Below are 72,089 nucleotides of genomic sequence, written 5' to 3'. Positions count from 1 at the left end.
GTCAGTCGGTGACCTGAGTCCCTGTACTTTTACCGCACAAGTTTATGACGTTTTCATATACCTACCTGCATCTCCTTTATGGCATATGATCAGTGTATTCTGGATTAGCCTGTACTGCGTGGATAGCCCCAGCTCTTACATTTTAGTAATTTACATCCCACATTAAGTTCAGCCTTCTATATTGGTTGATGCTACACAACATTTATTATTTCAAATCACACCTTAGAACGGTTTACTGTTAAAATTCAGTTTCCTTCACCGTTCAGTATTTCGACAAATTCTCACATGTGGTGTGTGTGCATGTTAAATATCAGAGTCAGAATACCGAGGGTACTGAATATATAGGATATTTTTTTTTTTTTTAAATAGACAGGTAAGTCTTGATTTTCTATACCTATCTCCACGTATAAGTACCTATGAGGTGCCTATGTCAAGTTAGGCATAATTAATCTATACTTCCCTATATGCACTTATCTTTCCCATATTTTGTACCTCATTATTCTTTATGTAGATATATTCAGCAGGGCAGTCGTGCATGCTGTGCCTTGTATGTATTGTAACAAACAACAAGGTGATGGATGGAATGCTTGCAATAATCTTTCAATTGATTGGAGAATTAACACCCACTTGCTACTCTAGACAGAGGTCTGCCTTATGCAAATCAGTACCGCCCCCGCACCTCTTGGGAACAGTCTATCCTGAACTGCCAGCAGACTTTACATCTCTGGCAATAACTAAGTGCTCAGATATTTCCTTGTATGGTTTGCTTTACGTTTTTGCTAGCATATAATGGTTTTTAGCTTACCACCCTGGCAGTATGTCAATATTTATATTTGCCCTTCTGTGCTGTACTTTATATATGTGGCAATGCCCTTGCATGTTCTGCCTCAATGCACACTAGTATCTCTTCATAAATGTCCATGTATGATGTGCTTTACATTTGTGGCAGTAATTCAGTGTTCATGCATGCCCTTGCATGTGCTGCCTCACGCCATTGGGTGTCTCTGAATGTTTATACATGTCCGTGCATGCTGTGTCTCTCGTTGATTATACCTTAGTATTTATATGTGTCCTTTCATGCTATGGCTTACAAAGCCCTGTGTTTATGCATGCTATTTCATGATGTTTTACATTTGTGGCAGTATTTCAGGGTTTATACATGTCCTTTCATATTCTGGTTTACATATCTCGGTGTTCGTACATGTTCTTTGATGTTGCTTTTTTCATATATCCTTGTGTTTGTATGTTCTTGCATGTGATGGCTTATATATCTCAATGTTTATTCATGCCCTTTCGTGTATAGTATATTTGTGGTAGTATCTAATTCATTATTGATATCCTTGCTTGTTGTGTGTTACTTATGTCAGTGGTTATACATGTCCAGCCTCACATTGGTGGTTGTATCTGAATGTGAATACACGATCTTTCATATTGTCTTGCGTTTCTGACAGTATTTCAGTGTTCATACACGCCTTTCCATGTTGGGTCTTACATTATTGGTTGTATTTGTATGTTTATACATGTCCTTGTAAGTTCTGCCTCACCTTCGGGTCAGTACCTCAATGCTCACCATACATTCTTGCTTGCTATGCCCTATTTTATGTGCAGCATATCAGTTTTTATACTTATTCTGGCATGCTGTGCCTTACACCCTTGGTAGTACTTCAGTGCTCATATATGTTGTTGTTTGGTATGCTTTACGTTTAGTTTGGGCTAAGATAGAGGTTTTTATTGTCCTTGCATGTTCAATAATGTTAACATGGCAGTATGCCAGTATTTCTACTTAACTTTGTATACCACGACCGCATATTTGTGTAAATGTCCTTGTATGTTCTGCCTTACGTGCATAGTACACACATCTTGTACGACATACTTTACTTCTGTGACAGTATCTCAATGTTTATACATGTCCTTTTCATGTAGTGGCTTACATTTCTGGCATAATCTCAGTTTCTATATGTATTTGCATGTTCTGTCTCACATACGTGTCAGTATCTCAGCGTTTACCCATATTTTTGCAGGTTCTGCCTCACGTTATTGGTTGTGTCTGAATTTTAGATCTGTACTTTCATCTTGTGGTTTATATTTTTGACCACATATTCAGTGTTTCTGCAAGTCTTTGTATGTTTTCCTTAACGTGTGATGTAGCCATATCTCAGGGCTCATACGTATCCTTGCTTGTTAAGCCCTACTTTCTTAGCACTTATACGGCGTTTATACATGTCCTTGCTATTTGTGCCTTGCATTTGTGGTATTCTTTCAGTATCTGTGAGAAGTTGGCCTGGCATATGCTGGTCACTAGTTATAGTGGCCACCTTGCACCAGTCCAATTCAACTCTTATGGTAGATAGGTTTAAGACAACCTTTTAAAGAAAGCTATCCTAGTGGTAGCTGTGGAGAGCAGCCTTCAGGCTAAGTCTCAGAGGAATGTAAGGCAGCTTGTTTTACCTTATCTCTTGAATTACTAAATGAAAGGACACCACACAGGTGTATATATATCAAATACATATGTATTTATTTCTAGACACACTCTACTAATCTCTTTATGAGATTAGAAGTCAGGAACACATTCAAATATCAACGTTTCACAATAAGTTAAGCACAAATATGGCTGAGGCCCTAGACGCGTACCAGACCATATACTAAAAAAGAGGTTTAGGAAAGTCGACTTGCAAGGGGACAAGGCCTAGGGCCTGTAGAAGCGCTGGGGCTTCACTAATCCACCCAAGGCAGGTAAGTAAAAGACCCACGGGAGACACGTGCAGTGTGAGAACACAGCGGCGGGTTTCCTATTGGTTTCAATGGAGCAAGTCGCGGTTGGATTTTTAAAGTTTTAGGGTACTTCGAGGAAGTCTACAAGCAAGCCACTTACAAGGTAAGTAATTCGAGGGCCAACACACACTAGGGCACCGGAGTGCACGAGTTACCTCACCCAGGGAAGCCGGGTGCATAGGTGTCTTTTGGTGTCGGGTCGCGTCTCTGTTTTCTATGGAAGCCAAAGAAGATTTGTTGCTTGCGAAGACTGAAGAAGTGTCCGGTGGAATCCAAGGCTGGATTCAAGATGAAAAAGTCCTGAAAGCAGAAGGGACAGTGTTCACAGTCACTTGCCACTGACCCGGGGCCAGGAAGATGGATGCCCACGGAAGTCGGGTGATTTCAGGTGACCAAGGGTATTTTGACTCTTCCACCACGAGGACCAGGAGGCATCGACGACAGCCAGGAGCTGGATTCGGAGTGTCCCACGAAGTCTGCACCTTACTGAGGTGTCGGCAACCGGATTGGAGCCAACAAGCCTTGGCAACAGCAAGTCTCGTGGAATTCAAGAAAAGTCAGCGGTGCAGACCAGCAAGGTCTGAGAGACTCACCCAGCGAGGGTAAGTCAGGGGAGACCTGGAGCAACCAGGGGAGCCCTTTGGTTGGATAAAGAAGTCTTCAGGGGACCCACAAGCCAGCCGGCAAGGGATCGCAAAGACGCCTCGTGAGGATTCGCTTCACAGGAGCCCACGGTCACTCAGGATGAGGTAGGCCTCTGATTTTCGAGGGAAATCCTGCTGGAGGCTTGGGCCACAAGTGGTAGAACGTCGTGAAGGGGTTGCACTCGACAATAGTGCACGGTTCCCAGGTATTGCAGTTCCTTGTCACTCGTGGGGTCCACTCGCCTCAGCTCTGCTGGGGACACACAATGGCCGTCAAGAAGTCAGGAAATCCACTGCCGGGGCTGCAGCAACTTCGGACTCCGGCGGGAAAGTTTGCGACCGTTAATTCAAGTTTTTGGTGCTTGCCAAGCATGGGAGTCACTCCTTGACTCCAAGGGTGATTCTTCAGTCTTCCAAATGTAGTGGAACGTCGAAGAGCCAGGATTCTTCTCGTAGAGCGTCGTCCAGGGATATCTAACTTGCAATGGCAAGGTTTACCTATCTTATAGTAAAAGAAAGGGAGGGACTAGCTCTATGACCACTCCTCTAGGAGGGTCAGGGGGGTGGGTGGTTACACCCACTTCCCTTTGTCCAGTTTCGCACCAGAACAGGGGCTGGCAGCCCCTGAACCAGTTTGAGCAGGCATATGCACAGAGGAGCCTACTGCTCCCCCAGTGAAGGACTTCAAAGCACTCTAAGAGTGCACCCACCGAGCTCCAATACACTAAATCCTGTCTGGAAGGTGGTGACACCTCCCTGTGACAGGATGCCTATTGTTGGGCCTCCTCCAATGCGAGATTCGGTCAGCAGCAGGAGGGCAGTCCAGTGTCTGTGCTGGTAGCATCCATTTTGCGATGCCAGGGCTCTTTCAGATTTCTACCGTATTTCCACAGTGGGTACATGTCATCCCCTCTAGAAGGGTGGGGTCATACTCCCACACCAGTTACTGGTGTGGGGGTATGATTCCAAGTTGTTTGACACCAAACACGACATGTTTTGATGCAGTCATTCCAAAGTTAGCATTTACTGGGAGGTTATAATGCACTTAAGAGTATATGGTTTAACCGCATCCACAAACAACCACAGGGAATAGACCCTGCTAGCTGCAGAGGGGCCCTGCTCAGGCAGAGGCACCCCCTCACATTGTAAACCAAGCACCCTGCCCTCAGGATTGATAGGGCCTGCTTTAGGGGTAACTGATAGGTTTATATGTGTGTGTATGGTGAGATATAGGAACCTATACCTCTGTGAGGAGTGCTAACACTACCTCACCCAGGCTGCAGTAGCAGGCCTGAGGTGTCAGATTTAGTCTGCTTCCCAGGGGTGGCATAATACATGCTTCAGCCCCTGGTAGGCCTGTAAAGTACCTATGCCCTTGGTACCTAAGGTACCATATACTAGGGGCTCATAAGGCACCACAGTATCCAACCACGAGTGCATCTAATATGCACTCCAAGTTGTTTAGAGAGAACAGAGAGACTGGGGCCCTGATTAGCAGGGACCCAGCCAGAAACCAGTGTTAACATCAGAAAAAAAGTGGGGGCAACATAAGTGCAGATCCTACTCTCCTACAAGCTCCTAGGCAGGAGTGCAAGAGTGCAGGAGCAAAGTTCCGATCCGAGACAAGACGGCAGGGGCCATATTATCAAGGAAGGGCGATAACCTTATTGCCGCCTTAGCGGCAGGAAGCTGCCGCCAAAGCGGCGATAATAAGCCCTTGTGAATTCCCATAGAAGCCCAGGTTCTGGTGTGAACCGGGGCTTCTATGGGAATTCACAAGGGTATATTATCAAGCCCATTATCGCCGCTTTAGCTGCAGTTTCCTGCCGCTAAAGCGGCGATAATGTTATCGCCCTTCCTTGATAATATGGCCCTACGTTCTGGACAGGACCAGATCATGTCCTGCTGCCAGCTCGCCTCTCCCCATCACCCTGGGGTAAGAGCTGCATCTTGCAAGCGTGCGCTCCCTCCCTCCTGCCACGTGGCACAAAGTAAGATTATAGAGTGGATGTTAACTGTAACGAAAGCCACCCCTTGCACACGGAGATTAGCCGGCAACTCTTGTGGTACCAGAGAGAGGGGGCATGGCCAGCTTTAGCACTGGTGGCATACGGTACCCACAAACATTTTTGGCGCCCCCACACCCCTTTACCGCCTCTTTGGATTCTCGCCATGCCACCGGGTAAAAGTGTCCCATATCTCTCCAATCATAAGTTATTGCTGAACACAGCGCCCCCCCCCGGCAACGCCCAGTACGTCCGCACAAGTCCCACTGCCCTATGCCTGCCCTGCTGCTTATGATCCGAAGGCAGGTGCCGCTGGTTGAGAACACGAGACGTGTGTCCGTGTGAAGGGACATGCACTATGTGTGAGGGGGGAGGAGACAGGCTCTCTCGTGGTAGAAAAAGAAGCAGCATAAGACGTTTGTGTGTGAATACAGGCTCCCTACGCAAGGAAGCGGAGCAAGATAAAGGTCAGTGCAGGAAGAGGCATTCAGCGTGTGAAGGAGAAGTTGACAGGCCGTGTGTGAAAACACCTGCATGAGGGAGCAGGGCAGATTAGTGTGTGAAGAGCAGGCTCAGTGTGGGGGGGTGAGAAAGGATAGTCGCACCGTGTACAGGCCAAGACACTGTGTCTGCGAGGGAGTTGGAGACAGCTCCGGTGCTGAGAGATAGCGCCGGTGGATGAGGGGGCAGGAGACAGATCTGGTGCTGAGAGATAGGTGCGCTGTGTAAGGGACCAGGAAGACAGGCCCGGTGGCGGTGCGTGAGGGAGCAGGAGACCGGTCTGGAACTGAGGCAGGTTCTGTGCGTGAGGGAGGAGGACACGTTCGGAGCACGAGAGAGCCCGGTATTTGAAGGAACATGCTCAGTGTCCGCGTATGAAGAGAGGGGAGCAGCATGTTCGGGCAACAGATAAAACGAGAAGCTCAGTGTGTAAGGCAGGGGTGTGGCTACCGTTGGTACAGAGGCACATTGAACCCTCATAACTGCTGTGTTTCACCACGCGAACAGCAGTCAAAGGGGGTTACATCAGAGCCCGTGGCATCCTCGCTAGGCTACTGGTGTAGAAGGATAGCTGACGCTCACTGCGGCAGAGCAGATGGGGGAGACAGGCTCAGTGTGTGAGGGGGAAGACGAGCTCAGTGGATGTGAGGAAGGAGACACGCTTAGCGTGTAGGGGGCATGAGAGCTCCTCAGTGTGTGGGGACCGGGAGGAGGGCTTTAAGTATATATATGAAGGGGCAGAATACAGCCTCGGACTGTGTATAGGGTCAGAAGACATCTTCAATAAAAGGAGACAGGAAACAAACTCCATATGCGACAGGGAAACAAGACCATATTTTGGATAGACATAAACATGCAACCAACCACTTCGTACTATATATACACAATATAAAACATGGCATCCTTACATCCATGAACTCTATTTGACCCGGACTCCTACCACCTTTGAGCTCCCTGAATGTCAACCCTTTTATTTGAGATCACAGAAAAAGAGATCACTACCTCATAACAAGCATTGAAAATACAATAGGTCTCGCCTTTGATTAAGTTAAATCCATTTGCTTTGCTAATGGTATTGTATAGCAAAGCAAACGGCTTTAACTTAATGAAAGGAGAGACCTATTGCATTTTTAATGCTTGTTTTTTGTGAGTACCTGCACTTATTTTTTTCCATTTAAAGCACTGCCTCAAAATGGCCTTATGCCACATGAACGAGACCACCTCTTCAAGTAGCAGTCACACACCAAACACCTAATGATCAGTAAAGTACAGAATGTGGACAATAGATTAAACAAAACCAGAAATATACTTATAGTACACAAGTTCAAGCGGATGATCTACAGTACTGTATGGTACTGCGCTTCCGACTAGAATATAAAAAGAATTGGCTTTCCATACAGCAATAAAGCTGGCACACGACCTCCCAAAAATGTTTACTTATGAGAAGATTCCAGATCTAGCAGCAGAAATGATATTAACGTCCGAGCCCAGCATCTTGGAGAGGGGTCATAACTTGGTTGTTTGAAATCCCAGGCCTGGGCGAGAATAGCCACAATGGTTCTCAAAGTCCATCATCCTCGAAAGACTTGGGATCATGGATACTGCAACTTTAAGTGTATAAGCATAGACATGTTGAGTATACTGTGGCGTAAAGCAGGTTGTTGGTCACTGGGTGACTTATACCCCAGGGACAGGTTTATCACATTCCAAGAGGCACAGGTGTCATTTGTGGTGGGATGGGGCTAATCAAATCCTGCAGTATGCCAAAATTACAGGGATCGCATGAGAGATTTGGGCTGGATTCCCGAATGCACCTCCTTGAACTGAGACTTCAAACGGTGTTTAACTTGGGCACAGATGGCCTTTTAGTTACCTGGCTGTATACTCTGTCTTAAAAACAGACAAGCTTAAGACTGAAATGACAGCAAGGCCAGCCTGGGGAGATGAATTAGGCTAACACCTCACAGATGGGGACTGGAAGACGACTTGTGATTTGATAAAGGGGTCTCTAGAAATGTGAGAATGACGCTGATGCATTTTACTACATAGATAGTACTTACCCTACCCCAATTAAGCTGACCAGATTTCATCTGGGACGACTGGACACCTGCCCGCAGAGTGAGCTTCTTTTATGCACCTTATATGGTCCTGTGACAGGATTTCAACCTATTGGCTGCATGACTCAGGAGAGCCATTGGGTTAGCACTGGACCTTTCTCAGCAGTAGTGCCTGCTGGGCATACCGAAACCAGAAAAAAGTAAAATGCAGATCAAACGTTTGCACCTCGCACTGATCATAGTGAAAAGAAATTGCCATGAGATGGTTAGTGCCTAGAAGCTAGGCTATGTCAATAGGCTAGGAATACAAGTGAGTTGGCTCTGGCAGAGAAGGTAACCAACGAATTAGCCAACTGGGCGGACACACTAAGGAAATTTTAGGAGGTGGGGGCCCAAGAAACATAGCCAGAATCAAATCCGCAGGGCTTGGATGACAGTACACCAAGGGTTCAGGCTGAAAAAAGGACAAAAATAACAGACCGCTAAGGGAACTGGTACATCCACGAAAATAAAATAACTATTGAAGCACGTTCAGTGTATCGCATGCATGTGGATGTACCACCATCTGGCAACGATGACTAGATAATTGGTCGCATGAATAGTGTATGATGGGGCAATTTATGACATTTCTGTTCGTGTTTGGCTTGTCCACATGTAAAGACGACTATTTTTTTTTTTTTATTAAAGTTCTTTGTAAAACAGTATTGCTGGCATAATTTTAAAAAGGTGTAGATCACCAATGATGTATTTACAAGAACCCCACGGAGAACAGGGTGTCCTTTGAAAGGAGATAGAGAGCGAGAGAAATCCAAGTCAACTGGTCCAATTTATACCATCTGCAGTATGACAGGCACATAATAGATATTGGAATAAACTGCCCCAAAACTAATGGTGCTAATGCATCGAGTTGATTAAGACAACTATGAAACCTCCAGTCAAGAAAAACAAGCATTGGCATAGCCAATAGGTCTCGTCTTTGGGACCTTATAAGTGTTTAGCCATGCAACAGTTGCATAACTAAATACTTATAAGGTCCCAAAAGCGAGACCTATTCGCTATGCAAAGCGGCCGTGCGGCCGCGAAAGTGATCACGATCAAACATCAAAGCGGCCGTGAAAGTGATAGTAATCGCGGTAAAGCGCGCGCCCGCGCACATGCACTGTAGCTCTAGGCTACAGTGGTAGCACTTTTTGGAGCCCTCTCAAAAAGTCTCGCCAGACCAGCGCATGCGCTGGGTCAGGCGAAACCTAAAAATGTCTATTTAGGAAGATAAACCATGTCACATTTAGGTAGCAGGATAAAACAGACAGCACGCCTATGTCCTACAGTTCCTCAAATTGATGTATGAAGACAGCACCCTGCCCCTCAAGGGCCTAAGCACTGACAAACTAGCACTACTGATTGGGTGACTGGTGGAGTGGGTTCAAACGGTCTACTGTTATCAAGGTGCTACATAAGAATAACGACCCGATATGAAAATACTTTAACCTCGGATAAAAAAAAAGTGCGTCAAAGGCAGCGTTGGACGTGTCAGAAGCTCTGCTAATGGCTGGGCATTGTTGTTCTGCCGGGCGCCCGAAGATCAGAGTGGGCGCCCGAAGACCAGAATGGGCACCATGGAACGGGGGAAACAGTTGAAAGGTTGTTTCGTGAGGCGAGGGACCTGTGACTTGAACTATGCACTATAATGGACGTAGAGGTAAGCTGAAGAGCGCAGCGACTGGGTAGAAAAGGCAGCCCACGTTGAACAGACACAAGGGTGTGGGCATTATGTTCGATGCGCTATAACTGCGTTGACTAGTGGTGTGAAGCGACGTAATCATATACTGGGAAATAAAAAATAAAAAACTACGGGGCATTGTGAGAGTAGATGTGGTAGGTTATATTGTTTCGTTACACAGGGACCTAATATGGCGTTGCACAGGGATTGGACAACGCCAAGTAGAACGGCAATACATGACGGAAGTTTTTGATGTGTTGCGATTTGGATCGCTCTACTACGTAGAGGTGAATACGGGCCTTATATGGGCTGGATGCTATTGCTATACAGGAAGTTGCTTGTGGTTAGGCGATGTACATATTGTTTAGCATCGCGATTATTTGGAAGGACTGTACACGAAGTTGTGACTGGAGCGAAGGTTTCCTCATTCTGTACGTGGGTTGCTACCAGAGAAAAAATATCTCCGAGTTCCTAAGTGTTGATTCGGGAGTGCTGTATTAGAAAGTACTGTGGTATGATGATGGGTGAGTGTTCTTTCGGTCCTTAGAACAGCAATATTGTCCCATTCCCCTGTAGTAATCACCTCCCATTCCCCGGTAGTAATCACCTCTCCAAACCCCCTCCCTTAAGGCACAAACCCCATGGGGCTCACTATCTGGCAGCATGTCCGACTCCCCGGCTCAGGGGGGAGCACAATACAGTAACATCGAGCCTACACCGATTCTCAATGCGCATGTGCTCCGGTTCACCAATCTTGTCACGCATATGCAAAAACGTTAAGCTATCAGCTCTGCGCATGCGTACATCGCCTCACGCACTTTCTATTTGACTCTACGCCGCAAGCCCGCGCATGCGCAATCAGTGAGCTTCTTTTTCGGTGATGCGATCCCGGGGATGGCAGTAGGGGCTTTGAAACCCGCGAGTAGGTTTCACCAGTGCTTATAGGAACTACGTTCGCTGCCTCGCCTCCTCCCTCACCTCACAGGCGCCGCCGGTCAGGCTCCCCGCGCTCCCTCCTCCTCATACTGCCGCCCGCACATCCGGAACTGGCCGCGCTCGTGACGTTACTACGCAGGGTTGCGCGGGATTTGAGCATGCGCGGCCGTTTCTAAGGAAGGCGGTGTGGAGGTGGACGCACGGGTCTATTGATGCCCATACTTGAGAGCATGTGGGTGATAAACCAAAGTGGCGCTAACACAAGCAGCCAAAATACACTCAATGATATTAGTGGAAAATAATGGGAGCAGAGGGTCGCCATTCAGAACATTAAACCTAGTATACTTCTCAACCTTTAGCAGCTACATGCTGAGAATTCGAGTTGTGGTCTCATGCCCATACTCACTTAGACCATAGACTCCCGAATTCGTTGTCATGAGTTGCATTATATTACTTTGATGTTTTCAACCCTATATTTAAAGCACAATTAAAAATTTGCAAACATTTGTGACAAGAATTTTCAATTCTATTAAGGACACGGAGGCGAGGTGTTAGAATTGGGAATCTGGTTGGCACAGGTATGCACTTGTGACAAGCAGGGACTCTTACTTCTAAGTCAGAGTAAGGGGATCACCCTTTCAAATAACCCCTGCTCTCCCTTTAGGTAGTGTGGCGCAAGCAGTCAAGACTATTCTCAGGGCGTCATAGGTTAAGCATTTGTGAACACATACAGTAATACAATGACACACCACAAATGGACACCAGTCAAGGTTGTATCAAAAATAGTTCTCTTTATATAAGGCCTAGCACAAGACCAGAATAACGAATAAAATGACCACAGTATTATTTTAAAGTTCAATGTTCTTGTAAAAAGGCTTAAAATACAAAAATAGGCTTTTCTTAGTCAATTACGCTTCTTTTCAGGCTTTGTACGGTTCGTACCTGGATGTGCGACTCGTTGGCATTAAAAACAAGGGAAGTACGAGTCAAACGATCGTTGCGGACTCCGGGGTCCGTAGCGTGCACGCTGCTGTGCGAACAGAACAAAGTACCTTGGTTTAGTGGGGTTCGCGACGGACAGTGCGGGACAAGTTGATGGGTCCGGGTCGTAGTTCGGCAGCGTATTCGGCTGCTGGTCGGGTCGCGGCGTCGGGACGCGGCGTCGGGACGGGACCTTCAGGGATACGTGCGGATGGCCCGGATCAGCTTGCAGAGTCCGTGGCGTTCGGCGTTCGAGCCGTACCTTCGGTGCGGATAGGCGGCGACACTTCTCGGCGCCGTACAGCGTACGGGGAGGATCAGTGCGATGAGGCGTCTCGGCTCTGAGCACGGCACAGTACAGTACGTCTAGCAGCGTACGGCCCGTACCTGCAGGACAATGAAGCTTGGGTCCGGCGTACAGGGTTCGGCAGCCAGGGCTGTACGACTCAAATCGGCGGGGAAGGTTAGGTGCGATGCGGCCGGGAGGGATACGGTGCGTACTAGCTCTTTTGGATCAGCGTAGACACACGGTGCCGGGCGGCAAAGACACGGCTACGCGGCGGATGGCACACCACAAATGGACACCAGTCAAGGTTGTATCAAAAATAGTTCTCTTTATATAAGGCCTAGCACAAGACCAGAATAACGAATAAAATGACCACAGTATTATTTTAAAGTTCAATGTTCTTGTAAAAAGGCTTAAAATACAAAAATAGGCTTCTCTTAGTCAATTACGCTTCTTTTCAGGCTTTGTACGGTTCGTACCTGGATGTGCGACTCGTTGGCATTAAAAACAAGGGAAGTACGAGTCAAACGATCGTTGCGGACTCCGGGGTCCGTAGCGTGCACGCTGCTGTGCGAACAGAACAAAGTACCTTGGTTTAGTGGGGTTCGCGACGGACAGTGCGGGACAAGTTGATGGGTCCGGGTCGTAGTTCGGCAGCGTATTCGGCTGCTGGTCGGGTCGCGGCGTCGGGACGGGACCTTCAGGGATGCGTGCGGATGGCCCGGATCAGCTTGCAGAGTCCGTGGCGTTCGGCGTTCGAGCCGTACCTTCGGTGCGGATAGGCGGCGACACTTCTCGGCGCCGTACAGCGTACGGGGAGGATCAGTGCGATGAGGCGTCTCGGCTCTGAGCACGGCACAGTACAGTACGTCTAGCAGCGTACGGCCCGTACCTGCGGGACAATGAAGCTTGGGTCCGGCGTACAGGGTTCGGCAGCCAGGGCTGTACGACTCGAATCGGCGGGGAAGGTTAGGTGCGATGCGGCCGGGAGGGATACGGTGCGTACTAGCTCTTTTGGATCAGCGTAGACACACGGTGCCGGGCGGCAAAGACACGGCTTCGCGGCGGATGGCATACCACAAATGGACACCAGTCAAGGTTGTATCAACAATAGTTCTCTTTATATAAGGCCTAGCACAAGACCAGAATAACGAATAAAATGACCACAGTATTATTTTAAAGTTCAATGTTCTTGTAAAAAGGCTTAAAATACAAAAATAGGCTTCTCTTAGTCAATTACGCTTCTTTTCAGGCTTTGTACGGTTCGTACCTGGATGTGCGACTCGTTGGCATTAAAAACAAGGGAAGTACGAGTCAAACGATCGTTGCGGACTCCGAGGTCCGTAGCGTGCACGCTGCGGTGCGAACAGAACAAAGTACCTTGGTTTAGTGGGGTTCGCGACGGACAGTGCGGGACAAGTTGATGGGTCCGGGTCGTAGTTCGGCAGCGTATTCGGCTGCTGGTCGGGTCGCGGCGTCGGGACGCGGCGTTGGTACAGGACCTTCAGGGATATGTGCGGATGGCCCGGATCAGCTTGCAGAGTCCGTGGCGTTCGGCGTTCGAGCCGTACCTTCGGTGCGGATAGGCGGAGACACTTCTCGGCTCCGTACAGCGTACGGGGAGTGTTAGACCTGGCACCATTGGCGTGAGTCTCCCTTCCTTTTTTCGCTGTGTCTCCTCTGTTTTTGCTGGTTATAGATGCTCTGGGCGCTGTGCCACTGCCATTCAGTGCCACAGCGCGAATGCTCCCTTTGTAAAGATGACATATGAATTGGTACATCCATGATTGGCTTATTCAGTTTACCTGTTAGTCCCTAGTAGCGTGGCCGGTGTGTGCCCAGGGCTGGTAAACCGAATGCTGCTGGTGGGCCTGCAGCACTGGTTTGTGCCACCCACAGAAGCAGCTTGTAAAGTGTGTCTCGGACCTGCCACTGCAGTGTCTGCGTGCAGTCCAGAACTGCCATCTTGGCTGTGAAGTGCACCCACTTCCCAGCCCCTAAACCTTCCCTTGGCATCATGTAAGCCCCCCTTATGATAGGGCGCATTGTATGTGTAAGGTAGGACATGCCCTGTTGTATGTAGCATGTCCTAGTAGTGAATTACACCCAATTTCGTTTTTCACTACTGTAAGGCTACCTGTTCTCCATCGGCCAGAATGGGAGGTCTGGGCTATTACATTCTATAGTCCTAACTGACCCACAGAACATGGTAGAAAAACGAATCTGGTATGCCTGAGCTCAGAATATTAAAATACATCTTTTAGTGAAGGTTATTTTTATATTCTGTGTTTGAAACTACCACTTTTAGAGTATAGGTACTTTCTTGCCTAATACACATACAAAGTAAGGTAACAGTTCCTAAAGAAATATATATGCCAGTATGGTCTACTATGCAAGAAGAGAGGAAATGGAGGGATGGCGAAGGGTGTCAGGCAAGGTTCGAGAGTGGTAGTGTGATGGAGACTAGAAACTCCTGGATGGTACTAGAAGTGCCCTCACACACCCTTGCGGGTGCAAAGCATCATCATCGGGCGGTGCTCCTCGTGGGGGTGGCGCTGCAGTCCCTCACGGGCCCTCGGAAGGGCTCTCTATCGGAGATCTTTTGGTGGAGTCGCCGTAGTTGTGCGTGTGGGTGTGTGGGGAAGGGGGGTGTGGTGGTGAAGCTAAAAAGACCTAATGGTGCCCTAACTATTTATTGGTGGGTCCAAGAGGTCTGCTAAAAATAACGGGGAATGATGTTATATAAACATTCTGAGTGGGGAAGAAAAAGGATGTAAATACGTCCCACTGCTCTCGACCCGTAAAAGTGAGGGTTTAAAGTGAGAGAGAGGGGGTACAAGTGGTGGTCAACATGTTTCGCGCTGTAGCCGGTCCCTAATGGATCCTAGCGCTTCGTCAGGACCAAGGTGGTGGTTAAAAAGTAAGGGATGGGATTCAGACGTCAAGGACACGAATAATCCGTGTTCCCTCTACAACTTTTTTTGTTTGTGTTTCTGGGATTACAGAATATTCTCCCCTCTTGTCTGAATCCCATCCCTTACTTTTTAACCACCACCTTGGTCCTGACGAAGCGCTAGGATCCATTAGGGACCGGCTACAGCGCGAAACATGTTGACCACCACTTGTACCCCCTCTCTCTCACTTTAAACCCTCACTTTTACGGGTCGAGAGCAGTGGGACGTATTTACATCCTTTTTCTTCCCCACTCAGAATGTTTATATAACATCATTCCCCGTTATTTTTAGCAGACCTCTTGGACCCACCAATAAATAGTTAGGGCACCATTAGGTCTTTTTAGCTTCACCACCACACCCCCCTTCCCCACACACCCACACGCACAACTACAGCGACTCCACCAAAAGATCTCCGATAGAGAGCCCTTCCGAGGGCCCATGAGGGACTGCAGCGCCACCCCCATGAGGAGCACCGCCCGATGATGATGCTTTGCACCCGCAAGGGTGTGTGAGGGCACTTCTAGTACCATCCAGGAGTTTCTAGTCTCCATCACACTACCACTCTCGAACCTTGCCTGACACCCTTCGCCATCCCTCCATTTCCTCTCTTCTTGCATAGTAGACCATACTGGCATATATATTTCTTTAGGAACTGTTACCTTACTTTGTATGTGTATTAATCTCAGGAGCATCGGTACAGGACCTTTTCCCTCTCCTACTTATCTGCTCCTTGTCCCCCCATTCTCCTTGAAGTGTGTATACACTTTCTTGCCTAAGCCTTCCAGTTTGCTCTGCTATGATGTGTATTGGCTGTCTAGTTTTGGAGGGACAGGGCAGGCTGAGTCAGACCTGGGTCGAATAGAGCGACCTGCCTAGGTGTGAGGGGAGGGGTAGCTCCTGCACTTGAATAGGACTGTGCCTGGCAAGGTGAATGCTGGTTCCACCTCCCACTGTGCGTCTGAGGCAGACCCCCTCTTTCTGAAAGGAAGGATGCAGCCTGATCAACAAAGTGCTCCAGGGCTGGGCAGAACTGGTTCTGGCTGGGTTTAGAGACTTGGGACCCCTAAGAACAAAGACTTTGGGGGTATAAATATTTGTGCACAAACCCCTACAAATTGTATTGCTCCTGGATAACAAGAAGAACCTCTGTCCGTGTGGCTACAGGAATCTGCAAGAGAAGGACTGTCCTTGTGCCTTGTGTGCTGTTTCTGGGACTGGCCTGCAGCTGCTACTACTGGACTTCAAGAAGAGGAAAAGAACTTTGATTGGACTTTTATTTGTGCTACAGCAATCACCCAAGGGCTAGGAGAGAGCTAGCCTCCTGCTGGAGTCTCAGGGACATCAGACTCCACCATCAGCCTCCTGTTTCCTCCCAGCGAGGGTAACTATCTGCAGGTGAGGCTCCTGTGTGTTCCAGGGCCTCTAGTTCTACTGCTGAGAAGAGAGCGCTGAAAATCGTCGCTAACCCCCGTTAGCGAGCCGCTGCAGCTGGTGAGCGTGAGGAAAATCGCCGCTCCGCTGTCGCCGAGTGCTCGCTATCCCCAAGAAGATCGCATCATTTGTCAGCGGGCCCGAAAACGCCCGCTATCTGAAAATCATCGCAACAGGATCATCGCAGCGCGGACGCAGAGCATTCGCCATTTTCCCCGCATCGCGTCCGGATCGTCGCTCCCTCGCGGAGCGCCATTTTCGTCATCGCAGTACGATCGCACACGCAACAGGCCCGGTGCGTCATCCTCCCTTCGCGGCAAGGATTTCATCGCATCACCGGCTTAGCGTGAAGAAGTTTGTCGCTTTGTCCTGCCCGCAACCCAGCGCATCATCCTCCCTTGCGGTAAGGATTCAACGCATCGCTGGTTAGCGGGAGGAAATTTATCGCTACAGCTCCTTAGCGACATTTTTGTTGCTTTGCTCCAGGAACCAGATACTTTGTGAGTAAAAGGGTCGCAGAGACCCCTGCCTTGAACCAAACATCATTTTGTGCATCCTGAACTATTTTTCGTTGCAGAATTTCTAAAGTAATTATATTTTTATAGTATTGTGGATTTTTACTGTTATTGGTCTTGTGATTAAGTCTATATAAAAATACCTATTTTTCATAACTACTTGAGTGGTGTCCATTTGTAGTGTTCCTCATTATATTACTGTGTATGGTCATAAATGCTTCACACACTGCCTCTGAGATAAGCCTAGCTGCTCGTGCTACGTTACCACAGGGTTGAGCAGGGGTTGTCAAAGGGTGTAGGCTGCTTACTCTGACTTAGGAAGAAGGGTCCCTACTTGGACAGTGGCCAGCCATTGCCAACTAGAGACCCCCATTTCTAACATTGGTGGTCAGCGGTGAGGATCTGGACTTGCATTTATGATTGCATACAGTAATTATAGTGTACACTACTAGTGAGTGCAGACCATAACACAACCACGTACGTTTTTGAGATTTTTGATTCTATTTTTGATCGATATTGCCAGTTATTATTACAATGGCCAAGCCCAGATCCAATGCCTCTGAGGATCTCTCCTGGGAAGAAGAGAAATTAGACACCTACAATGCCAAGCAGCTCAAATATTTTTGCAAACGCTTCACAGTCCCTATCACAGGTCTCACTAGAAGGGAGGGATACGGTGCGTACTAGTGCTTTTGGATCAGCGTAGACACACGGTGCCGGGCGGCAAAGACACGGCTTCGCGGCGGATGGAGTACGAGTCGTACTGGGGCCAAATCCAGCGGGAAACAAGCAAGAATTGTCCAGGCAACTCAGTTTTGGAAGGCAGATGAGTCCAATGGTCCTGGGACTCAGTTCAGGGGGCAAGCTCTTCTTCCAAGCCCTTGGAGATTGTTGAAAACAAAGTGCAAAGTCTCTCTTAGTCTCTTCCTCTCCTTTCTCAGCAAGGCACCAACTGCAGGCCAATCCCCGAGGTTAGGGAAAGTTACTCCTCCTTCAGCTTCTTCCAGGTCCTTCTGGTCAGGCAGAGTTTCTTCGTGGTTCAATCCGGATCTGATTTCTTAGGAGCAGGGTCCTACATTTATACCAAGTTTCTTTTGTCTTTACAGGCCAGGGGGGCCTTTGCATAATCCCAGTCCAGTTCTTTTCAGTGAGGAGCACTTTGTTGTTGGGACTCTGGCTTCTTCTTTCAACAGGCAGGGCAGAGACATCAGACGCTCCCCAGGGGGCGGAGCCAGCATTGTGGTGGCAGAGCACTGCCCTATTCAGAGTCAAGGTGCACTCCTCCCACCCATCCTGGTGTAATCTCTCTATTCACCACCTGGTAGCCCCAGCCTGTCTCCTGGAACTTCCCAGCCCTGTCACTCAAGCTACACACAAAGAAGATAGCCCTCCCCTCCAGAGGCAGACTGAAATGGTTAGGCACGCAAAGGCTAACTTTCTAAAAGTAGCATTTGCAAACCCAGGATATTAAAATAACCTTTGCTAAAAGATGTATTTTATTATTCTGAGTTTAGGCATACTAAACATGAATTTCTACCATGCTTCCTGAGCCTGCTAGGATTATAGAGTGTTATAATCTAGCAGCCCATTCTGGCCTATGGAGAGCAGGTAGCCTTACAATAGTGAAAAACGAAAATGGCTGTAATTCACTATTAGGACATGCCACACCCTTCAGGGCATGTCCTACCTTATCCTTACAATGCACCCTGCCCTAGGGCCTACCTTAGGGGTGACTAAAATGAAGGTAAGGGAAGGTTTAGGGACTGGCAAGTGGGGACACTTGCCCAGTCAGCATGACAGTACCAGACTGCATGCAGGTTCTGCAGTGGCAGACCTTAGACACATTTTACCAGGCTGCTTCTGTGGGTGGCACAACCAGTGCTGCAAGCCCACTAGCAGCATTTGGATATACAAGCCCTTGGCACCCCTGGTGCACTCTACTAGGGACTGATAGTAAACCAAATAAGCCAAACATGGAAGTCAATTCACATAATACATTTTCCCATAGGGTGCACTTGCCCGGTGGCACTGGATGGCAGTGGCACAGAGCCCTGAGCAGCTAACACCAGCACAAAAATACATTGAGGCACAGACAAAAATGGAAGGGTGACCCACGCCAATGGTGCCAGGTCTAACACGAGGATTATGCTTCTCATTTTCTTTACTGAAAATTCTCAGCAGCCAATAAGAAAGTAAAAAACATGATACACACTACAATACCCATAAACCCCAGTGGGTATGACATCACAACCATAGAGTAGACCCCTATAAAAGATACACAAGAGAATACTACATCCTCTTTCTTTGTGTGAAAAAACAGTTAAGTCCAAAATAAACACAGTCTGATAATTGCGCGCAACCGGAAAGAAGAATCCATTCCTCCTAGGAAATCCACAGGCCAACAGACAGCAACGAAACAAAACTGGAAGTCAGCTTCCACGAAACAGTAGGCTCTGGGAGATGAAGAACGTCCTCTTCAATGGTGACAATCAGCATACTTTACTTGAGATCAGAACCTGAAATATAAAATAAAGCCGTAATACCACACTCCCAGGAAGAGAAAAAAACAGTAGGGAAGGGTAAAAAACAGCATAAATATACAGAGCAGTGTAAACGATTAAAATCAGACATTACAGTACTGAATTATGGGTGGGATAATCCTCGCCTCCGTGTCCTTAATAGAATTGAAAATTCTTGTCACAAATGTTTGCAAATTTGTAATTCTATGTCTGGACCGGAGGCTCCGATTATGCTTGTTCATAGCTGTTCCACCACAACAGATGCAACATTAACAATAGGCTTATAATAAAAAGTTTTAAATGTAGAGTCAGAGAACTAATCAGCTGCATTCATAATGTCCAATAAACTGACTCCCACAGACAAAGCCTTGGATGCCATAGTACCACGAGCAGAATGAGCACCAAATTTGGAGACATCAATACCAGCTTCGCTCATGAGCCAACGCACCCACCGTGCCAGTGTAGCTGGAGTCACTGGACGAAAAGGCTTCTGCAGTGCAATCAACAATTAACCCGCCAGATCATGACGAAAACCTGCAGTACTCACCTCATAATCTCAAATACATTGAACCACACACAATTTAGGGTTGTCAGGAAAAGCCGGATAAGTGATAGAAGTGGTGTTACATTTAGTGCGTCTAGAGATCAAAAAAGTAACACCCTCTGGAGAGAATCTGCGACCCGCCAGATCAAGGGCGCGAATATCAGAAACCCTTTTGCATGACACCAGACAAAGTAACATAGCTAGTTTGGCAGAAAGCTGTTTACGAGACAAACACTGATTTACAGGCCAGGAGTCCAAGAAACGTAAGACAATGGAGACATCCCAAAGTTCCGAATATCTAGGACATGGTGGTTTTACCAACCGAGTACCTCTGAGTAATTTACATATTAATGGATGATCCCCAAGAGGTTTGCCGTCAATGGCCCCGTGACCTGCCGAGATGGCTGACCGGAAATTGTTGACAGTACGATAAGCAAGGCCTGAAGCGGCTAAGGACGCAAGAATATTTACTACCAAGGAGACATCTGCTGCAACGGGATCCACCTCCCGTTCAGAGCACCAATCACACCATCGTTTCCATGCTGCAGCATAACGTTTGTGTGTGTTGGGCGACCAAGCCTCATTGATAAATCTGGTAGCGTCTGTTGAAAGACCTGGGACTTGCCAACGACCCCCGAAATTCGCCAAGCGACCAGCAGGAGTTGACTTGATTATATCAACGGATGTGGAAATTGGACAAGGTCTAACAACAGATTCCACCGTTGCAGAAGAAGAACCGGAACCGCACATAACATTTCCAGAAGAACCGGGAACCACGCTTGAGCCCTCCACAGAGGAGTGATCAGAATCAATTCCGAGCGATAACGTTTGGCTCGTGCGACGACCCTCGGAATCATTACAAACGGAGGGAACGCGTAACAAAGTGTCGGAGGCCACACTTGCAGAAAAGCATCCGTGGCTAGAGCTTCCGGATCCGGACGCCAGCTGAAGAACTCCGGAATCTGTTTGTTGAGTCTGGAGGCGAACAGATCTATTTGACAAGGGCCCCATAATGTGTTCAACATTCGGAACACACGAGGGTGAAGCCTCCAATCGCTGAAATCCCGAAGATGTCGGGAATTCCAATCAGCAATTTGGTTGCTGCACCCTGGAAGGTATTCCGCTACCACAAACAGTTTGTTCTGAAGGCAAAAGTGCCAAAAGTCTTTGGCAATCTCCGCTAGGAGACGAGACCGAGTCCCGCCCAACTTGTTGACATAACGAACCGCCGACACGTTGTCCATGCGGAGAAGGATGCAACAATTTGTCTGACTGGGCGAGAGGCACCGAATCGCAAAAGAGCCCACCAGAAGTTCTAAGCAATTGATGTGGAGAGTCAACTCCTCCGGAGACCAACGGCCGCCCGTGGACACTGGACCGCACCGGGCTCCCCAACCCCATCGACTGGCATCGGACTCGATCACCACCTCCGGAGTTGTGCCGAATAGGGCTCGACCGTTCCACGACTCCATATGTTCTAGCCACCACAACATCTCCCACCTCGCTTCCTCGGCGAGAGGAATCTGATCGGAATATTTGAGGCCGTTCTGGAGATGCCATATCTTGAGCCGTTGAAGTGCTCGGTAATGAAGGGGACCCGGGAAAATCACTTGAATAGAAGAAGCTAACAACCCGACGACCCGGGCTACAGACCTCAAGGACACAGTCTGCTTGCTCAAAATTAACCTCAACTCTCTCTTGATGCGGCAAGAGGAGTTGACAAGTGAGGGAGTTGACAAGAAAACCTAGGAACTCGAGAGACTGAGAAGGAATCAACGCAGACTTCTGAGGGTTGATCAAGAAACCCAGATTCTGTAACAGATCTATGGTCCAGGCAAGATGCTGCATGACAAGGCGAGGACACTGGCCCATTATGAGGATGTCATCCAGATAAATTATGAGCCGAACACCCTGGGCTCGCAGAACTTCGACTGCAGGCCTCAGAAGTTTTGTGAAGCACCAAGGTGCTGACGAGAGGCCGAAAGGAAGGACTTGGTACTCGTACCAGACTCCCTGCCATTGGAACTGTAGAAAACGGCGATGCGGTTTGTAAATGGGCACCGACAGATAGGCATCTTTCAGATCGAGGCGGACCATCCAGTCCCCTTCCTGAAGAAGATCGCGAAGAAGATGGATCCCCTCCATCTTGAAGTGACGATATACAAACCATCCATTGAACTCCCTGAGATTGAAAACAAGCCGTGATCCACCCCCCTTCTTCTGACCTAGGAAGACGTTGCTGACAAAACTGCGAGGGTGACGAGAAGTCTGCACTATGGCTCCTTTCTGAAGAAGAGACTCGATCTCGCCGGAAATGAACGGTCGGTCTTGATGGGAAAAAAACATGGGACGAGGGGGGAGAGTTTGAGAGGGGGACCGAAAAAATTCTATCTTGTAACCTTGTACCGAATCCAGGATCCACACATCCTGCGAGATTCCTCGCCAATTGGCGAGAAAAAACTGGATGCGGCCCCCCAACTGAACCCCTGAAAAAGGAATCAGGCTCACCTGAAGGTGCGGCATCACGGTGACCTCCTTGGTTGCCCCCATAGCGTCCTTTTCTGTTGTTGTTTCGGGACCCACGGGTGGGATAGAAGGAGGCTGAGGAGTTGGAATCCTGAAATTTTCCACGATTGGAGGAATATCCCCGCTGGGCGCCTTGCTGGTAACCACGGCCGAACGACCGCCCCCGATGTCGTCCGGCCCGGCCAAAAAACGGGCAGAAAACCCGTTTCAAAGAACCTTGCGCCTTGTCAAGGCCACTGAAAGTAGCGAAACATTTTGTAAGCTCCTTCAGAAAAGGCTGCCCAAAGAGAAGGCCCTGCGCTAAGGGGCCGGACTCTGAATTAAACAACTCCGCCAATTTGGGATCAAGTTTTAAAAGAATGGAACGTCGACGCTCAGAGGACATGGCGCAATTGGCGTTGCCCAATTGACAGATGGCGCGTTGAGCCCATCCAATGAGATCATCCGGATTAATGATTTGGCCCGAGGCTTTAGATTTATAACCTAAGTCCAACATTTTTGTTAGGGGACCTGTCAAATCCAGGAGTTTGTCCTGACAGGACCGCCATGCACAATCTATACCCTTTTTAGGGTCCTTTGTATATTTCTTTAAGTAAGTCAGCATAGATGGGTCCACCTCAGGAGTGTCCGCTACCTTATCTGCCAAATCTGGTCTGGGACATTCAGAACGCAATCGCGCTCTAACATCTTTATCAAAGGCTTGACGCAGATGTGATTGTACATACTCTGCAACCTCTGTAGAGGGAAGCCAAGAGGAGGAGTTAGGGTGGACAATGGTGGTGGGTTCAAAATTAAGTAAGGTAGGATGGGAAGGAGCATCAACAAAATGTTCCTTGCAGAGATTCTTAGCTGGTGGAGGGGAAACCTCCGGCTCCGATGCCGTATCAGGGGAGGAATTGCCATCATCCCTGATAGGCGAGCTAGAAGGAGTATCCCTATAAGAGGTGCCATAAGAGTGGTCCGTATTGAAGGACTTGGCCAATTTTGCAAAGTCTGAAAAATGAGGGTTTTTTTAACTTTTACCTCCAGAGGAAGAACGAGAAGAAGACCCAGAAAGCCAGGTTTGCTGTCTGGCATAATTACATAAATGCCGTTTTAAGGGTTCAATAGCCCTGACCATGGCCTAATTTACGGAGTGCTGGACTCCCACATCAAGAGCTTCCACCAGCTCATGCTCAAAAGACCCAGAAGGGCCCTCCTCAAAGTGGTCCTCTTCTTCTTAATAGTCAGACATAATGGCACAGTAAAGTGACCGATAAACCCACCAGAGGAACAAAGGAGGAGCAAATATGCACTGTTTGTGGAAAAAAGCACAATAAAACTGCGTGTACTGACAGTGATATTAGAAAGGGGGAGTGGCGAAAAAACCCCAGGCAAGCCACAGCAACAGAACCTCACTGTGTGCAAATATATTCAAATGTGGAGGGAGGGCTTGCCTAAATACACCACTCTAGGCAAAGACTATGCAAGAGTTTACAGCCCAAGTCAATAAAATGTGCACTTGATCGTCTGGAGAGGGTGGCATTCACCGGTGGGTATTTTTGAGCTAAAACAGCGCTGCTCCCGCGCTCACTGAACCCGAAAAACGGCAAAATCGGGAAAAATAAACACACAAAATGGACGCCGCGCATGCGTGGAATGACCAGGAAGTGAAGCCAGAAAGAGGACTACGCGTCGGAACGATGCGCGTCCTCACCCTCGTCTCCCGCTCCACTAACGAACACACACGGGCTCGCAGCGCCCGGCGAAGGATGCAAAGAGCGCTCCCAATGAAACATTCATGGAACAAAGCGGAAACACTGCCCAGAAAAAGAAAAATACCGGCAGATCTGGGAAGCCGCCTACAAGAGCAAAACGCCCCCAACCAAGAGGAAGAGAAGAAATGAAGAACAAAGAGACGCGCGAACAGCGCGTGAGGGTCACAGCATAAGTAGCCTCAGAGCGCGTGCAGCGCTGCAAAGATACAGGCAAGCAATACAAAATTCAATTATATAAATGGTATAAGAGTAATAAGTCATGCACTTAACTGGCTGCGGAGCAGCAAAGAAAGAGGATGTAGTATTCTCTTGTGTACCTTTTATAGGGGTCTGCTCTATGGTTGTTATGTCATACCCACTAGGGTTTATGGGTATTGTAGTGTGTATCATGTTTTTTACTTTCTTATTGGCTGCTGAGAATTTTCAGTAAAGAAAATGAGAAGCATAATCGGAGCCTCCGGTCCTGACATAGAATTGGCTTTGCTAAAGAATGTGTAGCCGAGTTACTTGTCTTTATGGATATCATTCAACAAAGCTTTTTGCAGTAACTTGTTGGACGAGGCTCTTGACTTTACTGTTTTGTATTTTTTATTTTACTGCATGCCATTGTACCTGTCAACTGTAAATTTTGATCCGAATTTTAAACAAAATGCATAAACATTTTTGCACGTGTATGTCGTTTTTAACCAAGTGGATTTTTATATTCAGTGCACACGTCTACTATCTGATATTACGGGTACCAACTGGCCGGTTTCCTTCCGGCATCACTGGTATTTTAATCTCCAGGCTGTTACAAAAATAAGCAACATCACTTAAAGGCTGTATTTTTAGCTATGACCAGTACATAATTCAAACAGCCAATATAAATAGAATACACTTTAAAGAAAAGTGCTCTAGAGCTGAGCTAACTATCTCTGACTAATAAATAAGGTAAACAAGCATTGGCATAGCCAAAAGGTCTCGTCTTTGGGACCTTATAAGTGTTTAGTTATCCAGCACAATATCCTTGGTGCAATAACATCAAGTGTTGCATGGCTAAACACGTATAAGGTCCCAAAGATGAGACCTTTTGGCTATGCCAATGCTTGTTTTGAGTGAGTGGCTCGTGCGGGTATGCCACTGTAAGGTAGAGATGCTGCGAGTGCGTTTACAGGAGCCCCTGTGACATTGCGCCTCTTCAAAATGTATCTTGGGTCTGGTGTAATACTTCTAGCCCCTATTCCCGTCTTCTCGCACCCAATGCATCCTTTTATGTCCCATGTACAGCTGGGGTTGACACTCCTATTACCCCTGCCCTCCAGTGACACTTTACCTGTCGCGGGTGGTGGATGTGGTGGTGGACATGGTGGTGGACATGGTGGTGCTGGACGTGGTGGTGGTGGACATCGTGCTGGGCGTGGTGGTGGTGGTGGACGTGCTGGTGGTGGTGGACGTGTACGTGGTGGTGGATGTGGTGGTGGACATAGTGGCGGTGGACGTGTGGTGGTGGACGTGGTGGTGGTGGACGTGGTGGTGATGGACGTGGTGGTGGTGGATCTGGTGGTGGTGGTGGCCTTGTTGGTGGTTGATGTGGTGGTGCTGTTGGACGTGTTGGTGGAAGTGGTGGTGGTGGTGGACGTGGTGGTGGTGGACGTGGTGTTGGTGGGCATGGTGGTGGTGGGTGTGGTGTGGTGGTGGACGTGGTGGTGGAGGTGGATGTGCTGGTGGAGGTGGTGGTGGACGTGGTAGTGGTGGGAATGGTGGTGGTGGACGTAGTGGTGGTGGACGTGGTGGTGCATGTGGTGGATGTGGTGGTGGTGGGGGTTGTGGATGTGGTGGTGGACGTGGCGGTGGTTGTGGACGTTGTGGTGGTGGTGGTGGTGGTGGACGTGGAGGTGGACCGGGATGTGGTGGTGGTGGTGGACGTGATGGTGGTGGACATGGTGATGGTGGATATGGTGGTGGTGGTGGGTTTGGTGGTGGATGTGGTGGTGGATGTGGTGGAGGTGGAGGTGGATGTGGTGGTGGTGGTGGACGTGGTGGTGGGTGTGGTGGTGGAGGACGTGGTGGTGGTGGACATGTTGGTGGATGTAGTGGTGGTGGTGGACGTGGTGGTGGTGGACGTGGTGGTGGTGATGGATGTGGTGGTGGTTGTGGATGTGGTGGTGGATGTGGTAGTGGATGTGGTGGTGGATGTGGTGGTGGACGTGGTGGTGGTGGTGAACATGGTGGTGGATGTGGTGGTGGTGGAGGGCATGGTGGTGGTGGACGTGATGGTGGTGGATATGGTGGTGGCAGTGGCCTTGATGGTGGTGGACTTGGTGGGTGTGGGTGTGGTGGTGGTGGGCGTGGTGGTGGTGGACATGGTGGTGGTGGTGGTGGGCATGGTGGTGGTGGACGTGGTGGTGGTGGTTTTGGACATGGTGGTGGATGTGGTGGTGGTGGACTTGGTGGTGGACGTGGATGTGGTGGTGGTGGTGGACGTGGTGGTGGGTGTGGTGGTGGTGGACGTGGTGGCGGTGGCCTTGGTGGTGGACGTGGTGGTGGATGTGGTGGTGGTGGACGTGGTAGTGGTAGAGTGGTGGATGTGGTGGTAGTGGGCGTGGTGGTGGTGCACGTGGGGGTTGTGGTGGTGGTGGATGTGGTGGTGGTGGACGTGGTGGTGGACGTGGTGGGCATTGTGGTGGTGGATGTGGTGATGGACGTGGTGGTGGTGGACCTGGTGGATGTGGTGGTGGTGGTGGACATGGTGGTGGTGGTGGATGAGGTGGTGGTGGATTTGGTGGTGGTGGATGTGGTGGACATGGTGGTCGTGGATGTGGTGGTGGAAGAAGTGGTGGACGTGGTAGATGTGGTGGTGGTGGACATGGTGGTGGTGGACGTGGTGGTGGTGGACGTGGTGGTGGTGGATGTGGTGGTGGTGAACATGGTGGTTTTGGTGGTGGACATGGTGGTGGATGAGGTGGTCATGGTGGTGGATGTGGGATTGGACATGGTGTTGATGGTGGTGGACGTGGTGGTAGTGGATGTGATGGTGGACGTGGTGATGATGGACGTGGTGGTGGTGGTTGTGGACGTGGTGGTGGTGGACATGGTGGTGGTGGTGGATGTGGTGTTGGTGGTGATGGTGGACATGGTGGTGGTGGATGTGATGGTGGTGGATGTGGTGGTGGATGTGGTGGTGGTGGTTGACGTGGTGGTGGTGGATGTGGTGGTAGTGGATGTGGTGGTGGACCTGGTGGTGGACATGGTGGTGGTAGAGGATGTGGTGGTGGACGTGGTGGTGGTGGGCGTGGTGGTGTGGATGTAGTGGTGGTAGACATGGTGGTGGTGGTGGATGTGGTGGACGTGGTGGATGTGGTGGTCGTGGTGGTGGTGGACATGGTGGTGGTGGAGGGCATGGTGGACATGGTGGTGGTGGACATGGTGGTGGTGGACGTGGTGATGGTGGACTTGGTGGTGCACGTGGTGAATGTGGTGGTGGTGGTGGGCATGGTAGTGGTGGACGTGGTGGTGGTAGACGTGGTGGTGGTGGTGGACATGGTGGTGGACGTGGTGGTATTGGAGGTGGTGGACATGGTGGTGGTGGTGGTGGATGTGATGGTGGTAGACATGGTGGTGGTGGTGGACGTGGTGGTGGTTGACGTGGTGGTTGATGTGGTGGTGGACATGGTGGTGGACATGGTGGTGGATGTGGTGGTGGACGTGGTGGTTGTGGTGGTGGACGTGGTGGTGGATGTGGTTGTAGTGGTGGACATGGTGGTGTTGGACGTGGTGGTATTGGAGGTGGTGGACATGGTGGTGGTGGACGTGGTGGTGGTAGACATGGTGGTGGACGTGGTGGTGGTGGGTGTGGTGGGGGTGGGCATGGTGGTGGTGGACGTGGTGGGGGTGGACGTGGTGGTGGTGGTGAATGTCATGGTGGAGGTGGAGGTGATGGTGGTGGTGGACGTGGTGGTGGTGGGCATGGTGGTGGTGGACGTGGTGGTTGTGGACATGGTGGTGGAGGACGTGGTGGTGGATGTGGTGGTGGACGTGGTGGTGGTGGTGGTGGACGTGGTGGTGGATGTGGTGGTGGTAGACGTGGTGGTGGTGATGGACATGGTGGTGGTGGTGGTGATGGGGCAGGTAAAACAACATTTTGTATACCCCCCATCCTGCATGTTCATACTAATTAGAATAATCTATTAATTATAATAAGTATTAATGTGTTTATTTGCTATCTAATCAACCCTACTAATGTATGAATTACACACAGGATTTGCATTTGCATGGCTAAAATAATTTGTAAACTAATATACGTATGCATACTAACACTAGAAAAATAGAATATTATGTGGTATGTGTTGCTTTTCTGATGAAATTGTAAGTTGCACCAGATGACATCATTGGGTGAGTATAAACGCTTTAAATGTCGCCAATATGCTAAATAATTACACACACATACAGGAATTAGTGAGGGTTAAACATTTTATTTGTTATTTCCATGTTTTAATTACTTTTTGTGTTTGTTTTGCTTAAGTTGACCAATTTGGCCTATGTTAAAATGGCCAACCTATGGACTTGACGAAACAGCTACCATTCCACAAGGTTTCCGACTAAATGCGCATGCTCCAGGCTCCTGAACAAGTGGCCTCAAGATGACCCATATAGCCTGTTCCACTGACAAGGTTGTGACTGGACTACTGCCAAGAGCTTTAACAATGGACAATCTTTGTAAAACCGGATGGATCATGTCTGACAGTGTGACATCATGGACTATGGGAAACCGGAACGGACGATCTTAACCATCCAATCAGAAGTACCTAAAACTGACTTTTGCTACATTTTGTCATTAATTTCATTATAAAAGAAGGTAGACTAGTGAGTTAGAAATAACCCCTTGTCGCTCTTTCCTGTTTCCTGACATTATGCTGACGGAGAGGACGGTGACACTGCAGGACAGCTGTTTCCCGAATCTTTGACAGATTAGATTGCTGCCCATTTTTCTGATGAACTGAGGACACTTACTGATGGGCATTGATCAATGCGGACACGTTTATGGTCCATACCAATCTTTGGGACTGTAGCGTGTTGCATGACGAATCGATTGACTCAAGAGGACGACTAATAGCCAGATTAGGTAACTATGATGTTCTGTGGATTGATTAAAATTCTTACTAAAGAAATTCGCATTTTTTAGATAAAAAATTTCATTGATTAACAAGCAAATGTGTTGGGTTATTTATTATAGTTTGAATATAAATGAAAAAGATTAGAATCACTTTTCCAAATTCAACTAAATTGATCCATCGATAAAGTGGAAGGGATATCTAGAGATTCAGGATTAAGATGTGCTGGATTGAGGATATTCAGTGTATGTTTATGTAAATAGAATTTCAATAGATTATAAGACATTCTTTTCACGCCAGCCTTTGGAACATCTATCTTTCCTGTAAGAACAGAATAAATGAGAGTGTGTGAGTGTTGGTGTTATGGGCCCCACCAATGAATGTATTGAGTGAAAGCGTTAGCATGGTATCTGCTTTGTGACGAAGGGAGAATAGGAAATTCCACGCTGGAGCAGTTTTTCTTGGTAGCAGGATGATGGTTTATTGTTTTGATTTGGTGATTATTGCTTGTAAATAGCTTATTGATTATTGATTGTGGATAGGTATTGGTTTATGTATTAACACTCTATGTTGAGTCGCGTCGTGTTCTATGTTGTTTGCACGACTTCTGGGATGTAGGAAGTCGGAAGTTTGTAACGGTTCCGTAGTAGAGCAGAGGTAAGCGCTGCTCTCGGGAAAAATGGAATTGTTGTTGCCCTGTAGGTACACGGGGAAAACGTGTGACGATTGAAGTTGCGCAACGCATTGTCTGGGTTCGATTCGGTAACATCGTCGTGTGTTGCCATTAGAGATATCTCCTGTATGAAAGATGTGTATGGTAGCGAAGGTCACCTGTGAAATTGTGGTCTTAGGTACCAGGGGTCCAGATGGCACTCCGATAACGCTTATCACTAGAAAGGTGATAGGTGCTCCCTAAGCTTGATAGAAGGATAAAGTAGAGGGAAGTGCTACTTTATTAACGTGTGTCATAATTCTGTAGTAGGATAGACTGTTCGCTGTTCTCGGGAAAGACAGAATTCTGTGTGAATGTACTACATTTTCCGTATGAAAGTGCGTGAATGAAAAATTATTCGGGTTAATCGTGAAACTCTGGTTTTATTTCTCAGGAGCATTGGGTCTCCAACTAGGTGTCTTAATTCTGGAGAAACGGTTAGCTAATGCTTGTTGGAAGGGTAAGGTAGAGGGATGTGCTACTTAATCAACGGAAGTAACGATTCCGTAGTAGGGCAGAGGTAAGCGCTGCTCTCGGGAAAGACAGAATTCTTGTGAAAAAGGTCATTAACTATCCTTGGTTAGTGAAGCGGACAATGGTGGCGTTTTTATGTTGTTACTAACAGATTTGTAAGTTAGCAAAAGCGAAAAGAGCTTACCGAGAAAAGTTTTGTAAAGGAGGGGTCAGTAAAAGCCGGAGTAAGAGCAGCGGCTGCTGACGTCAGAAAGACCGCGCTGGGATTGGCCAGTCAGCTAGAAACGTAAACGCTTCTGATTGGTGCGTTAGTGTGAGTCGCGCTAGGAGTGGAGAATTACAGGGTGACGTAAACGCTCTGGATTGGTGCGTTAGTGTGAGTCGCGCTACGATTGGCTAAAATAACAGAATAGTCGTAAAGGAGAGACGAGCGATACACGAAAAGACAAAATAATGTATTACGATCCACCTGAAAAGGAGAAAAGGTCCTGGTTTGGAAAAATCAAGAAGTGGTTTAAAAAGTACAAACCGATTGTGACTAGGGAAGGACAGTTGCTTCCCCCACCGAAAACCCCAGCATCCTTTATGGTTGCAAAATATGGATATCACACTTGTATTTGGTTAGACAATTGGGTAAAGTATACCAGGAGTGACGGAATTTTAGCATTTCCAGAGCATGGTTCATTTAATTTAGCGGTTTTGAGAAATTTGAGAGAAAGAATGATGAATCTAGAAGCAAGACCTAGACCAACACAGTTTGAAGCACTGACAGAGTGGGAAAATGAGATGCATGACAAAGAAAGACAGAGGAGTGGCGGAAGGTATAAATACATGTTTGGCAGATACGGGTATGATACTCATGATGAGAAAATGAGAAGGTGGCGGAGTGTGAGTATGGCCGTTGGGTTGTTTCCTGTAAGAATGATTGAAGGAGTTGGAGGAAAAAAATGTACCGAAAAAAGACATAATTTGGAACCAAAGAGGTATGGAGTGAACGAACTAGAGGATGATGTTCTTGATGATATGTTTTATAAAAATCCACCTCCGTATCAACCAGAATCTGAAATGTTGGCACCAAGTGCCCCAATGAGAGAAACTTTGCGAGTCATTAAAACAGAACAAGTACCTCAAGAATTAAGGGAAAGTAAAACAATGGGAGAAATAGAGAGGAAATCAAATGATAAAATGAGTAGTGAAAATTCAGCAGAGTTAGCGAAAACAACCTTAGAATTAACTGAAAAGATAAGAGAATGAACTAACAATTTAGAAGCGGTAACTGTTCCAGTGACTATAGGCCCTGTAATGCCTATTTTTGATAAACAGTAGGATAGTGAACATTGTTTAATGGTCCCTGTTAGAAATGGGATTTCTGGTTGGCTGAGGCTTGCGCCAAAGCCAGACAGAAACCACCACTCTAGTCAGGGCTGGGGAGTTACACGCCAAAGATAACCCCTGCTCACCCCCTTGGTAGCTTGGCACGAACAGACAGGCTTATCCCTGAGGCAATGTGTAAAGCGTTTGCGCGCGCACCCAGCAACAACACCCAAGGCCCACCACAAAGGAAACTCCACACAAGGTATTCTATAAAAATAGCCTTTGTATTATACACAACACATCAGATAAAAACACACACTTTACAATGTGCCAACAGGCACAGGCAGAATTTACAAGGGATTATATGTACAGGGGACAGGGCCACATGGACCACTGTCCGAAATTAGCACTCTTAGAACTTAGGAATAATACTTTAGAACATAGCACACAATAACATATATAACACCCAATCAGTAACTCCTGGTAACCAGAAAGTACCACCTACGCAACCCTAACCACCTTAGGAAAATACTGCGCAGGGAATCAGGACCTCACCAGCACCACCTGTCTAGGAGGAAAACAACCACCTAAGTATCACTCTACCTGTAGGGGTCTAAGCACATAAACACAGGATGCATGAAATACATTCAGAGGTGTAAAGCAAAGCACATGACGCATAAACACATTCAGAGGTGCAGGAAGGGTACAATGGCGCAAAAACTCACATTAGCCACTATCTGTGGCAGTCCCTAGGCCAACTGGCCTTGTCGGGGCTAGGACGCCCTGCGTCCCAGCAAAGTCAGGGGCAAGACTGCGCAGGAGGCGCAGTCCAAAACTCAGAATCAGGGCGCGACTGCGCACGCCGTCAGGGCAAAGCGCCACGGGCCCCAACCTAAACGTTGCAGCTGCCCACTAAGTGCTGGGCAGCTGGGAAAATACTTGGGCACCACGGTGCCTTTGGAGCCTTCTCTGGGCTCTGAAATTGATATGCCCCCTTGGAGCCTCGTGGGCTCGAGACAAGAAATGCCCCAACGTTGGAGCGACTCGCGCTCAAGAAATAATGCCCCCGCATATGGTGGAGCCTCGTGGGCTCTCAAAGAATGCCCTCGTAACGTTGGAGCCTCAACCGGCTCTGGAATCAGCCCCGCCTCGTTGGAGCCCTCACGGCTCTTTAACAAAAGGCCCACGTTCGTTGGAGTCCCACACGGGGGACTCTTTACACACAATGCCCCCGGAGCCTCGCAGGCTCTTGATCACACAGGCCCCCCCCTCCGCCCCACGGGACTCTTACACCCACGGACGCCTCACCTGGCTTCCAGGATGCTCCCGCGGCGGCGTCGGGCTTCTGGGCAGCGGCCGGCACGGAACGGACACGGAGCCTGCACGGCTCCGTCGGCTCACCTCTCACGGTTTCCTCTCGCTCGCCGGAGCACGGGGCGGGCTCCCGTAGACTTCCGGCCTCAGGCCGAGGCCCCGCCCACGTCACCAGAACTCTGCCTGACTTCCTGTCGTCCGAAGCCGGGCTGCAGCGGTGATTTTTGGATCGCGGTGATGCGGGTGGGCACCCGCTGGGGGGTGAGAAACCAACCGCGGCAAGGTGCCTGGCGGGGTGGGCACCCGCTAGGGATATTAACTTTCAATAAAGCGCGGTGGGCACCCGCTCACACGCTCAGCAATGTCCCTGGCAGGGTGGGCACCTGCCAGTGGACGTCGGAATCGGCAAAGACCGGGCAAACGCCGGGTGGGCACCGGCTTCCCAAAATAAAGCGCTCCTGAGCGCTAAAGGCAAATCCAAGCGCTTTGGGGGAACAAATAAAGCGCTTCCAGCGCTGTAGGATGAAAAGAACCACAAAGTCCAGCAAAGTTCTTCCCTGCAGGCAGCAGGGCAGGGGTGGGGGGCAAGGCTGGACCCAGAGCTAGCTCACTGGGCCTCCAGGCAGGGAGGTAGTCCAAGTGGCGGTCCTCTGGTCCAGCAGCAGCAGCAGCCCCCCTCAGGTAAGATCCTGGCAGAGAACAGTTTCTGTGGGGACACAGCCCCATTTTTATATAGTAAAAACCCTTTGTTCTGGGTTCAGGGTGAGGGGGAAAACCAGTCGCAGCTGGTTGGGGAGCACCCTTGATGTGCTCAGCCCCTCACTCTATTCACTTTCAGGGCTAGGGTCGTCAGTCGCACCACAGGGGGCGGAGCCAGCATTGTGTGGGGAAAACCCTGCCCTATTCAGGACCCAGGTGTACTCCTCCCACCCATCTAGCTGCTGATCTCCCCATTCACCACTGGGTGACTCATCCTGACTCTGGGGAATCCCTAGCCCGTTACATGACCTCAACCAGCCAATCACGCGACAAGGCACACATTTTACACTGCACACCGAAGTGCCCACTTCTAGAAGTGGCACTTCCACACTAGGTATATGCACGCCGCACACATCATCGCGCAGCATTCAATCACACGAGTCCGCACATACCAAACTCGGGCCTGCATACCCCACGCATCAGGAACTACTAGGGACACATACATTCCCCATGCATTCCTATGGGAGGGCAGGCCTATCTCACCACATGCACTCAGAGCGCGCACGCACTTTACCCTGGGACACAGGGAAAGTGCGCAGAAACCAAAAAATCACCACACCAAGTCACCAGTAAAAAGCAAAAAAGGTCAGGGGTGAACCTGCCAGAAGGGCCAAGTCCAACACAACCCCCTTCCAGCCAAAACGCAGGGCAGACCAATCACCACCGTGATGGACTTCCCTGCTTGGGGCGATAGAACAAGGACGCTGGCCCGCAACTGCAGGGACACCCTCCGGTTCTACGCCACGGTGAACCCATGGAATTCTTTCTAACACCACTGTCTGGACCAACTGGGCTACCCCACTGGTACTCCCAAGCTGTCCGCGGCCAAGACCAGGCCCTAGGCCACCCAGGTGCCACCGGTCTTTGCCTAATCACAGAGTGGGGGGTAGTAACCCCTGGCACATAGCGGCCATTCTCCACTCTTCCTCTCTGCAAGACAGGACTAGACTGCCACTGGTTCTCCAGCCTAGGGTCTACACCCTCAGGCGGACCAGGAGTCTCAGGGAAGGCTCTCCTCCCCCTACCTCTTCTCCTAGGGTTCCTCCTCCCCCGGCGAGGGGTACACCTAGAACGCCATTCCAACCCAGGGTTTAACCCCTCAGATTGCACCAGGGTCAGAGGTGGGCTCTCCCACCCTCTGCACCCCCTTCCAGAACCCTGCTCCCTACCAACTGGGGCGGTACCTCTGGAAGAAGAACCGGTCGGGACGCTGATTACAGATGTCCCACCCTTCAGGTCAGGCTGATCCCGAACCTGGCCTTCCAACCTCCGGCCTAGAACCTTTGGTGGAATAATCGCCTGGCACTCCAGGACTTTGGGGGATTTCCACTCCATCCCCCTGAGGCTATCAAATGACACATATGTCGAGCGACTGTCTGTCTGGCACTGATCTCCCGTCCCCTGTCCACCTGACAGTGCGCGGAGATCCCCCAGAACAGAAGTGGTGTCACCCTGGTCACTACACGGGATCCTAGCCCAACTGGGAAGTCCCTGACCCACCGGCTCTTCCACTGGGGAACTCATCCCCCAATCACTCACGCTGGACTCCTGTACCCTCCCTACCGGAGCGGTACTGCCAGACTCCAGAACCACAGGAGCCCTGTTTACAGGCGCTCCAAGTCCTCTACTCACTAAGAGATCTTCCTCAAGTGGACTAACAGGACAGCCTAGGTCCCCAACTTGGTGTTCCCTCATAAAACCATCCAAGTCCTGAGGCAGGGTTTCGGGCGTCTGGGGACCCTCGGTCACCCCCTCACTTCTGCTCCACTGAGCCAGGCAGTGAGCCCCTACATCCTCCTCGCTATCCTGGGACCTAGCTGGGCTACACTGAGCCTCCTCCACCACGCTGGGCTGGAGGATCTCTGACCCACTATTGTTGGAATCACTCACTAATGACTCTAGAGGACCTCTAGCACCTTCCCAATGGTCTGCCTTTTCTGCAAGCTCAAATGGCTCAGACAATCCACACCCCAACAGGTGTTGGCGCAACCACGGCACACAACAACTGAGCAGGTGTTCTTTGAGAACCAGATCATACAGGCCGTTATAAGTACGTTCCGAGTTCTGCTCCACCCAATCGGACAGTGCCTCATTACATCCCTCCAAAAACTCCTCCCAAGACTGGTGAGACAGTTTCCTACTGCCCCTGAATTTCAACCTATACTCCTCCTCTTGGGAAACAGGTACCATACTCGGGGAACTGGGAATGGGACTCTCTGTACTGCACTCTATATCGCTGCCACCACTGGACTCCACCCTCACTGGGGAATCCAGAAAACTACCACTGTGCTCAGGGGACAGGGAAAGGGATGAGGCGCTAGCTCCTACGCTGGACCCAGCAAGGGACTCCCTACCTACGGGGTCCTCACTCTCTACTGGCGTCCAGGTACTGTCATCTCCTTCTGAATCTTCGGGGCTCCCCACAGACCCACCACCCTCCAGGTGTGAGGCCCGGGCCCTTTCTTCCTCCCTGCGCTCACGTTCCCATTCACCTGTTTGCCATCTAATCATGTGGTTCCTCAGTTCGTACACAGTGTCTGACTCTCTCACCCCTATGTTTCTCTCCCTACAGAACCTTTCCAACTCCTGCATACCGTAATAAACTAGATCACTGGGATCAAAAGCAGGCTCCATTCTGGCAGACGTTCTAGAGAAAAGATCACACAGGGAACCTAGGGGTCTGCGTTTAACACAGGAGTACACAATTCACAAAGGATTCAGCAAGCTCTCTATCCCAGAGAACTCACACTCACTTGCCTAGTGCCACACACCATTCATCCACACACAACCCTCCCCTCGGACTGGTAAGGCAGTTTCTACCACCCCTGATTCCTCAACCTGACCACCACGTGACACAGGTACCAACTCTGGGCGCAGGGCGGGGGACAAATGTACAGGACACTATTACGCTGCCACCACTGGATCCCACCCTCTGGTGAATCCAGAAACACAATGCACTAAGGGGGATGATCTACCCTCCCGAGCGAGGGACACCTAACTCACAGTGCACAAAAACACATTTCCAAAGAAATGACAATTAAAAACAAACTTAGAACAATAATCCCTATACCATGTGATTTATCTAAATGCAGAGTTTTGTAGTGCGGCCAGTTGCCGCTGCGGTACAGCGCAAACGCAAGTCCAAATCCCACCGCTGATCACCAATGTTAGAAATGGGATTTCTGGTTGGCTGAGGCTTGCGCCAAAGCCAGACAGAAACCACCACTCTAGTCAGGGCTGGGGAGTTACACGCCAAAGATAACCCCTGCTCACCCCCTTGGTAGCTTGGCACGAACAGACAGGCTTATCCCTGAGGCAATGTGTAAAGCGTTTGCGCGCGCACCCAGCAACAACACCCAAGGCCCACCACAAAGGAAACTCCACACAAGGTATTCTATAAAAATAGCCTTTGTATTATACACAACACATCAGATAAAAACACACACTTTACAATGTGCCAACAGGCACGGGCAGAATTTACAAGGGATTATATGTACAGGGGACAGGGCCACATGGACCACTGTCCGAAATTAGCACTCTTAGAACTTAGGAATAATACTTTAGAACATAGCACACAATAACATATATAACACCCAATCAGTAACTCCTGGTAACCAGAAAGTACCACCTACGCAACCCTAACCACCTTAGGAAAATACTGCGCAGGGAATCAGGACCTCACCAGCACCACCTGTCTAGGAGGAAAACAACCACCTAAGTATCACTCTACCTGTAGGGGTCTAAGCACATAAACACAGGATGCATAAAATACATTCAGAGGTGTAAAGCAAAGCACATGACGCATAAACACATTCAGAGGTGCAGGAAGGGTACAATGGCGCAAAAACTCACATTAGCCACTATCTGTGGCAGTCCCTAGGCCAACTGGCCTTGTCGGGGCTAGGACGCCCTGCGTCCCAGCAAAGTCAGGGGCAAGACTGCGCAGGAGGCGCAGTCCAAAACTCAGAATCAGGGCGCGACTGCGCACGCCGTCAGGGCAAAGCGCCACGGGCCCCAACCTAAACGTTGCAGCTGCCCACTAAGTGCTGGGCAGCTGGGAAAATACTTGGGCACCACGGTGCCTTTGGAGCCTTCTCTGGGCTCTGAAATTGATATGCCCCCTTGGAGCCTCGTGGGCTCGAGACAAGAAATGCCCCAACGTTGGAGCGACTCGCGCTCAAGAAATAATGCCCCCGCATATGGTGGAGCCTCGTGGGCTCTCAAAGAATGCCCTCGTAACGTTGGAGCCTCAACCGGCTCTGGAATCAGCCCCGCCTCGTTGGAGCCCTCACGGCTCTTTAACAAAAGGCCCACGTTCGTTGGAGTCCCACACGGGGGACTCTTTACACACAATGCCCCCGGAGCCTCGCAGGCTCTTGATCACACAGGCCCCCCCCTCCGCCCCACGGGACTCTTACACCCACGGACGCCTCACCTGGCTTCCAGGATGCTCCCACGGCGGCGTCGGGCTTCTGGGCAGCGGCCGGCACGGAACGGACACGGAGCCTGCACGGCTCCGTCGGCTCACCTCTCACGGTTTCCTCTCGCTCGCCGGAGCACGGGGCGGGCTCCCGTAGACTTCCGGCCTCAGGCCGAGGCCCCGCCCACGTCACCAGAACTCTGCCTGACTTCCTGTCGTCCGGAGCCGGGCTGCAGCGGTGATTTTTGGATCGCTGTGATGCGGGTGGGCACCCGCTGGGGGGTGAGAAACCAACCGCGGCAAGGTCCCTGGCGGGGTGGGCACCCGCTAGGGATATTAACTTTCAATAAAGCGGGGTGGGCACCCGCTCACACGCTCAGCAATGTCCCTGGCAGGGTGGGCACCTGCCAGTGGATGTCGGAATCGGCAAAGACCGGGCAAACGCCGGGTGGGCACCGGCTTCCCAAAATAAAGCGCTCCTGAGCGCTAAAGGCAAATCCAAGCACTTTGGGGGAACAAATAAAGCGCTTCCAGCGCTGTAGGATGAAAAGAACCACAAAGTCCAGCAAAGTTCTTCTCTGCAGGCAGCAGGGGTGGGGGGCAAGGCTGGACCCAGAGCCAGCTCACTGGGCCTCCAGGCAGGGAGGTAGTCCAAGTGGTGGTCCTCTGGTCCAGCAGCAGCAGCAGCCCCCCTCAGGTAAGATCCTGGCAGAGAACAGTTTCTGTGGGGACACAGCCCCATTTTTATATAGTAAAAACCCTTTGTTCTGGGTTCAGGGTGAGGGGGAAAACCAGTCGCAGCTGGTTGGGGAGCACCCTTGATGTGCTCAGCCCCTCACTCTATTCACTGGCAGGGCTAGGGTCGTCAGTCGCACCACAGGGGGCGGAGCCAGCATTGTGTGGCGAAAACCCTGCCCTATTCAGGACCCAGGTGTACTCCTCCCACCCATCTAGCTGCTGATCTCCCCATTCACCACTGGGTGACTCATCCTGACTCTGGGGAATCCCTAGCCCGTCACATGACCTCAACCAGCCAATCACGCGACAAGGCACACATTTTACACTGCACACCGAAGTGCCCACTTCTAGAAGTGGCACTTCCACACTAGGTACATGCACGCCGCACACATCATCGCGCAGCATTCAATCACACGAGTCCGCACATACCAAACTCGGGCCTGCACACCCCACGCATCAGGAACTACTAGGGAGACATACATTCCCCATGCATTCCTATGGGAGGGCAGGCCTATCTCACCACATGCACTCAGAGCGCGCACGCACTTTACCCTGGGACACAGGGAAAGTGCGCAGAAACCAAAAAATCACCACACCAAGTCACCAGTAAAAAGCAAAAAAGCTCAGGGGTGAACCTGCCAGAAGGGCCAAGTCCAACAGTCCCTTATAACAGTAATAAACAAACTGAAAAATCAAGACAAAGCTCAAATGAGAATCAATGGAGACAGACAATGGGTACGATGGAGCCAAATGCCTCAAATAACCCATTTCTAGGCCCAAAAGTAGCAGAAAGCCCTACTGTGAAGATGGAATCAGTATTTGAAAACCAAGAGAACTTAGAACAAACTAATGTAGAGAAACCAGTAGGCCCATCTTCAGAAAAACTGAGTGAATGGTTGAGAAGTCTGCAGAGAAAAGACAAAGAATCACAATCAATAGATGTAGCCAAACTACGAATGGTATTAGAAGAGTTAATAGTAAGAACTATCCCCACAGAGAAGTTAAAAACTTACCAGGATGAGGAGTTGCTGTTTCTGTGTAAAAGCATAACTTGGAGAGCAAAAAGTCTCCATGAAAGATTAGAAGAAGTAGCAAATGAAATGGGTATAGACATTGAAAAGGTAAAGGCCCTACAGAAACCATATCGAATAGATTTCACTGAAAAGGACACTAAAAGTTTAAATACCGTAGGACGAATGAGTCAGATTAAGGAAATAATTATCCTGCTGAGAAAATGGGGAGTTGTGGACAAATGGAGAAGCAGATGGTATCGGAAACGAGATGATGCCTCAGACAAAACCTTTGCAGCTTTCCCTATGAGAGAAAAAGAGAAGGTAGTAACAGAATGCCCTATGAGAGAAATTCCAGGAGGAGGATATGTACATGTCCCATGGACTAGACAAGATATTTTGTCATTCACAAATGATTTCCCTCGACTACGTGAAAAACCTGTCGAGTGGTATAGGCAGGTAGACAGATTTGTAAAATTGTCCAAAGTATTATGGATTGATCTAAACAGCCTGTTTGACATAATAGTACCAGCAGATTTATGGACAGTATGCAAACTTATGATAAATTGGCCCACACAAGAATACCCTAGGGATCCAAAGACAGGAGCCCCAGACCCCGAGGTAATGAAGAAATACGAGCAGGTCATTGTCTTTTTGAAAAACAAAGTACCTCCTAAAGAAACAGATTGGGTAAAGATTGACAGAACTCCTCAGGAAAGTAAGGAGTCTGTACATGCCTACTATGAGAGGTTGATTTCAGCTTTTAAACTATTTAGTAGTGATGAAAATTTAAGCGAAAAGGACTTAAGTCATTTTGTATATAGATTTGTATATGGTCTACGCCCAGAAATCAGTGAGATGATGAAACAACATACCGTAGATTGGCAAAATAAGAAAATAGATGAAGTATTGAGACATGCAAAATATTTCAGTGATGAGATTGAGGCCAAACAACGAAAGTTAAAAGAAAAAGCCATGTGGGCACAAGTAAAAGTGGCAGAGAGACAGGAAGCCCAGTTAGTAGAACAAGCGAATAATATAGGTCCCAAAAAGTTCATTCCTGGGAAAGGTAAGGGAAATTTTAACATAGAAGAAGCCAAAAAGAAATTCCCATGTCATAATTGCGGTAGGATAGGGCATTGGAAATCCGAGTGTAAATTTCCCCCTTGTATTAACAATGAAAATGCATCATTTTATCCACAGGTGCAGAATGAGGTGAGTGGTCAAAACTCCCAGGAATATAGTAGTGAAACAGGATTCTACAACGAAGAACAGGTAAATAAGCTGCTGCGCGCTAACGCTGGTTCGCAGTATTGGCTACAACGCGATGCAAGCAATTCGGAAGAAGGTTATTGACGGTGCTGAAGGGAGGAAGAAGAGTGCGTACTTGGCGCAACTCTAGAAGTAGACCAGAGAGGCCGATTTGTGGATGGAAAGAGAAATAATGAAAATGTTACTTTCCTGGTAGATACTGGTGCTACTAGATCAACTGTTAGGTCAGCTGATGTTAAAATTCTCCCTCTCTCAGATGAAACGATCCAAGTCGTTGGTGTATCCAACAGACAGATTAAAACTTATCTGACTGAACCTGTAAAGGTTAGCATAGGGAAATTTTCTGAAATGCACCGCTTTGTTGTGTGTGATACCAGTCCTGTGAACTTGTTAGGAAGGGATTTATTGTGCAAAATGAATTGCACTATATTCTGTACTCCTGATGGTATAGCATTTGAGACCCCTGATGAAGATGTGTTGTATAAGATGACCATGGCAAACAGAGAAACTGAGGTTACTGAAGTCTATGCTGTATTTAACCCTGATGACCTACCAAAAGAATTGAAACAAACTGTAAAGGCAGAAGTTTGGGACTTTACGGAAAAAGATGTGGGACTAATGAGAAATGTAGACCCAGTAAAAATAACAGTAAAAGAGGGAATAAATTATCCGAATATTTCACAATATAAATTGACACCTGAGATAATTGAAGGAGTTACCCCTATAATTGAGAAAATGATAAAACAAGGTATTTTGAGGGAAATAATGAGTAGTCCATGTAATTCCCCAATAATGGGATTGAAAAAACTAAATGGAAAGTTCAGGATAGTACAGGATTTGTGAAAAATAAACAAAATCGTTGTGCCATGTTGTCCCATTGCACCAAATCCATCTGTGATTCTGTATCAGATTCCCCATGAAGCAGAATGGTATACAGTAATTGATTTGTGCCATGCTTTCTTTTCCATTCAATTGCACCATGACAGCCAGCAGATTTTTGCGTTTCGTTTTGACGACCGTATTTTGGCATGGTGCCGAATTCCACAGGGGTATACAGAAAGCCCCTCAATCTTTAATCAGATACTGAAGAAATCTTTAGAAAGCCTAGAGATGCCTGAGAATTCAGTGCTAGTACAATATATCGACAACCTACTTGTGGCGTGGAAGACACGCGAGGCCTGTGTAACAGACACTGTAACATTGTTGAATCATCTGGCTGATGAAGGACTTAAGGTGTCACCAACAAAATTGCAATTTTGTAGGAAAGAAGTACATTACTTAGGCCATAACCTCGAAAAAGGTCTGAGAAAAATAACAATAGACAGAATCAGGATAATAAAAGGAATGAGATCCCCTATGACACAAAGAGAGGTATGGATGTTTCTTGGAATGGTTGGATATTGTCGTCAATAGATAAGTAATTTTTCCCTAATTGCAAAGCCATTGGTACGTTTGACAAAAAGTGATGTGAGAGAGCCCATTGATTTGAGCAAAGAAGAATTGGCAGCTTTTAAACAATTGAGAGATAGTCTGTGTAAAGCGCCAGCATTGGGAATGCCCGACTATGAAAAGGAGTTTGAGTTGTATTGCAGTGAGAGGAATGGATGTGCACTTTCTGTATTAATTCAGAAACATGGAAAACTAAGAAGGCCAATTGCATATTTTTCATCAATGCTAGACCCAGTAGCTGTAGCTTTACCTGGGTGCTTGAAAGCAGTAGCTGCTACCTGTTGAAGCCTGGAACAAAGTGAAGGGATTGTGATGGGATATCCTGTGAAAGTGTTTGTACCTCATGATGTGGCAATCCTTTTAATAGGGAGTCGCACTCAATACATGACACATAGTCGGCTGACTAAATATGAGAAGGTCATATTGGGAGCAACGAATGTGAGCCTTGAGAGGTGTTTGAATGTAAATCCTTCAGCATTATTGCCTGATGCTGAGAAAGTGGAAGTCAGAGATGAAGCAGATCATGATTGTCTGGATGTACTAGATTTTTGTACCAAACCACGTCCAGATATAAAGGATGTACCATTGTCAGAAAGTGATTTTGTGATGTTTGTAGATGGTTCTTGCTTGAGAACAGATTATGGAATGTTGAGTGCAGCATATGCAGTATGTACGGAAGCATCCTATCTGAAAGGAGTAAAATCAGCCCAAGTAGCTGAACTTGTTGCTTTGACTAGAGCATGTAAGATTGGGAAAGGTGTGAGAGTGACTGTGATCACTGACAGCCAGTATGGTTTTGGTGTGGTGCACGATTTTGGCCAAATATGGCTACAGAGAGGTTTTCTGACATCAAGTGGAACACCCATTAAGAATGCTGAAGTGGTTGGAAAATTGCTTGAGGGGATACAGCTGCCTAAGCAATTGGCTGTTGTGAAGTGTGCTGCACATAATCAGTCTAGCGATTACATTGCTGTAGGCAATAAATACGCCAATGATATGGCTCAATACTGTGCACGAAATCAGAATTTAATCAATAGGGGAAAGGAAAAGGAAGTGACTTCTTGCTCCTTACTGTTTACTAACATTGTGGGTACCTGGGAGGAAGTGAGACAAGTACAGGAAGAAGCAGGAGATGAGGAAATGAAACAGTGGGTAAAAGCAGGATGTGCACCAAGAGAGAAGGATCATGTATGGGTCTATCGGGATGGAAGACCAGTTATGCCTGATAGCATGATGTCTGCCATGGCACAGATGTATCATGGTCAGGGACACATAGGGAGAGATGCCATGATCAGGTCATTTAAACAAACCTGGTACAATGCAAAATTCAGACTTGTAGCAGAAACTCTTTGTCAGAGATGCCTAATATGTCAGCAATACAATCCGGGAAGAAAGACAATAGTGAGTCTAGGAACAATAGGTCGAGAAGGAGGACCTTTTACCAGAATGCAAGTAGACTTTATTGAAATGCCTCCTTGTAACAGGTTGAGGTATGTTCTAGTTATGGTCTGTTTGTTTTCAAGATGGGTAGAAGCTTACCCAACGAGAAGAAATGATGGAATTACAGTGGCAAAATTGCTTTTGAGGGAATGTATTCATAGATTCGGGTTCCCAGTAACAATTGAATCAGATCGAGGAGGACATTTTCAGAATGAGATCATAAAACTGATTTGTGAAGCATTAGGTGTACAGCAAAAACTACATTGTGCCTATCGCCCAGAAGCTTCTGGTGTGGTGGAACAAATGAATGGTACTATCAAGAGCAGAATAGGGAAAATGTGTTTAGCCACGGGTATGAAGTGGTCAGATGTCTTGCCTCTGGTACTCATGACAATTAGATCAATTCCAGACAGAACCACAGGGCTGAGCCCCCATGAAATTATCATGGGAAGAGCCATGCGCCACGTGTTCATACCAGTCAACAAGCTGTTGCCTATAACTGATGACATGGTGTTGGATTACTGTAAAAGCCTGGCTGACGCAGTTCATTCTGTGTTTCATCAGGTTGGAGCGGATGCCACCACCCTTGAAAGGAAGCAAGCTCATGACCTGAGCCCAGGGGACAGGGTAAGAATCAAAGTACCCAGAAGAAGAAACTGTTTGGTTCCAAGGTGGGGAAAACCACGACAAGTGATTTTGACTACAACTACAGCTGTAAAGTGTGCTGGAATCAAAAACTGGATTCATGAAAGTCCCACGTTGAGAATCCCAAATCCAGTGGATAGCACAGAAAAGGAATATTTTGATGAGACAGAATCAAGTACTGAATCAAACGAAGAAGAGACAAGAACAAAAGAAAACCCTGAAAGGGGGGAATTGGAGATAGAGCAAACAGTTGTCCCGAGAAGCATTACCTTGAAAAGAAGATTGCAAATTTCTGATACCGGCTCAGACTCAGAGACTGAACAAACAACTTTACATTCGAGAAAAGAAAAAGACAGCGAAAAGACAATTAAAGAAACTGTGGATAGAGAAATCCCAGTTGAAAAATTGAGAGAAATTCCACCTGAAGTAACAAAATTAGATGGACAGGCACCAGATACAGAAAGAGAGGGAAAGATTCTTGCGGAAGACCCCCGAGGACGTGTAGGGAACTCCAACATCCAGTTAGAGAAAGGGACTAATAGCCAGCAGGAAGATTGTGCGCTAGAAACCCGAGGAGGGACAGAAGTAGGGAAAACGAAAGAAGCAAAAGAGAGAAAAGAGGTTGGAAGGAAAAAGCAAGTTGAAACAGAGTCTGAAGAAAGTGAAGACGAAATACCAGAAGGTAGAGTCTTAAGAAAGAGAGCTTGGAGGACTGAAAGGAATGATAAAGGAAATAAACTGCTAAGATCATCAAAAGATGAAGTTTGGCCGAATAAGATAAAGAAGTTGAGATACCGACTGACAAGAGTAAAATCACCAAGAGCTGAACAGGTGAATGAAATAACGAGTCAAGAAAAATCAAAAGACGAAGAAACAGTTGTAATTGAGGAAAGTAAAAGAACAAGGAAGCCTAACCAGAAGTATAAGTCGCCAGAATGGACATATGTAGCCCTGCCTGAAATCAAAGAAGAGGCAGATAGCCAAGAAAATCCAGAGGTGACTATATCAGAAGTGGTTGGGGAAGACGAACAATCAGAAATCCTGAGAGTTATCTTATCCGATATTGGAGAAGAGACGGATGTTCAGGAAATCCTATATCTAGACAACGAAGGAAAGGTGAAAAATGATGAGATGCCAAACTGAATAAGACAAGAATGCTACTGATGGAAAGACAATAAATAAAGAAAAAGTTAAAACTGGTAGAACGAAGTAGGTGCTTATAGCCTTGGGTTAGATAAACTAGTTGTGAAGTAGAAGAGGCTAAGTCAAAAGTCACAGTTCATTTCATGAAAATGGCTGACACAGATGGTAGAAAAAGTAGATGTATATTTTTGAAACGATGGTGCAGGATGTGTTGTTGTTGTACAGGATTACTAATGCTTCTATGGAGTATATTAGTTTTAATGATTACATTTAAGATTAGCTTTGACACAATAGGAGAACAGAGTGAAAACAAGACTAATATAGAGCAGATTCAAAAGATAGATCGCACTAGAATAGATAAAATGTATATGCATAAAGATAGGTCAATAACTGATTTATCTAACAATGTATTTTCAAAATTACTGTATGAATATGTAAAGACAGTGGACGTGAGGGACTGCTACGTCTGTATGCAGTTACCTGCATCTGTTTAGGAGGGAGTGACTTATCACCACCTTCCTGTTACTTATGGAATAACATGTAGTGTAATAGCTAGTTTATTTTATCGAACAGGGAAGTTAGAATATTATTTTTCAGATATAGATAACATATTTTCACAAGTACCGTCAATTAACAAACTAAATAAGGTAAGACCTGCAAAGGTATTAGGTGAATTTTTCTTAGAAACTAAAGAATTAACATTAGCATATATATATAGAAATAATTTGAGTTGCAGTTTAAAGAAAGAAGAAAATACTTTTTTAGATATGATTGAAGAAAGAAGACTGAAAATGCAAATGAAGGTCTATGAAGGAAAAACAGAAAAGACAGTTTGGGATGTAGATATGGAAAAACACTTAGAGGAAAAGGCTAGTCCAACTTTGGCTTTAGATTGGCCTCAGAAAGGAAATTTGTGTATTAGGAGGAATAAGACTGCATATGACAATTACTTTGTAGGTGACAGTGAGTGCCATGATACATACCGAATCATGGGTGGATGGGGATTAAAAGAGGAGATGATCCAGTTTTTCCAGGATTATATTTTATCTGTGGGAACAGGGCATATTATCGTTTGCCAGACCATTGGTATGGCACATGTTATGTAGGCCTGGTTTTCCCAAAGATCTTTCACATGGAAAGAGGAGAAGATGGTGTACAAACTTTAGGTAGTTATTTAGCACGTAGAAAGAGAGAATCTTGGTCAGAAATTGTAGGTGATATCTTTGGAGCATTGATACCAGCAGTGGGAATATCTCTGAATGCAAATAAAATTAGAAAACTGTCAACAGTAGTGGATTGCTTGTCAACAAGCACCGCTGGAGGATTTTTATTGGTAAATACTGAAATGGTTGCAATGCATGCCATGGTAATGCAAAATCGACTTGCCCTTGATATTTTATTGGCAAAAGAGGGTGGAGTCTGTGGAATGTTGAAAGTCCAACATTGTTCTACTTACATACCCGATGAAAGTAAAGATTTGAAAATTTATATTAACCTCTTCAGTGCCCCGCCCTTTCCCCGCCCTGTGCCGGGCGTTGCATTAGCGGGCGGGGTTCATGACGAGATAGTCTCGTCATGGGCACAGCGCAACCGCGCTCCATGACGAGACTATCTCGTCATGGGCACTGAAGGGGTTAAAAACATAACTGAATGGCATGACGAAATTGCACCACTGGAGGTTGAAGGTGTTTGGGAAAAGATTGTTAAGAAAATAACTTCTATTAAAGATTTCTTAGTAAATTTAAGTAGTACCTTGATAGGTAACATTTTATTTCCATGTAACATTGTGATTTTCTTAGTATTAGTATTCTTAGTATTAATATTAAAATTAGGATGTCTTTGTTATAAAAGGAAGAAAATTCAGAAAAAGTTAAAAAGAGAAAATTTAAGGAGACAGAATAAGAGACAGAAGAGGGAATTTGAAGAAATTGAATTGGAGAAGATAAAAGAAGATGTGTATAAAACAGCCAAAATTGAAGAAATTGGGGAGACTGAAATCTAACAATAAAAGCAAGAATTCACTTTTACTCCTTGAAAAAGGGAATACAAAATGCTAATCGTGTGGTGATAAAATCACCAAAGGGGGGATTGATGGAGCGGGTAAAACAAAATTTTGTATACCCCCCCCTTCTGCATGTTCATACTAATTAGAATAATCTATTAATTATAATAAGTATTAATGTGTTTATTTGCTATCTAATCAACCCTACTAATGTATGAATTACACACAGGATTTGCATTTGCATGGCTAAAATAATTTGTAAACTAATATACATATGCATACTAACACTAGAAAAATAGAATATTACGTGGTATGTGTTGCTTTTGTGATGGAATTGTAAGTTGCACCAGATGACATCATTGGGTGAGTATAAAAGCTTTAAAGCCAATAAGCTAGAATGCTAGATAATTACACACACATACGGGAATTAGTGAGGGTTAAACATTTTATTAGTTATTTCCATGTTTTAATTACTTTTTGTGTTTGTTTTGCTTAAGTTGACCAATTTGGCCTATGTTAAAATGGCCGACCTACGGACTCGACGAAACAGCTACCATTCCACGAGGTTTCCGACTAAATGCGCATGCTCCAGGCTCCTGAACAAGTGGCCTCAAGATGACCCACATAGCCTGTTCCACTGACAAGGTCATGACTGGACTACTGCCATGAGCTTTAACAATGGACAATCTTTGTAAAACCGGATGGATCATGTCTGACAGTGTGACATCATGGACTATGGGAAACCAGAACGGACGATCTTAACCATCCAATCAGAAGTGCCTAAAACTGACTTTTGCTAAATTTTGTCATTAATTTCATTATAAAAGAAGGTAAACTAGTGAGTTAGAAAAAAACCCTTGTCGCTCTTTCCTGTTTCCTGACGTTATGCTGGCGGAGAGGACAGTGACACTGCAGGACAGCTGTTTCCCGAATCTTTGACAGATTAGATTGCTGCTCATTTTTCTGATGAACTGAGGACACTTACTGATGGGCATTGATCAATGCGGACACGTTTATGGTCCATACCAATCTTTGGGACTGTAGCGTGTTGCATGAAGAATCGATTGACTTAAGAGGACAACTAATAGCCAGATTAGGTAACTATGATGTTCTGTGGATTGATTAAAATTCTTACTAAAGAAATTTGCATTTATTAGATAAAAAATTTCATTGATTAACAAGCAAATGTGTTATTTATTATAGTTTGAATATAAATGAAAAAGATTAGAATCACTTTTCCAAATTCAATTAAATTGATCCATCGGTAAAGTGGAAGGGATATCTAGAGATTCAGGATTAAGATGTGCTGGATTGAGGATAGTGGAAAATTTACACAATGTCCCTAATCAAACAATTTAGAAATGCTAAAGAGCATGAACAGAGCACTGGTGTTGTTGGAACAAAAACGGGTATTATACACACACTGTAAGAGATAATAAAAGCACTTTAGGAAAACTCTATGTGAGTCAAAAATTATTAAAATATATCATTTATTTCCATTCATAAAATGACAAATAGACAGATACCTATAACTCCCAATAATGGGTTACAATCTATAATCCTTATATAGTGAGTTAATCCAATACATTTAAAACACAAGAATTAAAAGTCGACGCAGCGTTTCGGTGTTGTGTGCAATATTTCACCTTCTTCAGGACTAAAAACAACTGTTTATTTCATCTAAAACAAAAGGAAAAATTATCCATTTAAACATTTGTATAAAAAAGTGCAAAATTAACACAATATAAAAACAGTGTTACCCTGTTCCCTCATAGCATCCTCTGTATTTTATCAAGAGCTACAAAGCCACCCCATGGTCATACTGGGTAACATTTTATGTATCTTTTGGTATTTACACTGAGTTTTCCATCTCCTATGTCTCCTATATGTTTCAAAATAGTTAAAGCCGCATACCTCATCATAACTCTGAGACTGGATTTGAAAAATAAAGGATGACCTTCCAGTTTCAAATTCCTGCCAGGTTGACTAATTTTGCCTGTATTATAAACAGAAATCACTTTTAGATAAAGCTACATATAACTTTTTCATTTGTTCTATTTATTTTTTGTAAACAAGGACTGGCATACCTGGATCGTGTATAAATTTCTTGCTTTTTGTACCACGAGGAGCCACCAAGATTATATCTTAAATTCTTTATTTCGGAGACCAGCACTACTTAAAATGATTTGTAGTCTGTGTGAAGAGGCAAATGAAGAACCTTATTAGCTCAAACATCCCCTCAAGTCATATTTATATATCCAGCATCATACTCGAAAAATCTCACCTCAAATTACGAGAACAGATCAGACTTTATGTCCTTATTATGAATTCTTTAGGATTGTGTCATTTCATCAGGTAGAAGATATTTCAATTTTCTTCAGTTTCCTAAAAACGCCTAAATATATAAAAAGCGTATCATATACTTGTCCACATGACATATATTCACTGATATACAGTTACTCTAAATAAGCACTCGATGTTTTTACTTAAGTTATCACCCTTAATATAGGGTTATTAATAATTGCATGAATCCCTAGTTCTATTAGTCTACATATTTCGGGTTTACATCCTCTTGTACAATTTATCTTATATAGTTGCTCCCAAACGGCCGTATTCCTAATCTCCGGAATGTGGCAGCTAGTATGGCAGATAAAGTCTACTAAATTAGCGCAAGTATTAACTATTATTTAGATCTAAAACTTAGTGCAAAGTCGATATTAAAAAAGAACACCTCACGCATGCTAAGTACTTCAATCTAGCTGCAGTCATGTGGATGTTATTGCCGCTTACCTCGTTCAATTAATTCGGCCTCCCTGCTCTCGTGGTACATCCAAAATCGGGTTTTCAAAAGGATTGCAGTATCCCTTCATTTTAAACCCGTATTTACCGGATGTGTTATTGACGTCATGTCCTGAACAATCAGCTACTCGCGCTAAGTCTATGCAACCGTCTTGTTTCCAAGTAAACGAGGCGGCCATTTTGTAAAGGACCAAAACTAATGTAGGGGATAGTATAAGACCAAGGACACAACGTATTAAACGCATTTTCAACATTTAAAATGTTGCGTATTGTTACATCGTTATTCTCTCTGTTCTATCATTGCTTGGTTATCTATATGAGAGTATATTTCTGATAATGAAATATGATGTTATTACATTAAAATAATTTTCTTTATCACCTGAGTACTGATGCTTCGTTACGATCTAAAATTACCAATTAATTAATCATGCACAGTATATTTTTTGTTTATTTATCCATGTTTCTTGGTTTAACGAAATATACATGACTCAGCGATAGAGATGGCTGCCAGGTGATCAGGGCGGCCATCTTAAAGTACCTGAATTGTAATTTTATTGCAATTTATCTAAGGTTTAAGGAAATCGTATCAAATTTCATATTGAACCTAATGGTATGAGATTCCTAATTTCTAGTTAGTGGCAGTCTCAGATGGAGAGTGGGATTGCCAAGGGTGGATTACAGTATCCCACCATTCATACATTGCTGAGAAAAGGAGGACAAAAATGGACTAGGGACATGAGAGTAAAGTTTATTCTAAACAATCACAGTAATCTCTCCCAGTCCTCTCTATTATTTAATCCATTTTTATAAGTGTCAAAACGTGACATAAAATATTGTTCACGTTTCTTTCTTTTTAAAGTTATATCGCCTCCTCGTGTATCACAAAACACAGTTTCTAAGCCACACCATTCCAGATCTTCTACTGAATGGTCGGCTTCTAACCAGTGTTCCACAAGTGGAGCTGTCATTCTTTTGGTTCTAATTGCAGATTTGTGTTCCGTGATCCTCGTTCTAATTTCACGCGAGGTTTCTCCAATGTATGCTTTTTTGCAGGGACAGACTATCATTTAGATGATGTTGCGAGTTTTGCAGTTAATCAAACTTCTTATGTGGTGCTTATAGCCATTATGAGTTATACAGCTACCGTTTTTAATGTTGCCACAACTCTTACAAGAATTACAAGGAAAAGTACCGACAGGGAATGGACCATTATTAATGGTACTTTGTTTAGGTGTCCTATTCTCTCTGTATGTGTGTACTAATTTGTTCCGGATAGTGCAGTTTCTTCTGAAAGAAAACATTGGTTTTATTAAATTAGTGTCATTTCTATCTTTGAGTAACGGCCAGTTCCTATTGATGATGTTTTTGACCTTGTTGCTGATGCTACTGAAGTTTGTTACAAAAATTAAGGGTAAATTTTGAGAATCCATATTTTTATTCTCCCTTTCTCTGAATAACGAATCTCGATTAAAATATTTCGCTCTTTTTTAGGCCTTACGTATAAGATTCTTGGGGTATCCTCTATCTCTAAGTTTTTGTGATAATACATCCGAATGTCTGTTAAAGTCAATTGCACTGACATCAATGACTTTAACAGACATTCGGATGTATTATCACAAAAACTTAGAGGCCTATAAAAGAGCGAAATATTTTAATCGAGATTCGTTATTCAGAGAAAGGGAGAATAAAAATATGGATTCTCAAAATTTACCCTTAATTTTTGTAACAAACTTCAGTAGCATCAGCAACAAGGTCAAAAACATCATCAATAGGAACTTGCCGTTACTCAAAGATAGAAATGACACTAATTTAATAAAACCAATGTTTTCTTTCAGAAGAAACTGCACTATCCGGAACAAATTAGTACACACATACAGAGAGAATAGGACACCTAAACAAAGTACCATTAATAATGGTCCATTCCCTGTCGGTACTTTTCCTTGTAATTCTTGTAAGAGTTGTGGCAACATTAAAAACGGTAGCTGTATAACTCATAATGGCTATAAGCACCACATAAGAAGTTTGATTAACTGCAAAACTCGCAACATCATCTATATGATAGTCTGTCCCTGCAAAAAAGCATACATTGGAGAAACCTCGCGTGAAATTAGAACGAGGATCACGGAACACAAATCTGCAATTAGAACCAAAAGAATGACAGCTCCACTTGTGGAACACTGGTTAGAAGCCGACCATTCAGTAGAAGATCTGGAATGGTGTGGCATAGAAACTGTGTTTTGTGATACACGAGGAGGCGATATAACTTTAAAAAGAAAGAAACGTGAACAATATTTTATGTCACGTTTTGACACTTATAAAAATGGATTAAATAATAGAGAGGACTGGGAGAGATTACTGTGATTGTTTAGAATAAACTTTACTCTCATGTCCCTAGTCCATTTTTGTCCTCCTTTTCTCAGCAATGTATGAATGGTGGGATACTGTAATCCACCCTTGGCAATCCCACTCTCCATCTGAGACTGCCACTAACTAGAAATTAGGAATCTCATACCATTAGGTTCAATATGAAATTTGATACGATTTCCTTAAACCTTAGATAAATTGCAATAAAGTTACAATTCAGGTACTTTAAGATGGCCGCCCTGATCACCTGGCAGCCATCTCTATCGCTGAGTCATGTATATTTCGTTAAACCAAGAAACATGGATAAATAAACAAAAAATATACTGTGCATGATTAATTAATTGGTAATTTTAGATCGTAACGAAGCATCAGTACTCAGGTGATAAAGAAAATTATTTTAATGTAATAACATCATATTTCATTATCAGAAATATACTCTCATATAGATAACCAAGCAATGATAGAACAGAGAGAATAACGATGTAACAGTACGCAACATTTTAAATGTTGAAAATGCGTTTAATACGTTGTGTCCTTGGTCTTATACTATCCCCTACATTAGTTTTGGTCCTTTACAAAATGGCCGCCTCGTTTACTTGGAAACAAGACGGTTGCATAGACTTAGCGCGAGTAGCTGATTGTTCAGGACATGACGTCAATAACACATCCGGTAAATACGGGTTTAAAATGAAGGGATACTGCAATCCTTTTGAAAACCCGATTTTGGATGTACCACGAGAGCAGGGAGGCCGAATTAATTGAACGAGGTAAGCGGCAATAACATCCACATGACTGCAGCTAGATTGAAGTACTTAGCATGCGTGAGGTGTTCTTTTTTAATATCGACTTTGCTCTAAGTTTTAGATCTAAATAATAGTTAATACTTGCGCTAATTTAGTAGACTTTATCTGCCATACTAGCTGCCACATTCCGGAGATTAGGAATACGGCCGTTTGGGAGCAACTATATAAGATAAATTGTACAAGAGGATGTAAACCCGAAATATGTAGACTAATAGAACTAGGGATTCATGCAATTATTAATAACCCTATATTAAGGGTGATAACTTAAGTAAAAACATCGAGTGCTTATTTAGAGTAACTGTATATCAGTGAATATATGTCATGTGGACAAGTATATGATACGCTTTTTATATATTTAGGCGTTTTTAGGAAACTGAAGAAAATTGAAATATCTTCTACCTGATGAAATGACACAATCCTAAAGAATTCATAATAAGGACATAAAGTCTGATCTGTTCTCGTAATTTGAGGTGAGATTTTTCGAGTATGATGCTGGATATATAAATATGACTTGAGGGGATGTTTGAGCTAATAAGGTTCTTCATTTGCCTCTTCACACAGACTACAAATCATTTTAAGTAGTGCTGGTCTCCGAAATAAAGAATATAAGATATAATCTTGGTGGCTCCTCGTGGTACAAAAAGCAAGAAATTTATACACGATCCAGGTATGCCAGTCCTTGTTTACAAAAAATAAATAGAACAAATGAAAAAGTTATATGTAGCTTTATCTAAAAGTGATTTCTGTTTATAATACAGGCAAAATTAGTCAACCTGGCAGGAATTTGAAACTGGAAGGTCATCCTCTATTTTTCAAATCCAGTCTCAGAGTTATGATGAGGTATGCGGCTTTAACTATTTTGAAACATATAGGAGACATAGGAGATGGAAAACTCAGTGTAAATACCAAAAGATACATAAAATGTTACCCAGTATGACCATGGGGTGGCTTTGTAGCTCTTGATAAAATACAGAGGATGCTATGAGGGAACAGGGTAACACGGTTTTTATATTGTGTTAATTTTGCACTTTTTTATACAAATGTTTAAATGGATAATTTTTCCTTTTGTTTTAGATGAAATAAACAGTTGTTTTTAGTCCTGAAGAAGGTGAAATATTGCACACAACACCGAAACGCTGCGTCGACTTTTAATTCTTGTGTTTTAAATGTATTGGATTAACTCACTATATAAGGATTATAGATTGTAACCCATTATTGGGAGTTATAGGTATCTGTCTATTTGTCATTTTATGAATGGAAATAAATGATATATTTTAATAATTTTTGACTCACATAGAGTTTTCCTAAAGTGCTTTTATTATCTCTTACAGTGTGTGTATAATACCCGTTTTTGTTCCAACAACACCAGTGCTCTGTTCATGCTCTTTAGCATTTCTAAATTGTTTGATTAGGGACATTGTGTAAATTTTCCACTATCTATCCCCCGTCCTGTTGTGTGTTGCACATTGGGGTAACTCCCCTCTTTGTTTATTCTGGATTGAGGATATTCAGTGCATGTTTATGTAAATAGAATTTCAATAGATTATAAGATATTCTTTTCACGCCAGCGTTTGGAACATCTATCTCTCCTGTAAGAACAGAATAAATGAGAGTGTGTGAGTGTTGGTGTTATGGGCCCCACCAATGAATGTATTGAGTGAAAGCGTTAGCATGGTATCTGGTTTGTGACGAAGGGAGGATAGGAAATTCCACGCTGGAGCAGTGGTCGTGGTGGTGGACATGGTGGTGGTGGTGAATGTGGTGGTGGTGGATTTGGTGGTGGACATGGTGTTGGATGTAATGGTGGACATGGTGGTGGACATGGTGGTGGACGTGGTGGTGGGTGTGGTGGTGGTGAACATGGTGGTGGACGTGGTGGTGGTGCACATGGTGGTGGTGGTGGGCGTGGTGGTGGTAGACGTGGTGGTGGTGGAGGAGGTGGACGTGGTGGTGGTGGTGGACATGGTGGTGGTGTGGTGGTGGTGGTAGTGGACATGGTGGTGGTGGAAGTGGTGGTAGACATGGTGGTGGTGGTGGTTGTGGACCTGGTGGTGGACGTGGTGGTGGTAGTGAACATGGTGGTGGATGTGGTTGTGGTGGAGGACACTGTGGTGGTGGACGTGGTAGAAATGGTGGTGGTGGTGGCCTTGGTGGTTGACATGGTGGTGGTGGATATGGTGGTGGTGGACGTGGTGGTGGTGGGTGTCGTGGTGGTGATTGTGGTGGACGTGGTGGTGGACATGGTGGTGGTGGACATGGTGGTGGTGGATGTGGTGGTGGTTGACATGCTGGTGGACATGGTGGTGGTGGACATGGTAGTGGTGGATGTGGTGGTGGTGGACATAGTGGAAGTGGTGGTGGTGGACATGGTGGTGGTGGAGGGCATGGTGGTGGTGGACATGGTGGTGGTGCTGGATGTGGTGGTGGATGTGGTGGTGGTGGATGTGGTGGTGGTGGATGTGGTGGTGGTGGATGTGGTGGTGGTGGATCTGGTGGTGGATCTGGTGGTGGACATGGTTGTGGTGCTGGACGTGGTGGTAGACATGGTGGTGGATGTGATGGTGGTGGACGTGGTGGTTGTGGTGGTGGTGGACGTGGTGGTGGATGTGGTGGTGGTGGATGTGGTGGTGGTGCATGTGGTGGTGGTGGATCTGGTGGTGGACATGGTGGTGGTGGACATGGTGGTTGTGGTGGTGGTGGACATGGTGGTGGATGTGGTGGTGGTGGATGTGGTGGTGGTGGATGTGGTGGTGGTGGATGTGGTGGTGGATCTGGTGGTGGACATGGTTTTGGTGCTGGACATGGTGGTAGACATGGTGGTGGATGTGGTGGTGGTGGACGTGATGGTTGTGGTGGTGGTGGACGTGGTGGTGGATGTGGTGGTGGTGGATGTGGTGGTGGTGCATGTGGTGGTGGTGGATCTGGTGGTGGACATGGTGGTGGTGGACATGATTGTGGTGTTGGACGTGGTGATGGACGTGGTGGTGGATGTGGTGGTGGTGGATGTGGTGGTGGATGTGGTGGACATGGTGGTGGATGTGATGGTGGTGGTGGACTTGGTGGATGTGCTGGTGGTGGACGTGGTGGTCTGGACGTGGTGGTGGTTGACATGGTGGTGGAGGACATGGTGGTGGTGGACATGGTAGTGGTGGATGTGGTGGTGGTGGTGGATGTGGTGGTGGTGGACATAGTGGTGGTGGAGGGCGTGGTGGTGGTACACATGGTGGTGGTGGACGTGGTGGTGGTGGACCTGTTGGTGGACCTGGTGGTGCTGGACGTGGTGGTGGATGTGGTGGTGGACATGGTGGTGGCGGATGTGGTGGTAACGGTGGACATGGTGGTGGTGGTGGATGTGGTGGTGGTTGACATGGTGGTGGTTGATGTGGTGGTGGATGTGGTGGTTGTGGACGTAGTGGTGGTGGTGGACATGGTGGACGTGGTGGACATGGTGGTGGATGTGGTGGTTCTGGTGGTGGACATGGTGTTGGTGGTGGATGTGGTTGTAGTGGTGGACCTAGTGGTGGTGGAAGTGGTAGTGGTGGACGTGGTGGTGGACTTGGTGGACATGGTGGTGGTGGTGGACATGGTGGTGGTAGACATGGTGGTGGACGTGGTGGTGGACGTGATGGTGGATGTGGTGGTGGTGGACATGGTGGTGGTGGACATCATGGTGGAGGTGGACATGATGGTGGTGGTGGATGTGGTGGTGGTGGGCATGGTGGTGGTGGACGTGGTGGTTGTGGACATGGTGGTGGTGGATGTGGTGGTGGACATGGTGGTGGTGGTTGTGGATGTGGTGGTGGACGTGGTGGTGGATGTGGTGGTGATTGTAGACGTGGTGGTGTACCTTTTGGTGGTGGACGTGGTGGTTGAAATGGTGGTGGTGGTGGACGTGGACATGGTGGTGGACATGATGGTGGTGGACATGGTGGTGGTGGTGGATGTGGTGGTGGTGGACGTGGTGGTGGTGGTGGACATGGTGGTGGTGGTGGATGTGGACATGGTGGTGGACATGATGGTGGTGGACATGGTGGTGGTGGATGTGGTGGTGGTGGGCGTGGTGGTGGATGATGTGGTGGTGGTGGTGGATGTGGTGGATGTGCTGGTGGTGGATATTGTTGGTGGTGGATGTGGTGGTGGTGGACCTGGTGGTGGACATGTTGGTGATGGACGTGGTAGTGGTGGATGTGGTGGTGGTGGTGGTGGACGTGGTGGTGGACCTGGTGGACGTGGTGGTGGTGAACATGGTGGTGGTGGAGGGCATGGTGGTGGTGGTAGACGTGGTGGTGGTGGATGTGTTGGTGGACGTGGTGGTGGGCATGGTGGTGGTGAATGTGGTGGTGGACATGGTGGTGGTGGAGGGCGTGGTGGTGGCATGGTGGTGGTGGACATGGTGGTGGACGTGGTGGTGGGCATGGTGGTGGTGAACGTGGTGGTGGACATGGTGGTGGACATGGTGGTGGTGGTGGGCATGGTGGTGGTGGTGAATGTGGTGGTGGTGGATGTGTTGGTGGTGGATGTGGTGGTGGACATGGTGGACGTGGTGGTGGTGGACAAGGTGGTGATGGAGGGCATGGTGGTGGTGGACATGGTGGTGGTGGACGTGGTGGACCTGGTGTTGGACATGGTGGTGGTGGACGTGGTGGTGGATGTGGTGGTGGTGGATGTGGTGGTGGTGGACATGGTGGTGGTGGACGTGGTGGTGGTGAACGTGGTGGTGGATGTGGTGGTGGTGGATGTGGTTGTGGTGGTGGACGTGGTGTAGATGGTGGTGGACATGGTGGTGGACGTGGTGATGGTGGTGGACGTGGTGGTGGTTGTGGACGTGGTGGTGGTGGACATGGTGGTGGTGGACATGGTGGTGGTGGTGGTGGACATGGTGGTGGTGCTGGACGTGGTGGTGGTGGACGTGATGGTGTATGTGGTGGTGGTGGACATGGTGGTGGTGGATGTGGTGGTGGTGGATGTGGTGGTGGTGGTGGATGTGCTGGTGGTGGACGTGGTGGTGCTGGATGTGGTGCTGGTGGACCTGGTGGTGGACATAGTGGTGGTGGTAGTGGACATGGTGGCAGCGCTGGACATGGTGGTGGTGGATGTGGTGGTGGTGGACGTGGTGGTCGTGGATGTGGTAGTGGTGGACGTGGTGGTGGATGATGTGGTGGTGGACGTGGTGGATGTGCTGGTGGTGGACGTGGTGGATGTGGTGGTGGTGGACTTGGTGGTAGACATGGTGGTGGTGGAGATGGTAGTGGTGGATGTGGTGGTGGACATGGTGGGGGACGTGGTGGTGGTGGACATGGTGGTGGTGGAGGGCGTGGTGGTGGTGGACGTGGTGGTGGTGGTGGACCTGGTGGTGGACGTGGTGGTGGTGGATGTGGTGGTGGGAGTGATGGATGTGGCGGTGGTGGACATGGTGGTGGTGGAAGTGGTGGTAGACGTGGTGGTGGTGGATGTGGTGGTGGTGGTGGTTGTGGACGTGGTGGTGGTGGATGTGGTGGTGGTGGATGTGGTTGTGGTTGACATGGAGGTGGTTGATGTGGTGGTGGACGTGGTGGTTGTGGACGTAGTGGTGGTGGTGGACATGGTGGTGGACGTGGTGGACGTTGTGGTGGATGTGGTGGTTGTGGACATGGTGGTGATGGTGGATGTGGTTGTAGTGGTGGACATAGTGGTGGTGGACGTGGTGCTGGTGGTGGACATGGTGGTGGTAGACATGGTGGTGGACGTGGTGGTGGTGGGTGTGGTGGGGGTAGGCATGGTGGTGGTGGACATGGTGGACGTCATGGTGGAGGTGGACATGGTGGTAGTGGACGTGGTCGTGGTAGATGTGGTGGTGGTGGACGTGGTGGTGGATGTGGTGGACGTGGTGGACATGGTGGTGATGGAGGGCGTGGTGGTGGTGGACGTGGTGGTGGTGGATATGGTGGTGGTGGACCTGGTGGTGGATATGGTGGTGGTGGACGTGGTGCTGGTGGACATGGTGGTGCATGTGGTGGTGGTGGATGTGGTGGTGGTGGACTTGGTGGTGGTGGACATGGTGGTGGTGGATGTGGTGGTGGTGGACATGGTGGACGTGGTGGTGGTGGATGTGGTGGTGGTTGACGTGGTGGTGGTTGATGTGGTGATGGACGTGGTGGTTGTGGATGTAGTGATGGTGGACGTGGTGGTTGTGGACGTAGTGGTGGTGGACATGGTGGTGGACGTGGTGGTGGATGTGGTGGTCGTGGACATGGTGGTGGTGGATATGGTTGTAGTGGTGGACATAGTTGTGGTGGACATGGTGGTGGTGGACGTGGTGGTGGACGTGGTGGTGGTAGACATGGTGGTGGACCTGGTGGTGGTGGGCGTGGTGGGGGTGGGCATGGTGGTGGTGGACGTCATGGTGGAGGTGGACATGATAGTGGTGGTGGACATGGTAGGCATGGTGGTGGTAGACGTGGTGTTTGTGGACGTGGTGGTGGTGGATGTGGTGGTGGTGGATGTGGTGGTGGTGGATGTGGTGGACATGGTGGTGGTAGACATGTTGGTGATGGAGGGTGTGGTGGTGGTGGACATGGTGGTGGTGGACGTGGTGGTGGTGGACCTGGTGGTGGACATGGTGGTGGTGGACGTGGTGGTGGTGGATGTGGTGGTGCATGTGGTGGTGGTGGATGTGGTGGTGGTGGACATGGTGGTGGTGGACATGGTGGTGGTGGATGTGGTGGTGGTGGATGTGGTGGTGGTGGATGTGGTGGTGGTGGATGTGGTGGATGTGCTGGTGGTGGACGTGGTGGTGCTGGATGTGGTGCTGGTGGACCTGGTGGTGGACATAGTGGTGGTGGTAGTGGACATGGTGGCAGTGCTGGACATGGTGGTGGTGGATGTGGTGGTGGTGGACGTGGTGGTCGTGGATGTGGTAGTGGTGGACGTGGTGGTGGATGTGCTGGTGGTGGACGTGGTGGATGTGGTGGTGGTGGACTTGGTGGTAGACATGGTGGTGGTGGAGATGGTAGTGGTGGATGTGGTGGTGGACATGGTGGGGGACGTGGTGGTGGTGGACATGGTGGTGGTGGAGGGCGTGGTGGTGGTGGACGTGGTGGTGGTGGACGTGGTGGTGGTGGACCTGGTGGTGGACGTGGTGGTGGTGGATGTGGTGGTGGGAGTGATGGATGTGGCGGTGGTGGACATGGTGGTGGTGGAAGTGGTGGTAGACGTGGTGGTGGTGGATGTGGTAGTGGTGGTGGTTGTGGACGTGGTGGTGGTGGATGTGGTGGTGGTGGATGTGGTTGTGGTTGACATGGTGGTGGTTGATGTGGTGGTGGACGTGGTGGTTGTGGACGTAGTGGTGGTGGTGGACATGGTGGTAGATGTGGTGGACGTTGTGGTGGATGTGGTGGTTGTGGACATGGTGGTGATGGTGGATGTGGTTGTAGTGGTGGACATAGTGGTGGTGGACGTGGTGGTGGTGGTGGACATGGTGGTGGTAGACATGGTGGTGGACGTGGTGGTGGTGGGTGTGGTGGGGGTAGGCATGGTGGTGGTAGACGTGGTGGTTGTGGACATGGTGGACGTCATGGTGGAGGTGGACATGGTGGTAGTGGACGTGGTGGTGGTAGATGTGGTGGTGGTGGACGTGGTGGTGGATGTGGTGGACGTGGTGGACATGGTGGTGATGGAGGGCGTGGTGGTGGTGGACGTGGTGGTGGTGGATATGGTGGTGGTGGACCTGGTGGTGGATATGGGGGTGGTGGACGTGGTGCTGGTGGACATGGTGGTGCATGTGGTGGTGGTGGATGTGGTGGTGGTGGACTTGGTGGTGGTGGACATGGTGGTGGTGGATGTGGTGGTGGTGGACATGGTGGACGTGGTGGTGGTGGATGTGGTGGTGGTTGATGTGGTGGTGGTTGATGTGGTGGTGGACGTGGTGGTTGTGGATGTAGTGATGGTGGACGTGGTGGTTGTGGACGTAGTGGTGGTGGACATGGTGGTGGACGTGGTGGTGGATGTGGTGGTTGTGGACATGGTGGTGGTGGATATGGTTGTAGTGGTGGACATAGTTGTGGTGGACATGGTGGTGGTGGACGTGGTGGTGGACATGGTGGTGGTAGACATGGTGGTGGACCTGGTGGTGGTGGGCGTGGTGGGGGTAAGCATGGTGGTGGTGGACGTCATGGTGGAGGTAGACATGATAGTGGTGGTGGACATGGTAGGCATGGTGGTGGTAGACGTGGTGTTTGTGGACGTGGTGGTGGTGGATGTGGTGGTGGTGGATGTGGTGGTGGTGGACGTGGTGGACATGGTGGTGGTAGACATGTTGGTGATGGAGGGTGTGGTGGTGGTGGACATGGTGGTAGTGGATGTGGTGGTGGTGGACCTGGTGGTGGACATGGTGGTGGTGGACGTGGTGGTGGTGGATGTGGTGGTGCATGTGGTGGTGGTGGATGTGGTGGTGGTGGACATGGTGGTGGTAGACATGGTGGTGGTGGACGTGGTGGTGGTGGACATGGTGGTGGTGGTGGATGTGGTGGTGGTTATGGACGTGGGGGTGGACGTGGTGTAGATGGTGGTGGTGGACATGGTGATGGTGGTGGACATGGTGGTGGTTGTGGACGTGGTGGTGGTGGACATGGTGGTGGTGGACATGGTGGTGGTGGACATGATAGTGGTGCTGGACATGGTGGTGGTGGTGGACGTGGTGGTGGATGTGGTGGTGGTGGATGTGGTGTTGGTGGACGTGGTGGTGGATGTGGTGGTGGTGGAAGTAATGGTGGATCTGGTGGTAGAATTGGTGGATGTGCTGGTGGTAGCCGTGGTGGTGGTGGATGTGGACCTGGTGGTGAACATGGTGGTGAACATGGTGGTGGTGGAGATGGTGGTGGATGTGGTGGTGGTGGTGGATGTGGTGGTGGTGGTGGATGTGGTGGTGGATGATGCGGTGGTGGACGTGGTGGATGTGCTGGCGGTGGATGTGGTGGATGTGGTGGTGGTGGACCTGGTGGTGGTGGTGGACGTGGTGGTGGATGTGGTGGTGGTGGTTGTGGTGGTGGTGGGCGTGGTGGTGGACATGGTGGTGGTGCATGTGGTGGTGTGCACGCGGTGGTGGTTGACATGGTGGTGGACATGGTGGTGGTGGACGTGGTAGTGGTGGATGTGGTGGTGGTGGACATCATGGTAGAGGTGGACATGATGGTGGTGGTGGATGTGGTGGTTGTGGACGTGGTGGTGGTGGATGTGGTAGTGGACGTGGTGGTGGTTGTGGATGTGGTGGTGGACGTGGTGGTGGACATGGTGGTGGTGGTGGATGTGGTGGTTGTGGACGTGGTGGTGGACTTGGTGGTGGTGGACGTGGTGGTGGACATGTTGGTGGTGGTGGACGTGGACATTGTGGTGGACATGATGGTGGTGGACATGGTGGTGGATGTGGTGGTGGACATGGTGGTGAATGTGATGGTGGGAGTGGTTGTGGTGAATGTGGTGGTGGACGTGGTGGTGGTGGTGGACATAGTGATGGATGTGGTGGTGGACATGGTGGTGAATGTGATGGTGGGAGTGGTTGTGGTGAATGTGGTGGTGGACGTGGTGGTGGTGGTGGACATAGTGGTGGTGGGCGTGGTGGTGGTGGTGGACGTGGTGGATGTGGTGGTGGTGGATGTGGTGGTGGTGGATGTGGTGGTGGACATGGTGGTGGTGGACATGGTGGTGATGGAGGGCGTGGTGGTGGTGGACATGGTGGTGGTGGACGTCGTGGTGGTGGACCTGGTGGAGGACATGGTGGTGGTGGTGGTAGACATGGTGGTGGTGGACATGGTAGTGCATGTGGTGGTGGTGGACTTTGTGGTGGTAGACATGGTGGTGGTGGACATGGTGGTGGTGGACATGGTGGTGGTGAACGTGGTGGTGGTGGTGGACGTGGGGGTGGTGGATGTAGTGGTGGACATGGTGGTGGTGGATGTGGGGGTGGACGTGGTGGTGGTTGACATGGTGGTGGTTGATGTGGTGGATGTGGTGGTGGTGGACATGGTGGTGGTGGTGGACATGGTGGTGAATGTGGTGGACATGGTGGTGGAAGTGGTGGACATGGTGGTGGTAGTGGTGGTGGACGTGGTGGTGGTAGACATGGTGGTGGATGTGTTGGTGGTGGGCATGGTGGGGGTGGGCATGGTGGTGGTAGTGGACGTCATGGTGGAGGTGGACGTGATGGTGGTGATGGATGTGATGGTGGTGGAGGACATGGTGGTTGTTGACGTGGTGTTGGTGGACGTGGTGGTGGATGTGGTGGTGTACGTGGTGGTGGTGGTTGTGGACGTGGTGGTGGACGTTGTGGTGGTGGTGGACATGGTTGTGGTGGTGGACGTGGTGGTGGTTGTGGACGTGGTGGTGGTGGACGTGGTGGTGGTGGTGGATGTGGTGGTGGTGGACATTGTAGTGGTGGACAGAGCTCTTGAGGCGGAAGCCGAGAGCCAGGAAACATTAGTTTGAAAATTGTTTTTTTTTAAATTGTTAGTGTGTGGAATACTGTGTATTTTAAAAAGCATTTTACCTTCGCTCACTTGAGGATTGCCTCGCCGCACAGCTGAGTCAGGCGCTGTAGCGGGCTGCAGGGTAACCGCCGGGAACTCCCGGGCTCCGCCCACCGAATAGGCCACGCCCCCCGTGATTATAATTAGGCGCGCTTAGCGTCCAAGCGCTGCTTACAGACAGAGCTCTTGAGGCGGAAGCCGAGAGCCAGGAAACATTAGTTTGAAAATTGTTTTTTTTAAATTGTTAGTGTGTGGAATACTGTGTATTTTAAAAAAGCATTTTACCTTCGCTCACTTGAGGATTGCCTCGCCGCACAGCTGAGTCAGGCGCTGTAGCGGGCTGCAGGGTAACCGCCGGGAACTTCCGGGCTCCACCCACTGAATAGGCCACGCCCCCGTGATTATAATTAGGCGCGCTTAGCGTCCAAGCGCTGCTTACAGACAGAGCTCTTGAGGCGGAAGCCGAGAGCCAGGAAACATTAGTTTGAAAATTGTTTTTTTTAAATTGTTAGTGTGTGGAATACTGTGTATTTTAAAAAGCATTTTACCTTCGCTCACTTGAGGATTGCCTCGCCGCACAGCTGAGTCAGGCGCTGTAGCGGGCTGCAGGGTAACCGCCGGGAACTCCCGGGCTCCGCCCACCGAATAGGCCACGCCCCCCGTGATTATAATTAGGCGCGCTTAGCGTCCAAGCGCTGCTTACAGACAGAGCTCTTGAGGCGGAAGCCGAGAGCCAGGAAACATTAGTTTGAAATTGTTTTTTTTAAATTGTTAGTGTGTGGAATACTGTGTATTTTAAAAAAGCATTTTACCTTCGCTCACTTGAGGATTGCCTCGCCGCACAGCTGAGTCAGGCGCTGTAGCGGGCTGCAGGGTAACCGCCGGGAACTCCCGGGCTCCGCCCACCGAATAGGCCACGCCCCCGTGATTATAATTAGGCGCGCTTAGCGTCCAAGCGCTGCTTACAGACAGAGCTCTTGAGGCGGAAGCCGAGAGCCAGGAAACATTAGTTTGAAAATTGTTTTTTTTAAATTGTTAGTGTGTGGAATACTGTGTATTTTAAAAAGCATTTTACCTTCGCTCACTTGAGGATTGCCTCGCCGCACAGCTGAGTCAGGCGCTGTAGCGGGCTGCAGGGTAACCGCCGGGAACTCCCGGGCTCCGCCCACCGAATAGGCCACGCCCCCGTGATTATAATTAGGCGCGCTTAGCGTCCAAGCGCTGCTTACAGACAGAGCTCTTGAGGCGGAAGCCGAGAGCCAGGAAACATTAGTTTGAAAATTTTTTTTTTTAAATTGTTAGTGTGTGGAATACTGTGTATTTTAAAAAGCATTTTACCTTCGCTCACTTGAGGATTGCCTCGCCGCACAGCTGAGTCAGGCGCTGTAGCGGGCTGCAGGGTAACCGCCGGGAACTCCCGGGCTCCGCCCACCGAATAGGCCACGCCCCATCCCTCTGGTACAAACAATGTGCAGCTTCCGGAAGTGCAGCGGACGGGCGCAGCGGGCGCGCCGGCGGTGCGCCGAAGGCGCGCCAAAGGCAAGCCCGTCTGCGCCCGTCCGCGACCAGACGGGACTAGGGGCCACAACCCCTGCCCCTAACGCCCCCCAGGCCAATACCTACAGCTCGGTGGCCATCCAGAATATGAGGTACACCACAGCTGCTCTATGCCCACACTCCTATTTCCCAGCGGATCTCCCCGCTCGATGCCCCGGCTGCAAACACTCTTTCGATAATACTGTATTGCCAGCCATGTCACAGGAATACCATATGTACGCGCTTAATTGCCGATCCTTACCGTGGCACAGCACCCAAATTGCATTACTACTAGAGGAGCTCAACCCAGATGCCATCTTCCTGACGGAGACATGGCTCACGTCTCATTCAGAACCAGATATAGTCTCTGCCTTACCCTCCGGGTTCCAAATTCACAGACTAGACCGGATTAAGGGGAGAGGTGGAGGCCTGGCTATCAACAAGTATTGTTGTCGCATTACTACCGAAGCTATTCCTGAGTGCGAAAGCCTAGCATTCAGCATTGACTTTACTGCGAACATCTCCTTTACTGGTACTCTGATTTACCGGCCCCCAGAACCAGCCAAGCTGTTTCATAAATCCTTGCCAGATATCTTAGCCAACCGAATTTTAACCTCTGCCAACTACACGGTCCTAGGAGATTTTAACCTGCATTTTAACTCTTCCACAGATCTTATCGCCAGGGAATTAATCAACGATCTTGCAGCCCTTCAGTTGATCCAGCTGGTTACAGCCCCCACCCATGAAAAGGGTAATCTCCTAGACCCAATATTTAGCAACTGCACTAAGCTAATAGTGGGGCAACCTATTCGTCTTCCCTGGTCGGACCATTTCTTGGTCCCTTTGTCCTGGCTCACCGATAAGTCTTACTCATCTACCCCTCAACCCGTAACCAAGCGTAACTGGAAAAAACTCCCTATAGAGCAATGGGTAACTAACCTAGAGCGCACCTGCCCACCACCCTGTATAGACCCCAACCAAGCAAATAGAAATTACGAGAGTTGGGTCAGGGACTCATTAGACACTATCCTTCCTCTACGGAAATCCACTCCAAAGAGGACACACAAAACTGCACCTTGGTTCTCAGACACTTTGAGAGACCAAAAGCGCCTCTGCAGGAAAAAAGAGAGAGCCTGGCGATTTGATTTCCACCCTGATAAAAAATCCCAATATAAAGAGGCAATCAAAACCTATAGAAATGGGATCAGGGCGGCGCAGGCCTCCTACTTTGCTGATAAAATTATAGCAGCCAACTCAAAATCCAAGGAGATTTTCCACATAGTAAAAAATTGCATCAAAGCAAATACTGCCCCCCCCCTTGACAAAAACACCGGAACAGTGTAACGAGTTAGCAGATTTTTTTCATAACAAAGTCTCTCAAATATACTCCTCTTTCCCGATAGTAGCCAATAACCTAGGAACATCCAATCATACTCTTTTGAGCACTGCCCCCCCCTCAGACCAGTCTATTCTGGAACGCTTCCCTCTACTAGACCTGGACACCCTTCACAAACTGGCACGGCTAGTTAAATCTGGCTCCCCCCGCGACCCGGCCCCTCCGGAGACACTACTCCAGGCAAGCCAATCTATACTTCCCGTGGTACTAGACCTACTCAACTCTTCCATCGCCTCCTGTACTGTACCCACCGGATGGAAGAGAGCCATGGTTCGGGCGTTGTTAAAAAAACCCACCCTCAATCCAGAAGACCACTCCAGCTACCGCCCAATCTCCTTACTTCCCTGGGTAAGTAAGGTGCTGGAGAAGTACATAAATACCCAACTAGTACAATTCCTGGAAAACAATCTGCTCCTGGACCCAACCCAGACAGGTTTTAGGCCCAAGCAAGGCACTGAAACGGCCCTGCTAGCAATCATCGAAGAGTCGCGGAAGATATTAGATCAGGGAGGATCAGTGGCAGTGATCCTCCTTGATCTAAGCGCGGCCTTCGACACGGTCAGCTACGCCACCTTGCTGAACCGCCTATGTAACATCGGCGTCACAGGCGATGCTTTGAGATGGTTTGATTCTTTCCTTAACAATAGATCTTTCCAGATCTTTGACGGGGATGCAGTATCAGCCAGTAAATCGCTGAACTGTGGAGTGCCGCAGGGCTCTTCATTGAGCCCTGCGCTGTTTAATGTATACATGGGGCCACTGGCTGGGATCGTCAAACCATACGGTATAAAAATTGTATCGTATGCCGACGATACCCAGCTAGTGGTCTCATTGGCTCAAGAGGGTACCAAACATATGGCAGGAGGTCTGATGAAATGCCTTGAGGATGTTAAGGAGTGGATGACACTCTCCTCCTTAAAGCTTAATGGAGACAAAACTGAGCTCATGCTCCTGGGCCCAGCATCCCCAGTGTCTCTCATCCCCCTCTGGCCTCCCTGCTTGGGTACCCCCCCAACTCCTAAGGACAGCGTAAAAAGTCTAGGAGTTTGGCTCGACAAAACCCTCTCCTTCTCTACTCAGGCCACCAAACTATCTGCCACATGTTTTGGCCTACTATGAACACTAAGGAAAGTTCTTCCTCTCTTACCAATGGAAGCCAAACAAGTGGCAATACAGGGCCTGATTCTGTCCCGGCTAGACTCGAACAATGCCCTGTATGTTGGAGCTCCAGAGATGACCCTGCGAAAGCTACAGGTGGTGCAGAATTGTGCGGCCCGCACCCTGTTACAGATCCCGCGAACTCAGTCAGCAAAACCCGCAATGAACAGTCTACACTGGCTTCCAGTGAGACAAAGAGTGGCATTCAAGGCACTTTGTATTGCCCACCGGGCTTTCTGGAAGTCGGGCCCAGCTATCACCGACAAATTAGTCACGCAATACCACCCCAACAGAAACCTTAGATCTAAGGAGGCCTTCCTGGCTGTGGTACCCAGAGTCAGGAGAGCTGGGTCCGGAGGCAGGATGTTCTCCTTAAACGCCTCTAAGATGTGGAACTCACTCCCCTTACACCTCCGGATTAATTCAAACCTACTCTCCTTCCGCAAACAATTGAAAACCTACCTGTTTGCGAGGTCTACCGAACCTTGAACCCATCCGTCATATTCAGTTCTGTCTTATGCTTCAGCGCTTGGACGCCCTTGGGCAGCAACCGCGCTATATAAATGACAATACAATACAATACAATACATGGTGATGGTGGTAGATGTGGTGGTGGTTGTGGACGTGGTGGTGGTGGACATGGTGGTGGTGGACATGGTGGTGGTGGACATGGTGGTGGTGCTGGATGTGGTGGTGGTGGTGGACATGGTGGTGTATGTGGTGGTGGTGGATGTGGTGGTGATGGACGTGGTGGTGGACGTGGTGGTGGTTGTTGGACTTGGCCCTTCTGGCAAGTTCACCCCTAGAACTTTTTGCATTATCCTAGCCTTTTTCCTGTGTTGTACTAGTGGTTTTAGGCCTCTAGGCGCTTTCACACTGTGTCCCAGTGGGAAGCGCGTGCGCTCTGGGTATGGTTTGGTGAGACTGACCTGCCCTCCCATAGGAATGCATGGGGGAATGTATGTGTCCCTGGTAGTTCCTGATGCGTGGGGAGTGCAGGTGCGAGATTGGTATGTGCGGACTCGTGTGATGAAATGCTGCGCGATGATGTGTGCGGCATCAATGTAGCTAGTGTAGAAGTGCTACTTCTAGACGCTGGCATAAATGTGAAGTGACTGTCTGGCATGTGATTGGCTGGTGTGCCTGGCTCCAGGAGTCAGGGTGGGTCTGCCCCAGTGGTGGGTGGAGAGCTCTGCAGGTTGATGGGTGGGAGGAGTGCACCTAGGACCTGAATTGGGCTGGGCTTTCCCCACACAATGCTGGCTCCGTGCCCTGTGGTGCGACTGATAACCCTGGCCTGTTCTGTGAATTGGGAGAGGGGCTGAGCAAAACAAAGTGCTCAGGGACCAGTTGTATCTGGTTCGCCCCTTCCCTGCACCTTTGAGAACAAAGGATTTGGTGTATAAAAGAGGGGCTGTGACCCCATGAAAATGTTCTTGTTCTGACTCGAATCTACCAGGGGCGTGCTGCTGCTGGGGCCCAGGGGAAGGCTTGCCTCCCTGGGCCCTGCCCAACCCCTGGATACCTGGTGGACTTTCCCTTGCTGGGAGCTGCTTTGCTCCATCTTCTGATGCCCAGGACTGCTTAGAACTTTTCCCTTTACCAAGGCTTGTTACAGCCTGCCAAGCGCCCTGGGAGCACATGGGCCTCGCAGCACGGTGCTGCACGACGAGCGAGAGAGGGAATCCCCAGCGGAGGGATTCCCCCATGATGCCGGCCTCGCGGGAGCCCACCCCGCTTATTTTTATATTTAATAGTGGGTGCCCACCCCACATGGCCGCCTATTGTTTAGGTTTTAATAGCAGGAGCACAACCTGCTTAAATATCGTAATTTGGAGGGAGCCTACCCCTCGTATCCCCGCCGCGGCCCGAGCCGTTAAAGAGTTCTCTTCTGGGCCGCTGCCCAGCGCGACCCGGAAGGCAGGCGAAGTGGTAGGCAGGGCTTCCGAGACGGAAGGGAAGCCCCGCGAGTGAGGAGTTTCATGCGGAGAGGACGGGAGCCCACCCCACCTCTGCGAGTTCTAGGGAGTTAAGTCCCGGGTCCCAGGAGGGGGCCCAGGTGAAGGCCGCCGACGCCAGCGAGACTCTCTGAGGGAGAGAGCCCTGCCCGTGAGAAATCAGCAGAGGTGGCCGGTGCCGGCAGCGCCTGTTCCTTGTCCCTCCCGGGGCTCCCGTGGTGAAGAGGGAGCCCCGGTGCTGCGGCTGAAGAGGAGACCGGAGAAGAAGAAGCTGCCCCCAGAGCCGGTGAGTGAGGGCTCGAGGGAGCGGGGTGGTGCCGGTCGAGGCACAGATCCCGAGCGGTCCCGCCAGAGAGCGGGCTGCTCCACAGTTGTTGCCCGTGTATGTCGCTGCAGAGTCCCCGAGCGGGACTCCAATGTGCACCGTGTGGGTGCTGGCCAATGCCCTCACTTCTTTCTGAGCGGCCCCGCCTGGCAGTGGGCCGCTCCAACGATGGGCCATGGTTACTGAGAAACCCTGTGTGGTGCCAGGAGGGGTACCCTGTTTTTCCGAGCCTAAGTGGCTCCACCTCTGAGGACATGTTCGTTTCCAGCGCTGCAGCACTCCAACGGGGCTCCAACGATGGGGCACAATTGTTTTTTAGAGCCCAGAGAGGCTCCAACGAGGCGGGCATGGTTATTCTAGAGCCCAGAGAGGCTCCAACTTGGGGACATGGTGTGTGTCGAGCCTAGGTGGCTCCAACGTTTTGGCATATTGTTTCAGGGGCCATTGAGAGCCCATGCCTCCTATTTGCCTTCCCCAGCTGCGCAGCACTTAGTGCCAGCTGCAGCGTTTAGGCCCTATTCTTGTCCCCAGCTGCCCAGCAAGTAGTGGGCAGCTGCTACGTTTAGGTTCTGGTGCGACCTGGACCCTAATGTGATTGAGGTGTTGTTGTGACTCATGCTAATGGGATTGGGTGCTAGGAAATGTACTGTGTATAGCATGTTTTGCGCACCCTTTGTTTTATACCTCTAAATGTGGTCATTTCTGCCTAGGAAGTTGTTTTACCTGTTTAGGGGGATGTTAGGGAGATTGTACTTCCCTGTGTGATGAACGCCCCTAGTGTAGTTATACTTAGGTGGTTAGGTCTAATGCGTTAGACTAATGAGAAATTGCATAAATGTGTTTATGCCCCTGTGATGGATGCAGGATAGGTTTTATACCTGATGCTAGTGTGATGACGCTGAGGTCATTATTGCGCCAGTAGTTACTGGTTGTGCTCTACCGTGCTAATTTGTGTTACAGTTAGTATATGTCCTATATGGACAAATTGGTGATTTGTGCTAATTCTGACAGTGGCCCATGTGGCCCTGTCCCGTGTAAATAATCCCTTGTAAAATTCTACCCAGTGCCAGTTGGCACAGTGTAAATTGTGTGAATATTATCTAATGTGTTTTGGTATAATACAAAGGCTATTTTTATATAATACCTTGTGTGGAGTTTCTTTTGTGGTGGGCCTTGGGTGTTGTTGCTGGGTGCACGCGCAAACGCTTTACACATTGCCTCCGGGAAAAGCCTGACTGCTCGTGCCAAGCTACCAAGGAGGTGAGCAGGGGTTATCTTTGGCGTGTAACTTCCTTGCCCTGACTAGAGTGGTGGTTTCTG

At 48.3% G+C, this 72,089-nt stretch overlaps 1 protein-coding gene across 1 annotated transcript; it reads left to right on the top strand.

The window, feature by feature from the left end:
- The first annotated feature begins 29,744 nt into the window (after window positions 1-29,744).
- LOC146768983 (uncharacterized) lies at window positions 29,745-49,887 on the top strand. Its single transcript, XM_085640584.1, has 3 exons — window positions 29,745-31,772; window positions 39,631-41,049; window positions 49,832-49,887. The coding sequence occupies exons 2-3, from the start codon at window positions 39,702-39,704 to the stop codon at window positions 49,885-49,887; spliced, it is 1,404 nt and encodes a 467-aa protein (XP_085496710.1). The 5' UTR covers window positions 29,745-31,772; window positions 39,631-39,701.
- The last annotated feature ends 22,202 nt before the right edge of the window (window positions 49,888-72,089 follow it).

Source organism: Triturus cristatus, unplaced genomic scaffold (assembly GCF_964204655.1).
Source record: "Triturus cristatus unplaced genomic scaffold, aTriCri1.1 SCAFFOLD_218, whole genome shotgun sequence".
In the NCBI taxonomy this organism is placed as follows: Eukaryota; Metazoa; Chordata; class Amphibia; order Caudata; family Salamandridae; genus Triturus; species Triturus cristatus.
This window is presented reverse-complemented; position numbering and strand designations above follow the sequence as displayed.

Coding starts and splice junctions, on each gene's coding strand:
- LOC146768983 (XM_085640584.1), top strand. CDS start 39,702: ATGGGTACGATGGAGCCAAATGCCTCAAATAACCCATTTCTAGGCCCA. Junction 41,050..49,831: donor AAAGTTCATTCCTGGGAAAG/GTAAGGGAAATT, acceptor GTTTCAAAATAG/TTAAAGCCGCATACCTCATC.